This window comes from Onychostoma macrolepis, chromosome 02, assembly GCF_012432095.1.
Source record: "Onychostoma macrolepis isolate SWU-2019 chromosome 02, ASM1243209v1, whole genome shotgun sequence".
Lineage (NCBI taxonomy): Eukaryota > Metazoa > Chordata > Actinopteri > Cypriniformes > Cyprinidae > Onychostoma > Onychostoma macrolepis.
The window spans coordinates 29782919-29855007 of NC_081156.1; the positions used below are offsets into that span (position 1 = coordinate 29782919).

At 36.6% G+C, this 72089-nt stretch overlaps 1 protein-coding gene across 1 annotated transcript; it reads left to right on the forward strand.

Moving 5' to 3' along the window:
• Window positions 1-3672: 3672 nt before the first annotated feature.
• wu:fb63a08 (MAM and LDL-receptor class A domain-containing protein 1) lies at window positions 3673-56090 on the forward strand. The gene is made up of 40 exons (XM_058757958.1): window positions 3673-3784; window positions 34842-34931; window positions 35681-35931; window positions 36510-36591; window positions 36721-37076; window positions 37643-38183; window positions 39738-39934; window positions 40261-40641; window positions 42369-42652; window positions 43815-44080; window positions 44267-44317; window positions 44394-44531; window positions 44670-44926; window positions 46089-46173; window positions 46445-46519; window positions 46960-47097; window positions 47211-47470; window positions 47689-47773; window positions 47909-48013; window positions 48200-48337; window positions 48468-48727; window positions 48947-49031; window positions 49167-49271; window positions 49458-49595; window positions 49726-49985; window positions 50090-50174; window positions 50558-50644; window positions 50793-50930; window positions 51039-51298; window positions 51518-51602; window positions 51738-51842; window positions 52029-52166; window positions 52297-52556; window positions 52660-52744; window positions 53132-53218; window positions 53367-53504; window positions 54541-54800; window positions 55019-55103; window positions 55238-55367; window positions 55576-56090. Exons 1-40 carry the CDS (start codon window positions 3673-3675, stop codon window positions 55610-55612), a joined length of 6720 nt encoding a protein of 2239 aa, XP_058613941.1. The 3' UTR covers window positions 55613-56090.
• The last annotated feature ends 15999 nt before the right edge of the window (window positions 56091-72089 follow it).

Below are 72089 nucleotides of genomic sequence, written 5' to 3' on the forward strand. Positions count from 1 at the left end.
ACCATTTCAAATTTTCATTTACTTTAAATTGATGTACTAACATAACTAAAACTGAAATAAAAATGAATAAAAACTACATAGGCTAGACATGTATTAAAAAAACCTATTAAAATGACAAAAACCTTATCTAAAAACTGATTCAAAATATTAATAAAAGTTGTCATAGTATCTCAATGATGCTAATATAACACTGACGCCAAGGTTTTTTAATTTTTTTAAAACATCACAATGTTTCGGACCACCACAAATAAAATCACTCACTATTCATTTGTCAAATATACTTGCATCCATTGGCACAGTCTACTTGCCAGCTATTTGTTTAGTTTCAGCAACAAACTGAAACATTGCACCGAATGTGTGTTTACGTATTAACACCGTATATATGACATGAATGTGCTTGTCAAGGCCCTAGAAGCACACAGACATTACACAATCATTATCTTTTTGTGCAATACTTTTTAATACATATTACAATTTCATGAGGGATTTCAATTCTAGGTGACATGTAGTCAATAATTTATTGATTCGGGCTAAATAATGGATGGTAGTGTGAGAGATGGATCATTAGGACGACTGTGAGCCTCTACTATGAAACTGTGAGATTTCTTATCAATAAATAATGGGTTTAGAGACCATTATCCAACATTTCACTAAGATGGATTAAACACACCCAAAACCACAAAGAGGTCTTAATGCCGGCTAAAAAAAAGTATTGAGCGAAGCAGACTAGGGGATGAGGATAGGGTAAACCTGAACGAGATCATAATGACACTTTCTCCCAACGAGCCTGTCGATGCAGTTGCAATAAGAAGAAATTATAAGTAAAATACTGGCACCTTGACCGGCAGAGACAGCAGGATTAAAATCAAGTTATGTGATATATGTTCCTCAAGGGACAATAAAGCCTTATATACCTGCTATTAAGACTCACCTCAGGTGATCTGATCATAGACAGAAGTAAAAAGTAAAAGGTCTGATTTCATGACTGCATACATCACCTGCAAAATAAATACGGTTCTTTTGAATTTGCTGTTCATCAAAGTATCCTGAAAAAAATATATATCATGGTTTTCACAAAAATACTGTTTTCAGCATTGATAATAATAAGAAATGTTTCCTGAGCATCAAATCAGCATATTAGAATGAATGTAATAATATTTCAATACTCTAATACTATATATATTTCAATGTTTATATGTAGCCTACTTTTATTCTATTTTGGTAAGTGTTATTAACATTAAATAAAAATGTTTTAAAATTGTTTTAAATATTTTTCTAAAATTAACAGCAACTAAAATTAATTAAAATATAAAAAAGCAACACTTAAGTATTTTAGTACAAGTATTAAGATTACTTAAGATTATTACGTATACACACAAACTGCAATTTATATAATTAGTAGGCTATTAACATATATATATTAGTGCTGTCAATTGATTAAATTTTTTTTTAACTAATCACACATTTTTTTCTCAAATTAATCATGATTAATCTCACCTTAATATTAAAATTTTTAAATATACTTTTATATTGCATTAATTTCACACTCAATTTTCAAATGACTGTAGAAACAACGTCACTGTAAAAAAAAAAAAAAAAAAAAAGTTGGGCAGACTTAAAAGTTTAAGGCAACCAACTTAGATTAGATTAGATTAGATTCAGATTCCACTTTATTGTCATTACACAAGTACAGGTACAGGGCAACGAAATGCAGTTTAGGTCTAACCAGAAGTGCAATAGCAGCAAGTGCAGGATATACAATGGTTGAATAAGTGCAGGACAAGGATTTTCAGCAGATTTTTGAGTTTTCTCAGTCGCATGCATTAACGCGTGTTAACGTAATGCTTGAATCTGATGGGCTGACGAACACTCTAAGGTGTGCAATTATTTTCAGGGAAACACACGGCAAACTTAGTTCCAGGCAGGTTTTGACCGCATTACATGTCTGTATCACTTTGCCAAATGTTTTGAGTTAGGCTATTTCAATGGTCCTTACAGCATAAAACAGCAAAAGAACCAAAACCCACAAAAACACTGGCCAAACAAATAAATATAGTAAACAAAAGGATAAAAACGACAGATCATGTACATGTTTTTGCCACAAAATTACATTTTATTATGTATGGAAAGCTCATAATTATATCTCTCCTGCTGTCTCTCCCTCACAGACGCACGCACATAGGCCTACAGTTTGCACACACGTTAACAAAGCGTTGTTGTTAGCGCCACTCTGACGATTTTATCAGTAACATAGTTTAACAACTTAAAAACTACATGATTTCTCACGAGCGAGGTAACAACAATTGGATGAGATGCGGAAGAAATAATCCTACTCAAAATAGAGATTTAAAGGGGTCATCGGATGCCCATTTTCCACAAGTTGATATGATTCTTTAGGGTCTTAATGAAAAGTCTATAACATACTTTGATAAAAATTTCTCAATGGTAGTGTAAAAAACACCTTTTTTCAAAATCAGCTCTGTTTTCAGCGAGCCATTCTAGTCCATGTTGCTTTAAATGCTAATGAGCTCTGCTGAGCCCGCCCCTCTCTTCCGTGGGGTGACGAGCAGACTTTAAACTTCAGCGCGAAACTGGCTAACTAGCACATTATTAGGAAAAGTGATTTGCAAAGATTCATAAAAAAAAAAAAAAACTTATACTCACTTCTTCTGTAGATGAAGCTGGATCACGAATGATTCGCACAACATTGACGCATTTAGGCAGATCGGGGATCTGCACATTCCTTTCAAAAATGAAAGTAACGTTAATCCTCTGCGTCTTCAGCGGCTCAGATGTCGGGAGTAAATGACGACTGCTATATTCATTATTACATCCAACAACAAAACGCAAAACGTAAGACGGCCTTGTCAATCAACTATCGTGGGAGGAGTCTGTGCAGAACTACTTCATTCTGACAGGAATCTCAGAACAGCCTGATTTGAGAAAGGGGATTTAAAAAAAAAAACACTGGGTGGATTTTTATCATTATATGATGGATGTGTACACACACTTCCAACACACATTTATGTTCAAACAACTTTAAGTAGAAAACCGGACAAATGCCTTGAAATATATCATCTGATCGATGTCTTGAGGTGTGGTAACCGTAGTATAAGCGGAATAATTGACTTCGGGCTGTTGAATTCTTAGAAAATAAAGCTACACTTCGTGTCGTGGCCGCATCACCACTTCGGGTGTGAATTATTTTCTAAGAATTCAACGGACCGTCATCAATTATTCCTGACATATATAGAAAGACATTTGGACAGATCTGAAGAACAGCACTTTTTGAGCAATTAAAAGAATAAATACATCACACAAAGCATAGGTCCTGGTATCAACAACTAGTTTACAATATAATAAACACTGCAACATATATAGAGTGGTCAAAAGGTATGAGACAACATGATAACCTCATTTTAAAATCTAATTCAAGCCTGCAAATAATCAATAAGATTCAGAATTTTGAAACCAGAAACATTATGATGCCGGATAGTCTTTCCGTTCACACCTCATCTTCTCTGTAAAAATGTCTGTTAAATTGCAAAACAGCTCCGTCCTGCTGCAGGGCTAGCATGCCTCCGCACATCCAGAGCTAGCTGGCTAATCAGCGGGTATGTCAGCACCTTAGCACAGTAATAGCCTATCTCACACTGATAAAGAGTCAGTCACATGGGACGCAGAAACCCCCTGCAGGCGAAGACGCTGGCTCTGCTGCAGACCCCAGAGAGCCTCAAGAGGGCTTCAGCACAGGATGGGCCAGTGGGCAACAAGCTAGCTGGCTGTTGGCCGTTACTCAGTTGGAAAGCTCATCTAGCTTGGCTTTCCAAATCTCCCTCTCGGACCCCTGTGGGTGTCGGGCTCTTGTGACATCTGTCTGAGACTGATACCATGAAGGTTACAGGAGCCTCTGGGGAGTCTGTACACCTCCAGCTCTCCTTAAGCTACCAATGCTGTTCTCCTGATATGGTTAAACTTACGACGGAGTTCATAACTTTGAATATCTAATTAGTGAGGAGTTGCTAAGGCAAATATCACTATTGCTATATAGTGCAACAATGCCCGCCCACTTTTTCAGTGTCTCAGTTCCGAAAGTATTTTTCCCATTTATTTTTCGCAAAGGGATTTTTAAAAGTCTTAGTTAAAGAGTTATAATGCACAACCAAACCGACTGATGTGAATCACAATGTTAAAACTTTGATTTGAAATAAAAGAAAAAAAGTACTGACTGTCATGGTGTATCCATTCAAAGAATGCTTTTGTATTATATTGTTATACATACCCTTTAGGCAAGGCAAGGCAAGTTTATTTATATAGCACATTTCATACACAATGGTAATTCAAAGTGCTTTACATAAAAGGAAGTGAAATAGTCATTAAAAATAATAAGAAATTAAAAATAATAAAAATCACAACAATAAAAACAACGTGATTTAAAAATTGATTTTAAAAGAATTTAAAACATTTAAGAATAGAAAGTGATTATGTATAGTGCAATCAGTTCGGACCTTTAAATGGTGCATTTTATATGTAATGTATTGTAATATGTGAACAATTATGGGGATTTTAGTGATTAAAAACAAATGTTATTCATGCTTTGAATTTCTTTTTGTTTTGTTTTTCCTGGGACATTTTGCATTGATTTTGTGTAGTAGACACAGATTACATGAATACAATACAATACAATATAATAATCAATATGAACATTTATGGGGATTTTAGAGCCAGAAAACTGTATTTATGTCTTGAATTTTTTTTTTTTTTCTGGGATATTTTAAATTAATTTAATGTATTATATTATATTATTATATTATATTATATTATATTATATTATATTATATTATATTATATTATATTATATTATATTATATTATATTATATTATTATATTATATTATATTATATTATATTATATTATATTATATTATATTATATTATATTATATTATATTATATTATATGCATAGCAACTCTCTGGTACCACCCACAGCACTAACATTTCAGAACTCAAAACGTCCTGCCAGCACACTCTTATTTCAATCTAGCTGATGATCCAGTACATTTCACCATTAACACAGCAAACTGTAAGTGTCCTACTTCTCTCCTCATAGACCAAATGCTGAAGCTGTCCCAGTATACTGGGCTGAGTTGGTACAAATGTGTTGCAGTTACTTAAATAGATACTTACGACAGCGGTCACCACCCCTTTTCACCGTATTTCTGATAATGCGCTCGACCTTTATTCGTACCGTGCATCCTTACATTAAGATCTGTCATTTCCTCCCAGCGTGTTGTCAGGAGAGCAGAAAATATCTGTAACATTCCACAAATAGAGACTCTTTCTATCTCCTTCCTGTGCTTGTTTAATGAATCCGTGTCATAGGAAAGATGGATCCCATTACAACGTGTCCCTGGACTCCCATCACATTAGCATCACCGCGCAGCGAGAGGAAGTGTCTACAATGGCAGGTAATAATCATAAGCTATCTTGTACAACATCTGAATGTCGTGATTACATCTACTAAGATGGCTGTTCAAAGAACCAAATGGCTAAAACGCATCATTGGGTTCAATGAACTGCCATCCCGCACATTGAGCTGATATTTTAATTAAGAACGTACATGCTTGTTTCATAACGGTTAGTGTTTCTTCATGGCAGTGGGTTAATGCGACTGAAATTGTTGGCGTGAACCCGAGGCCATGGTGAGTGTGACTGAGCATGCGGTGGGACCGCGCATGGAGTGTGATTTCCAGAACGGCACCTGAGATCATCAGACGACGTGACATTTTCAGGCCAGTAAATCGACTGAAATAGAGCACGGAGGGTTACAGAATAGACCAGAATACACCTGTAATGACAAAAATAAACACGATATGAACCATCACAAACAGTAGAAGTACAATAATATACTGTAGTGATATAAGATTATCTGGTCACATGCCACTTTCCAATAGGTTCAGTTAGAGCTGGGCGATTTTTCAGAGTTTATTTTTTAGAAATCGAGGAATCGCAGTTTTGAATAGAAATATTACCAGACGTTAGAATTAGACACTTTGACAATATGTCAATGATAACAGTAAACAGAAAAGAATGATCCAACCGCATGTCGGTGCACGTGATTTTCCTTGCATTATTTCTGAACATATGTATAAGACGTGTTTGTACAAGATGTAATTGTAGTTTTATTCAAAGATATTTAAAAAGTGATTTGTTTAACATTTACATCATGCCATGGTGCAATTGGAATAGAATTTTCTTTAACTAAGTAACTTTCTTTAACTTTACTAAAGAAAATTTTACTTGAATCATGTTGTAGTTACATTTTCAAGTTGACTGGTTAAAAATCGTTAAAAAAAAATAATAATTTTAAATCGAGAATCGGTCAAACGTTCTGAAAGAAATCAAGATTTACATTTTTTGCCAAATCGCCACAGCCCTAGATTCAATATAATGGTAACACTTTACAATAAGGTGTCATTTGTTAATGTATTAACTAACATGAACAAACAATGAACAATACATTTATTACACTTTTTATTCATCTATGTTAATGTTAATTAATAAAAATACAGTTGTTCATAGTTTGTTCATGTTAGTTCACAGTGCATTAACTAATGTTAAACACAACTTGTGATTTTAATAATGCATTAGTAAATGCTGAAATTAACTAACTAAGATTAATAAATGCTGTAGAAGTATTGTTCATTCTTAGTTCATGTTAACTAATGTTGTTACCTAATGTTGACTAATGAGCCTTATTGTAAAGTGTTACCAATATAATATAATATAATATAATATAATTTTAAATAATTATATAAAGTTTAAGAGCTAATAACAAAATAAATCACAGACGATTCAATTTCAGGGAATAACTTAAAATTATAAATGTTGTGTAAGGACTAAGACCAAATTCACTAACAGCTGGGCTACTTTAGATCCTTTTTCATCATAAAACCCTTTTTCATATTCATATACCACCTAAACTAATTAATCAAATGATGATAAAATTATAGAGAACCACCAGCCATACTAGTGCCACAGCCACACTCATCACTTTCTATGAATCGCTTTCACACTCTTTTTGTAATCAGTAAATCAGAGAGAAGTGGAGAGATCATTAAAGCTAATTATGGAAAACTAATTATGATCTCAACAATGCCTTACTGTAATGGTCAAGTCTCTTAATCAAGTTAAAAAGTTTTTTAAAAAGCTAATGATTAAAATATTTTACACTGTCATTATCTTTACCGTCTGTTCGTGAAGTAAATAAGAAAGAAATAACTACAAACACCGTATCCACAAAACAAAAACTACTTGTATACACAAAAAAACTTGAACCAAAGCCACCTTTTACTCTAGAAAAAATGGAAAAAAATATAATACATGAAACTAATACATAAACTAAGCAAAGCAAAGCAGCTTGAAATTATACATTTTTAGTTAGACAATTAAATGTTAATTTCATCTAATGCTGAATTCTTGTCAACGTTGTTTTAAAAATAAGATGCACATCTTACCATACCTAAGAATATGACTTTCTTTTAAAAGTTATTAACATCATTTCTTGCTAAGTCGCCTAAGTACTTGCCTGTGCTGATTATGCTGCACAATTTACCAGGTAATTATGATCTCATGTTTAGCACTTTTCTGTACTCAGCAAAGCCGCTAATTGATGCCAAACAGCAGGGGGTGCCGTGACCTGCCGTCATCAAACTCTCACCTGGTTACTTACTCAGCTAACATGCAGATGCTGTGAAATTGGTAGTGACAGGGAAATCAGTTCATATTGAGCTCCTCTGCATTTATCAGCTCTTGACCTTTGACCTTGGCTAATGGCCTGTTTACTTTAGCTTTCTGGCACCCGCTGGTGCCAGCAGAAGTCATTCATCTATTGATTATGTTCGTTTTGGATCTGAAAATGCTCATTAATCTGATCGATCACATATAGACGTCCAGCCTGGGCTGCTATCATTAGACGCACCACATGTTAGCAGGTCACTGTGACTCACAGGTAACTCATCTGAGAGGCAGTGAACTCTGAAGAGCACAAAGGGTCAGCAGGTGGTCAGACGACATAAATAAAAGACTGAGGTAGACCGCACGAGGTAGCCTAAATATGGCACACATGAGAAGAACCAGATGACAGTCTCAAACAGAGAGAGAAAAATCTCAATTTATAGCATGGATATATTCCACCCGATATAAAATATAGCATGCAACAAGATTTGCCAAAAAAAAAAAAAAAAAACATTTAGTTTACTAAAATGTATAATTAATAAAAAGATGTTTGATCAGACTGATTTAGTACAAATGTAAAGTAAATCTATTCAATGTTTTAATCATATACCACAATATGTAATGTCATCTGATCAGCAAATTGTGTAATTAAATTGAATTATTGTTAATCGTTTGATCTAAAAATAAAAATATATAGCATTTAAAACTATAATACATATATGCACACACATAGGTAAATCTAGAAAAGTCAAGCATTTTATCTAAAAAAACAAAACAAAAAAAAAAAAACACTGACTGACATAACTGGGCCATGTTATATTTATATAAACATCCTTCATTTTACATTCATATCATTTCACTAAATTAAGTTGTGTCTGTACTGCTTGTTCACTTTACCTTTCTTCAGAGCAACTTTCACTTCCTACACTCCTGAGAGAGGTCAAAAGGTCATACAGACAGAAGAATGCAAATGTAGCGATTTCCCCACAAGATTCTTTACCTGACTAATTTCCATAAGTTTTGTTTCCAGGGAACCACATCAAAGAAAAATGCAAACAACTCACTCATCAATGCAGTGACAGGTCAGCTTTCATCTTGTTTTATTTCTTTCCTGTTATATCTCATTCTCATTTATTTTTACCTCACATTCTGCCTGATTAAATGAATTAAGAGAGAGAACTGAAAGTGTACGTGTATCTTGAATGGTGCATGATGTATGGAGAAGATGAGTTGTTTTAGTCCACACAGTTTCTCAGATGTAGTTCAACGACTGATACTGTACTCAATGATAGCATTTACAGTTATTTACTATACTTATAAAAAAATAAAAAAATACAAAATCCTTACATGAGGAAAAGGACTCAATTAGTTTACAACCTAGCCTGAAATACAACTAAAATATGCCCTTAAGGACTGTAATAGTAAATCAGCTACAATTTTAGGAGCATCCAACAGCCCTCACGAGGAAAATGGCTTAATAAACATAATAAATAATGACTTAATGTATAATGCAAAAAGGATTGTGTGAGGATTAGGGGATAAAAAAACATTACCTCAGTATAAAAACATGCAAGTACTTTCCAAAATAGACAAACAAAAAGAGTGTGGTGTGGTGTGTGTGTGTGCTATTCCGAACAGCACCCCAAAAGCCTGCTGAAGATGTTGTGTGTATGCGTGCGAGTATGTGTTTCAGAGTGAATAAATCCTTTGATTGTTGGCAAGTCAAAAAAATCACTCAGACATCAAAAAGTTGTTGTTTTATTCCCCACACACAGCACTAGCCACTTCAGACTGACTAAACTGTATATATCCTGTACACAGACTTTACAATACTACGAAGCTCCTGAAGAGACATGGTGATGGAAAAAATATGAGATAGCAAGAAAAAATGTACTGAAATACAGTTGCATTTGCTCATGAAACTAATTCGCCAAGAAACTTTGCATTTACTCTCTAAACGTTTTGCAATCGCGCACTAAAGTTTTGCGTCCCTCCAGGAAAATTTGCACTGAAAATTATATTTCAATACCTTTGCATGAAGTTTAAACATGTGCAACGATTCACCAAGAAACTTTGCATTTGCTCATAAAACTTTTACATTCTGCCGTTTCTAGTTTGCAAGAGAAAAAGAATATAAATATTTTGCATTCTGCAAAGAAACTATGCACAAAAACAATTTTTTCCCATAACTTGTCCCGACAGTGTCTCCGTATATTACTGCTCAGTGCTTTTCTGTTGTATCTTACACACACCAATCTGACAGCACTGAATGTTTTGCATTTAATCTTACAGCATTTTTGCTTAAAGGGGTACATTTCCTTGATCTTTTGACATTTAATAGGTCAATGTACTATAAAAACATCCTATAAGTTTCAGAACTCAAAACTTTCCCATTAATCTAAAAACAGCTTATATTGAAGCCAGTCTGCCAAAACGATTGGTTGTGGAATGTGCCAATCTATGATGTAATAGTGCGGCTAATCACCACCTCCGCAGAAGATGATCAGCGCCTGCTTCTACATCGCTGCCTGTTTAGCCCCGCCCACCGATTCGCACATGTAGTGTTTACGACAGAGGCGATTGCACAGGTCTGTGCAGAAATCAAATGATAAACATGTTCCGAAGACAACACTTCTCTTCAATTGCATCCAGGAGGGCTGAATTCCACTCTTGCGCTACAGCACCACGCTGGTCAAACCGCATTATTGCAGGCTCTTGCGTTAGGTCATATGAGATCATACGACTACTCGACAACAAAAAAAATATTTGTTGAAAATGTTTTATTGTCGACGTTGTTGATAATGTCGACTAATCGTTGCAGCCCTAATTGCTTTCCTTCTGATCCCAACACTGGGAAAAAGTGGATGAATTTTTTTTTTTATGAAGTGCCAGACCGCGCCAGTAAGAACGTGGTCCTTTGTTCGCTTCATTTTACCGTGGATTTGTTTACAAACAAGGCAGAATTCGCCAGAAAGATTGAAACTAAAAGATGCTGTAGTAATGTCGCACCACACAAGTGTGAGTAACTGTTTTCATTGCTTTGAAGAAAAATAAAGTTTGAAATACCTTCTCAGCAGTACTGTTAGCAAACTTCCCAATGCCGCTCATAGCTTATAGCACTTTATATAACAGATAACTTTAAAGCAAGCAGCTTTACAGTATTAAGTATTAAGAAACCAAGTTAGTGTGTCACTGTCATTTAGAATTACAACTTCATTTTCTACTACACAGGAGTTGGTTTTACTCATGTTTGACCTCGGCAGACTTAGAAGAAATGAACTAGAGAAGATTTCTACATCTATAAAGGCGTGTTCAAAGGTGTTTTTAAACTTTTCCAGAAAGTTTGCTTTAGTGAGCTGTTTCAAATTCATTTTAAATTAATTCCACACCAGTTAAGTCTTCGATTTCTCTTTAGGTATATCAGGGCCTTTAAACTAGTTAGTAAACACAGTGAATACACCAGCATGCCATGCTGGTCAACAACACCCCCAACCAGCCATTCAACAGACGAGAGAGAGAAATATCAGGGCTGAAGATAAGGAGAGTTCTAGCATGAAACTAAAAAAGAGAAATGCAGAAGAGAGAAGCAGAAAGATGGGTTGAGGGTAAAGGAAGAGATGGAGAAATTTGAGAGGAGGGACAGGCTACCCTGAGAACTCGGAGGCCATGAGGGGTTGAGAGCGGATCTCTGGGGTCTGCCGTCAGGGAGAGAGGAAGATTAGAGATGATTGAATCCTGAGTCGTGCTGTCTTCAAAGACTCAGAGGTTCATCTGAAAAGCAGTGGGGCAACCGTAACAAACATACAAGCCCTCAGCCACACTCGAATCCGTCTGTAGCTTCATACACACAGGGAGTCAGTCACATCGTGACTATTCGTTTGATATCATAAGCAATTAGGAACATCTTAACTTTCAGTTTGTCTTTTTTACACGACAAGAGGAGGAAGCTGATTCATTTCTTCTTGAAGCCTCAACATCTGATAAACTGCAATAAACGCTAAAAGTTGAGTTTTGAAAGCTTAAATATAATTTAATATTAAATTATATGGTAAAGCATTTAATTCAATAAAATTAAATTCAAAATAATTTTTTCATGTCTCTAAAACAAATATTTATTTATTTAATTATTTAATTTGTTTGTTTATACCAAATCTTTTTTAAAATGTGTATTGCTTGTACTATTCAGACTACAGAAATGTATCATCATAAAATGTAATTTATCTGATAAAGTATTTAATTCAGTATTTAAATAAATATTTAAGGAGGCATTTTTAAATGTCTGTAGAAAAACCAAATATATATATATATATATATATATATATATATATATTACTAACACCAAAATATTCTTATGCAACTATAATGTGTACTGGTTGTACTGTTCACACAACAGAAATTATATTTTTAATTTTAAGCTGTTTTATAATTTTATATTATATTTTATATTTAATTTATCAGGCAAAGTATTCAATTTAATGTTTAAATTAATAGTTTAAGAGAGGCATTTTATACACCTGTAGAAACAAAAAACATATATAATAGAATTGACAATATTTTATGATACAATATTTTATGATATGATATAAAATATAATTGTATAAATATAATATCTATTATAATATATACTTTATAATAAAGCATAATAAATAAATATAATAAATACATTTATATATGTTTGTGACATTTGATTTCCCCACATAAATTAGACTGAAAAAAAGTGTTTAATTTTCACATATTGCTGACTCTTGAATGTTAATGATATGGAGACCAGAGCCATGATAACAGGGCTAGCAGAAGCCAGGGTCGGATTAAGGAGCCACGGGGCCCCTGGCGATGTTGATTTGGCGGCCAGTCACCAGGTGACCATTGGGGATCGTCTCTGGCCTTTTGCACTGCATCTCCTGCTATTTGAAAACATTTAGACAGCCTTATGTGGTGGTCATAAGCCCCTGGGCAGGTTTCCAAATGCCCATATGATTAATCCAATCCTGGCAAGTTCACAAATTCAGAATATCCCAAGACACTAATTTATTATTAATTTAGCAAATGCACATAGCACTTAAATACAAGTCTTTGTTTCAAAAAAATAAGGTCTGACCAAAATCTACTTTAAAAATCAAAACAGAAAATGGAAAAGGCACCCATTTGATAGAACGATTCAAGAATATCACTGAAATGGCATCAGTCAATAATCCACTGTCTGACATTTCAGAGATCACATGTCAGCCAGCTGGATCAAAGAGTGTATGTATTTTTAACAAATCCAGGAGATTGTCTATCGACTATGTCTGCGTATGTGCCTACCGGCCCTCGCCCGAACCTCAGATATGATAGCCTGTCTCCAGAATGATGATTTACATGTGTGTTAAAGGGGCCCATATTCTTCACAGTTTTATTTTTTTTGTCTCAGTTAGAATCCTAGTCAAGGATTCTTGTCAGCAAATCAGCTATAATTTAGTGTTTCTGTAACACAACTGGCAAAGCATTATTCTAAGAAACTCCAAGGACATGGGACTGATTCCCAAGAAATGCACATCCTGATATTATAAAGAGAATTATAAAGGGATCATATAACAGAATAATACATTTCCCTTGGAAAGCACACAAAAATGTGGTATTTCAATATATAACCCCTTTAAAACTCTCTGCAAGTCTCAGGATCCTCGAGGAAGACCAAGGTGAGTGTCTCATGCTAATGTGTGTCTGATCTCAGTTCCCCCCTAACATCTGTTGTGTCTGATGAGTCACCTCAGTCCCACAATCACCATGAGCTTTCCTTTACCCAGCCAACAAAAATGTGTCATCTCTCACATCAGATCAACTATTTATAAAGAGCAGACTACAAACCTCAAGAACAGCGGGGAAAACCTTTTCTTTCTCTTAGAAACATTTCCTACTCAAAATATACTTTACATTCTCATTTAGACTTTAAATCAGTAACTGAGGATCAATAATAATAATAATAATAATAATAATACTTACTCTGAAATTAATAGAAACAATTTACATAATTAAAATGAAGCTTATTTTTAAAAGCATTTTTTGCATTGTGACATTTTCATGATAATTGAGCACATAATAATATAAAAGATTTCAGTTAATTACTTTCCTGATAGTTATACAAATATTTTCTGTGCTTTTTTATTTTGTTTTGTTCACAACAATTTTAATAGTTTTATCATTTTTGTTTTGTTTTTACAGTGACAGAAACATTCTCCAGAGACTACAAATGAAAAATAAATAGCCACAGCTAATTCTGCTGAAAACACAGTATTTTCATTGCTTATTAATCTGTGCTGTCTCTGCTAAAATAAACTAATAAATAAAAATGCCTCCAATTCTCATTTCTCCAATGTACAAAAATATTAAAAATGTACTCTAAATTCAATGACAAATGCAAAATACTTTATTAAACTCATAAGAATTAAATACTAACAATAATATGAATTACAAAATAACAGTAACATTTGAAATATCTTCATGCAATTGTTAAAATTTATTTTTTCTTTATTTTTGGGGTAAGTGATAGATTTCATATGATTTGCCCAATAAAGTTCCCTGTGTTTTGACTCATGCCTTATTCATCCAACACAAAACCATTCACTTTAGTGAAAAATACATCAGTCACGCTCCATCTGAGGGAAAGAAATCACACTCATACATTTAAAACATCTCATACCTTACTCCTGTTATTATTATTCACAGCTAGAGAGAGAGATTCAGAGAGAATTGATAGGAAACGTGTGCCATTTCCCAGCAAACTTCTGGTATTTGATGCTTGACATTCTCCCGTGCTCTGTACCTGCATGAGACTGAGGAACGGTGTGTTATCTGTGCCTGCCGTGCACTCAGAAGGAAGTCTGGAGGTCAGAGGTTAGGGCTCGCCGTTCCTAACGCAGTGAGGAGAGACGGCAGGGGTGCAAGAGAGGGAAAGAGACATTAGGACAAAAGCGGGAGGAGAAAGACCTTCTTAGCATTTCACACAGAGTCTCAAAGTGCAGCAAGTCTTTGTTGCTGGCAAACCGCTGATAAATGTCCTTAAGCGAAGCTTTTGTGCTTATGTCTGTGTGTGTGTGTGTGTGTGTGTGTGTGTGTGCGCATGCATGTTCTCATTGGCAATTACAGTAGAGGGTTTCTCTGCTGTTGTGGAATGGAACAGCTCGGTCAGGTTCTCTTGACGTCGGAAAATACTGATTCCACCGTTTACAGGTTTAAATGCTTTAGCGTTTGAAACGGCACACTAGCAAGACAGAAAAGCATGATCACTGCAGAGAGAGTGTCTGAGTTCATATGTTTGCAGGCCGACAGAGTGTTTTGATGTGTGATATGATGTGTTTTGCCTTGGTAGTAGTCATACTGATGTTCAAAAGACTGAGAGACTCAAAGAGACCAAAATGAAACAAGTCACCAGTGCAGCACAACAAAAACAGAGACAGAATCTGTTTCAAATCTGGAATCTGAGGGTGCCAAAAAAAATCAAAATATTGAGAAAATCACCTTTAAAGTTGTCCAAATGAAGTCCTATAGCAATGAATATTATGAATCAAAAATTAAGTTTTGATATATTTATGGTAGGAAATTTACAATATTTCTTCATGGAACTTGATCTTTACTTAATATCCTAATGATTTTTGGCATAAAAGAAAAATCGATCATTTTGACCCATACAATGTATTGTTGGCTATTGCTACAAATATACACGTGCTACTTATGACTGGTTTTGTGGTCCAGGGTCACATTTGTTCCTCATGGAATAGTTCACCCAAAAATGAAAATTATATTATGGACAAAGGATTCACACATTAGCCTGAAACAATTGTTTGAATTTAAAAATGTCTTAATGATGGATTTCTTTTTATTACAAACATGCAGCTTTTGGGACAATGGGACAATCACATTGACTCTATTGTGAAAAAGGCCCAGCAGAGGCTATATTTCCTTCGCTCAACCTGCCACAGGAGCAGCTTACCCAGTTCTACTCGGCCGTCATTGAGTCTGTCCTGTGTTCATCTATAACCATTTGGTTTGGTCCAGCTACCAAATCAGACATCAGAAGACTATAATGGACAGTCAGGACTGCTGAGAAGATTATTGGTGCCCCGCTGCTCAACCAGACTAAGGGAAAAAAACTAGGAAAATCACCCTGGACCCCTCACATCCAGCCCACTTTCTCTTTGAACTGTTGCCCTCTGGCTAGCGATACAGAGCACTGAGCACCAGAACAGCCAGGTGTAAGAACAGCTTTTTTCCTCAGGCCATATTCCACCTCAACAATACATAACATCTCAGGACTGTACATAACTTCTGAAAACTTTTCATCTGTAAAAAGCATATTTGCACAATTCATAATTCTGTCTATTAGTATTTTTTCTCTATCCATTGGTGAGCAAGTGTTGCAATGCTAAATTTCTACAAATCTGCTCAGATGAAGAAACAAACTCAACTACATCTTGTATGGCCTAAGGGTAAGTAAATTTTCATTTTTGGGTAAATTTATCCTTTATAGAGAATGGGAATCTACGTCATGCTGTGTTGGATTCTGCCATGTTTTAGGACACGCTCAGGAGCAAACAGTGTAAACACACGCAAATCACCACAGAAAAAGCTGACCGTTTACTATTAATATTTTTTTACATACTCTTAGAATAAAATGGACTAATATGTAAATCTCTTTTTTATTTTATGTTATTTTATTTAAATCGCTCTGTGGTTTGTCTGAGAGGCTGCAAATATTCATTATTCAGTCTCCTTCACTACAGTGGTACTGATGTAGGCTAACTGCTAAAATACTTTGGTTAGAGTTGCAAAACCATGTCTATTTTTTATAGGGGATAATACATAGCTAGGTCTTAAACAGTGGATCATTTTTCATTGGTATATATCGCCATATTGCCCAGTAAAACTGCTCAGTGTAAAAAATTAAGCCATTATAGAGGTAACAGAACTTACTAGAAGCTGCTTTGAAACTATGTGTATTGTGGATGCTATGCAAATAAATACCTTGACTTTATAAATACCTTAAACCAAGTTGAAGATTCCTTACTATTAGAGATGCCGAAACAACGATGCAAGCAATCAAATAAATGAATGAATGAAACTTAATCCTTACAAACAAGTGGCCGGTATCAAAGAGCTGCCACAGATAATATTTCCATATATGATTTTCTTTTATTTGTAGTGTGAGGGCTTACAGTTTAATGCAAATCACTGTATATAATAAATCTACAGAGATCAATTATTAAGCCACATCTTATTTGAGTTGTTTACCATACCGAGTTTCAGTTTAACTTTCATCTGAGTTCCGTAGCGAATGTAGACATTTTCTTGGCTATTATTTTATGTTTAAATGATTCAACTTAAGATCGCGTTGAAATGATTAACTTACTGTTTCAACATAGCGTTAATCAAAAGCAGAGGTATTCCATGATAAGGGCTTTGGCATAGCCCTGATCAATGTCTGCAGGAAATAGCTCTGCTTTTTCAGCTTTCTAACGCTGAAAAAAAGCATGTTTTTCACACTGGCCGTGCAAAGGGCTATGGCAAATGATGTAAAGTGAGCCTTAACCACTGGGATTGCTCACCCCAAAATGAAAATTCATGTCGGTCTAACCCTGTATGATTTTCTCTCATCTATTGAAACACAGACAATATTTTTATTATATGGTAATAATATAACTGTTTTGGTCCATACCATGAAATTTCCAAAGTTCAAAGCGAAACTGGACCCCAGTGACATTCATCATATGGAAAATAATAAATAAACAATTTTCTTCAGTGAAATATCCTTAAAAGTATATTTTTAATAAACGCTACTTGCCGATAATATAATATTACTTAAATTAAAAGCCACTTAAGTGTGATTAAAGAGAGTGCACTTGTTAACTTAATTACACTTTTAAAAAGTGCACTTTGTAATAATTTAAAATTAAAGGTTTTACTTTATGGTCCATTTTAAAATGTTTTAATAATCTTTTGTCCTGTTTATAGTAGTACACTTGTTTTGATGTTTTGACTAACATACTAGAGCATATGTGAAGTACTTCATTATAATTTGAACTGTAGTGTGTTATTCAATACTACATTTAAAGTGCATATATTTCAAATGTACTACATTACAACTTCATTACACATTTGTAATTAAAAATATATTTAAATACATGAGTTAAGTTTTAATATAAATGACATTTAAATATATATAAATTTACCACAAACCATTGTCTGTACATTCAGCAGCATGTTTCAGAAACAGAAGTAATTATGAAATGACATTAAAAAAATTACATCAAAGCACTCTAAAATTCAACCAACTGCATTTAATTTACATTTAACCAAAAATACGTTATTATTTAACTGCTTTAACATGCAATAAAGTGTATTCCTTTAATCACAGCATTGCACGAATATGTAAAGTCCCTGAAAATTCCAAGTCATAATTTATACAAACCAAAGCTGTCAAAGTTCATACTTTTTTTTCCCCATGCTAAATGGCTATATAGTATATCATGCCGTTTCATGGGCATAGGGTGGCAGGGATGTGACCAAAACACGCTTTGTGATTTTACCTGGTCTACCTAAATGCTAAACAGAAACGCTGGAGCATAATGAAATGTGTCCCAGCACCACAAACACACACTTCCTGTGCCAGTAATTTACACTTCAAAGCTATGTGTCCTCTCTGCCCTGCATGCAAGCTTCCTCATTTATACAAATACACACACACACACTGCATGACGGCTGCAACACCAAAAAAAATATCACACATAAAAGTCCCTGTATGTGTGTATCCTCATTTAGACGCTGTAAGATATCACACACCCACACAGCACAAATAATCTGAACTAGTCTTGGCTGGTCCTCTATATTTCCATTCCCTCCCTCTCTTGTGATGAAGCACCCTGTTTTTCATCTCAGTCTTTTGGCTCAAACAGTGTTTGTTTTGTTTGTTGCTTTCTGATTGTTCATATACGTGAACACGAATGCTCGGCCAACACATTGCAAGTGTGTGGCCCACATGTACACGAGTGGAGCCCACATCCTTGTTCGCTAATGGCAGAATGTATGATCTACTGCTGTCGGCTTGCATTAAAAGAACATTTCCGATGTAGGCTATAATTTGCGATAGTTGTGCCTGGTGATATTTCGAACATGTACATGTGCCTTTTTGGCCTTGCACTAAGAAAGAAATAAAAGAACAGATTAAAGTATCTGTGCACAGATCTATTAAGTTTTTGGAGCGGTTATGATTGTCACTTAGCCAGAACAGGGTTGCCCAGACAGAAATATTGGCAGGGTCAAAGAGTTGGAAAAATCTGAAAATATGCGCTACTAAAACGTGTCCAGCATAGCCTAAGCCAACCTTATTCAAGTGTGTATTGTTGCAAGTGTAACAAAGTTAGCACATAAATTGTCAAATGCAAATTTGTCTTTGTGAACTGACAAAAAAGAATGACTGTTCATGCAAATTATATTTCAGAAAACAAATCTTAAATTCGTGTGGAGAAATAGGCAAACAACTGACAATTGCAAATTCTGGAAATGCTTTTATTAGCTTTACTACAGGCTAAAAATGTAATTGTTAATTATATTAATTTTATATTTTAATATATAAAGATATACGTAAATATATTTCAATATATACATTTATATTTGAATTAGAAATAAAAAATAAATCTAATAAAATAAAATAAATTTATGAATCTACAACCCGAATTCTGGAAATGTTGGGATGTTTTTTTTTTGTTGTTTTTTTTTATTTGAATAAAATGAAAACTAAAAGACTTTCAAATCACATGAGACAATATTTTATTCACAATAGAACATAGAGAACAGAACAAATGTTTAAACAGAGACATTTTACACTTTTATCCACTAAATGAGCTCATTTCAAATCTGATGCCTGCTACAGGTCTCAAAAATTTGGCACGGGGGAAACAAAGGGCTGAAAAAACAATTTGAAAAGATTCAGCTGGGAGAACATCTAGCAACTAATTAAGTTAATTGACATCAGGTCTGTAACATGATTAGCTATAAAAGGGATGTCTTGGAGAGGCAGAGTCTCTCAGAAGTAAAGATGGGCAGAGGCTCTCCAATCTGTGAAAGTGTGCGTAAAAAGATTGTGGAATACTTTAAAAACAACGTTCCTCAACATCAAATTGCAAAGGCTTTGCAAATCTCATCATCCACAGTACATAACATCATCAAAAGATTCAGAGAAATTGGAGAAATCTCTGTGCGTAAGGGACAAGGCCAAAGTCCTTTGTTGGATGCCTGTGGTCTTCGGGCCCTCAGACGACACTGCATCACTCATCGGCATGATTCTGTCATTGACATTACTAAATGGGCCCAGGAATACTTCCAGAAACCACTGTTGGTAAACATAATCCGCCGTGCCATCTGCAGATGCCAACTAAAGCTCTATCATGCAAAAAGGAAGCCACACGTGAACATGGCCCAGAAGCGCCGTCGTGTCCTGTGGGCCAAGGCTCATTTAAAATGAACTGTTTCAAGGTGGAAAAGCGTTCTATGGTTAGACGAGTCCAAATTTGACATTCTTGTAGGAAATCACATAGGAGGGAGCATGTTATCAGCGTTCAGTTCAAAAGCCAGCATCTCTGATGGTATAGGGGTGCATAAGTGCATACGGTATGGGCAGCTTGCATGTTTTGGATGGCACTATGAATGCTGAAAGGTATATAAAGGATTTAGAGCAACATATGCTCCCCTCCAGATGACATCTATTTCAGGGAAGGCCTTGTGTATTTCAGCAGGACAATGCAAAACCACATGCTGCAGCTATTACAACAGCATGGCTTCGTAGAAGAGGAGTCCGGGTGCTGAATGGGCCTACCTGCAGTCCAGATCTTTCACCTATAGAGAACATTTGGCGCATCATTAAACGAAAAATACGTCAAAGACAACCACAAACTGTTCAGCAGCTGGAAACATATATCAGGCAAGAATGGGAGCAAATTCCAACACCAAAACTCCAGAAACTCATAAACTCAATGCCCAGACGTCTTCAAACTGTTTTGAAAAGAAGAGGAGATGCTACACCATGGTAAACATGCCCCTTCCCAACTATTATGAGACCTGTAGCAGGCATCAAATTTGAAATGAGTTCATTTTGTTCATTTTTAAACACATGTTTAAACTGAGAAATTTAACAATTTTATTTTATGTTATCTATGTTCTATTGTGATTAAAATATTGGCTAATATGATTTGAAATTCTTTTAGTTTTCATTTTATTCAAATTTAAAAAACATTTCTGGAATTCGGGTTATTCATAAAAATTAGGGCTGAACCATTAATTGCATTTGCGATAATATCGCGATATGAAAAAATTAGATTTTTCAATCACAGAGACGATTCTTCAATCTAAGCAGTCTTCAGAGGAAGCATCAAGTTGGCACACTTACAGTACTTACAAGTTGCCACCCCGGGTTGCCAGTTGGCAGAAAACACAGCGTATTTAATTGTATTCATCATCTGAATGGCAACCTGCGTGTGCGTCAAGTCTGAGGAGGTGGGGCCGGTTGAAAAAAAACGTCTCCAATATTTAGAAATTGGACTGCAATACCTAGTTCAACCGCTAGGTGTCAATCCTACATACAGCACCTTTAAGTAAATAATATTGTGGCCAGCCTAAGGCACACCTGTGGAATAATCATGCTGTCTAATCAGCATCTTGATATGCCACACCTGTGAGGTGGCTGGATTATCTCGGCAAAGGAGAAGTGCTCACTAACACAGATTTAGACAGATTTGTGAACAATATTTGAGAGAAATAGGCCTTTTGTGTACATAGAAAAAGTCTTAGATCTTTGAGTTCAGCTCATGAAAAATGGGGGCAAAAACAAAAGTGTTGCGTTTATAATTTTGTTCAGTGTAATAAGGTTTTAATTATTTAATAATAAGTAAATTAAGTAAATAATAATAAAAAAAATTTTTTTTTTTTTAAAGTTAAGTGAATTGTCAAGTTCACAACTTATTTTTTTTAATTATTATTTACTTAAAGGTGCTGTATGTAGGATTGACACCTAGTGGTTGAACTAGGTATTTCAGTCCAAATTAAAAATATTGGAGATGTTTTTTTTCACCCGGCCCCTCCTCCTCAGACTTGACGCACACGCAGGTTGCCAGATTAACGACACCAACAGAAACGAGCGCACATGACGATGAATACAATTAAATACACTGTGTTTTCCGCCAACTGGCAACCCGGGGTGCCGAAATACAATTGGGTAAACTGGCAATGGGCGGGTTTTACAAACCATAACAAACACAGACATTCCGGGCCGGAATGCACATTTTCAAAGGAGAATAACTGACTGTAGCATTGTTTTTCAGATAAATAAGTATGTTAACTGGCAAAGCAACAGATTTGTTTTTATATTTCTGCAATCTACTTTAGTTTGTGTGATTTATTACTGACTTTCATATTAGTTTTTACACCAGGCTTATTTGTCAGTGCTTTATGTTGTCATAATTATTACATGCTTACAAGGAAGTTCAACAAATCAGTCAATATACTACTGTGATTGTAGTTGTTAAATAAAAATGTTATTCATATCAATTCATGCATCACCTAATTTCATCATAACATATAGGCCTGGCCTACAGAAAAGAATATTTATGTTTAATCTATCTAATAGTGTGTTGGTCACACTATACAATGATTCATTGCTTGTCTTTTTTTAATAATACAGAACATAAAGAGCTTTAAGAAAATAATTGCACATTAAATCGCAATTGCAATATTGGTAAAAAAAAAAAAAAAAATTGCAATTAGATTATTTTCCAAAATCATTCAGCCCTAATAAAAATCATATAAAACTAGCTTGATGTTATATCTCAAAACCAATGCAGCATGGAACTTCCAAGTCTCATGAATATTAAATAGGCAATGTGACTGGACTGTCTATAAAGATTATTTTTATATACATTTCATATAGATTTTGTTTAGAAATCTTAGATTTGTGTTGAGAAATAGCCAAACAACTAACAATTGTAAATTCTGGATATTATTTTATGAGTTTAACAAAAATTAACTGTATTATTATTATTTGTATTAATTATTAACTGTATTAAGTTTAAATTATATTGACTTTATATTTGTATAAATATATTTTAATATATACATTTATATTTTAATTAGAATTTTTATTTTTTTTATCCAATAAATCTTAGTAAAAATCATGTAAAAATGGCTTGATAAACTTCTGTGGCTCATGAATATTAATTAGGTAATGTGACTGGACATACTAGGAATTTTTTCTAATTTTTTTTATACGTTTTCTTTACAAATCTTACATTTGTGTGGAGCAATAGCCATACAACTGACAACAGTAAATTTAGTAAATTATTTTATGAGCTTTGTACAAAAAAAATTAACTGAATTACAAAATTAACTATAATATTTTAATTACATTAATTTTCTGTTTTTCAATATTTTCATATATAAATGTCCTGTATATTTTAAAATGGAACTAAAAATAAATCTAGTAATTTTAAGTACACAATAATAATAATAATAATGTAAAACTAGTATGATATTGTATCTCAAAGCCAAGACAGCATGTAACTCCTGTGGCTCATGAATATTAATCAGGTAATGTGACTGAATAGTCTATGAAGATTATCAAGCAAGGTCAGTTTAAAGTAATTAATAATCATGAGCTCATTTCCACAGAGTTACATCACTACCTGACCATCTTTCAGTCTGCTTCTGGACGTCCATACTTAATGTTTTTGCTTTGCTAACAAACCTTTTCAAATGTCTATGCCATTAAACCAGGGGCCTGTACCATGATGGTAGATGAACAAATTCAGAGTTACAGGATTAGTTTCGAGTTGACAAAACCAAACCACTCCAGTTGGTAGTCCGCTCCAGTCCAAACCACTTTGTTAGTACCATGACGCTGATCATCAACTTTCTTTATCAACTCAGGCTTTGATCCTGAGTTTGTGGAGCAAGTCTACATGAATGTGTGACATCACTGGTGAACAGCCAATCACGAGCCTTGGTTAAAGGTTTTGCTAAAGGTTAAGAGATTGAAGAATATGATGAATTTAAATGCATTTACAATGAAAAAAGTACTTGTTCATAAAAGAGGACAAATAAAAGAAATGCTTTATCAGTGCAAGTGAAACTTGTTAAGTTAGTTTATAGATTTGGAAATATACAGCGATAGAGACTCGAATATGTAAGATCACAGTCATTTTTAAAGCGTTATCTATTGATTTTACAACTTATTTATATTATATACAATCTGTATATATTAACATTAATTTAAAATAAATGATTTACAATAACTGATAAACTAAAATTGCTTGTGTGTAATGGATTAATAATAATATAAATCATATAAAATAACTAAGTAATTATCATTAAAGCCAGACAATTTTTTTTAGTACTAGTGACCTTTAATTTGGAGCAAGATAAACTGGGGGAGTGACTTTTTTGTGTCAGACATGTGTCAGTTTGCTCACATCTGACTGGTCCAATTTCAGTTTAAGATCTCCAACTCAGAACATAACCTGCCCCAGAGCAGGTTAGCTGTGGAGTGAAAGTTACTATGGCAATGAATGCCACAAAAAGCCAAGCCACTTTCATGGTACCTAAAACCCAGGATTGGTGCAAACTAAACTGAAACTTACCTGGCTAGCCAGCTAATCCGGCTTCATGGTACAGGGCCCAGATGTTGTTATTCAGATAGCTGTTATAAACACACAAGTTTAAAACTTTTCTAAATCATGAAGATAGTTGACCTGAAAGAGAGAGCTGACCATAAAACAAGAGTTTACACTAATTCCCAGTGGGACTGAGCAATAGGTACTCGTCTTGCAGTATGAACTGCAGTCTGACGCATTTTATAACGTATTGATGCAGGTTTGTGTAGCTAGAAGCGTTTTCGTTAGCATAGATGCACAGGCTATGCTTCGGGCCTTGAAAGGAAAACGGGCAACGTTTGCAGAGCGGTTGAGTTGAATTTGCAATTAATGTGGCATCAGCAGGAACAAAGGTACAAGCGTGTCCTGCATGTAGAACGGCACACGTGCACACACTCTCCTGCATCTGCTCATACCCTTACTCAGCCCTAGGGGACTCTCCTTTCCTTCTGTCAGACGCCTCCATGTTAACAAAAGGCAATTAAACGCTGGCTGCTCACATCTATTGATCATATCTAACACAATGCACTGCTCTGCCAATGTAGAACAACAGGAGCCATATTCAGCCAGAAATCCCCTGCCTCCATCCACCCTCGGCAAGACAGACGCCTGTCTAAAGATCCATATCTGCTGCTCATTTAACGCTTGTTCCTGTGAATGTCACAAAACATCACATTTCACCCCCCAAAAATAAAAGTAAAATATGTATATATCATTAGTCGTTTTTTGTTTTGTTTTGTTTTGTTTTGTTTTGTTTTGTTTTGTTTTGTTTTGTTTTGTTTTGTTTTGTTTTGTTTTGTTTTGTTTTGTTTTGTTTTGTTTTGTTTTGTTTTGTTGCGTTTTGTTTTGTTTTGAGGAGACATGGCCCAGGTTTTCTGAGATTTTCCTGTTTGCCACATGTGCTTCCCAAAAAGAGTTCTGAGCCATCAAAGGTGACCCTCTTTCTCAGCTGTGCAAACAGTGAATTTCTATCCTGACTTTTAAAAGCTTTTAAAAGGTCTGAAGATGAAATAAGACTCGGTGTGAGAGAGGAATCCTGATTACAGACAGATACTGCAGAGACTGCAGACGAAAACACGAAAGGTCAGTGAATGCAACAGATTGGAACAAAAGCAATGACCTTGACCTGATAATCTGTGTGTGTGTGTGTGTGTGTGTGTGTGTGTGTGAGCAGCAGAAAGATGATGCAGCACACAGCCTCTCCTCTACTGCACGGTGTGACCTGTTCCTCAGTTAAAAAGGGCAAGGTGTAGATTGATTTTCTCCACCTGCTGACCTTTAGGACCGGATGTGATACGGCTTGTTGATTAGACAAACAAAGAGAAGGAGAGTGAAAGAAAAAAACCGTTTGTGTGTGTAGGGTATTTCATATATAACAAAAGAAGCAACAAGGGTGAAGTCGCCTTGAGCCTAGGGCTGAAAAACTATTAATTGTGATTAATCGATTCAAAATGAAAGTTAATGTTTACATACTATATGTGTGTGTGTACTGTGCATGTTTATTACATATATATAAATACACACACATATGTATATATTTAAAAAAAATATTTGTATGTATTGTATGTTTTATAAATATTTTATACATAAATCTAGCATATTTGCCTTAATATGTAAATGTATGTGTGTATTTATATATACATAATAAATATACACAGTACACACACATATAGTATGTAAACAAACTTTTATTTTGAGATGATCCATCGTTTTGCAGCCCTACTATCAACCAAAATTTTTGAGCCAATCATCTGAACAGAAAATGATATTGTGACAGCGTTGACTGGCTGATAGCACCACAAGAACAAACACAGTCTAAAACCTTTCACTAGCAACTAACTTGAGCTGATCTGAGCTGTACAATAGCGATGTCTGATTCTTAAATGAATCATTCTGTTTGAGCCGATCCTTTTCAAAGAATCATTTAAAATGGTTCACAGACCAGTTCCAGTGGTCCCTACAATCTACTTCAGATTATGATGCTTTTGGGAAACACAGCCCTGAAAGACTGGTTCACAAAACTGAGACAGTCCAAATGGCTCTTAGTCGCTGAACTGAAAACCGTCTTTCTAACATGCACGGTTTGCAATTTGTTACATTATAGCTGATATTACCAATAAAACACTGCAAAATTATAATAAAACTGTACAATGATGCTAAAGACAGCAGATGGGCAAAAAACACAGAAATTACGTAATCAAAACAGATTTTGGGCCCTATTTTAACGATCTAAGCGCATGGTCTAAAGCATATGGCACAAGTGCACTCAGGGCGTGTCCAAATCCACTTTTGCTAGTTTAACGACGGGAAAACGGTCGGCGCGCCCGGGCGCATGGTCTAAATGGGTTGTCCCTATTCTCTTAATAAGTAATGGGTGTTTTTTGGGCGTAACGTGCAATAAACCAATCAGAGTCTCATCTCCCATTCCCTTTAAGAGCGAGTTGGGCTCGCGCCATGGCGGATTCACTATTTAAACCGTGGAATTTTAAGGCACACAGTTCCTCAAAATAGCAACACGCCAACAATGCGCCTGAGCACACCTCTTTTTTAGACCAGCACACCCATGGGCGCACAAATGGGCGCAAATGCAGTTGCTATTTAAACAATGCGGCGCAGGACGGGAAAATGAGAACTGCATCGGGCTGAAACTACCAAAAACACTTGCACCACGCCTTGCGCCGGATGTATGATGGGGCCCTTTGTGTCTGAATTTTCTTGCCAGAATTGATAAAGAACATCCATCTGTCCTAGTTGCTTTCAGAGAGATGGTCTAACAGCACTTTGGAGGCTTTCTTTCCATCTTGTCTGGATGGGTGTGGAGACTTAACAGGTAACCTTCAAATATTATGGAGAAGAGATTCTGGCTTAGAAAAGAGCATTTAAATCCATGCTAAATTAATCAAACTAAAGCATTTTTTTAAGTTCTGCAACATAGTCATTAATAAACTCCATCAGTCATTAGTTTGATCCAGAACATGACAGGAACAATTGATTACTAGAGCAAACTGTAATGAACACTTCAAGTGTTTTGGAGAGTTGCAGTAATGAATTTACGGCTTTTGAAATGAATTTAAACAAGTAAATAATAAGCTTTGAGGGAAAAGCAACCATGATGTATGTTGAAAAATATAAACGTGCAAGTAAAATCTACTGGCCTGTCCTACAGTATCTCTCCGATTTAAGCAGCACTAGATTGGACCTGTCTGAGTAGGTTGTTTAAGTGAGAATGACTCCCCGGTATAACGCACAACACTGGAACAAAAGAGTTTAATCTGAGAGTGTGTTGTTTGGGAATTCTGAAATGCACACTGCTGCAGAAATCATTCCCTCTTTCATCTCTCTACATCCTGCTCTCATTTGACATTCCCCTCCATTCCCTGCAGTTCGTCATGCAGTCAGGTCACAGGTGCACTCAGCTAATGTATTCAATTAATTGTATAATGCAGAAGAGACACAATTCACTCTCATTTCTGCTCTGGGAAGCGGGACTGTGTTTATATGGGGAGTGATTTTGTTTGGGACTGTTTTTGTTGTGTTCTCCTTTTACTTTGTCTGTGTTCGGGACCATTTTGTTGGGTACCATGTTTTGCAGCAGGTTTGTGTACCATTCAATATTTAATTGAGAAAGCACTTTAAATTCCAATGAAATTCCTGAATTTGAATTGAGGTGGCAAATAGGATACAATTCTGCAATTCAAATCGGAATGCAAGGACGTAAAATTAATTTAAATTCAAATAATTAATTTTCGACTAGAAAAAGCATGATTTAGCAAGTAAAGCTATGCAAAGCTATGCAGTTTTTTTAAAGTTTGGGATTGATGCCATTTTTAAAATGTTTTTGAAAAAAAGTATCTTATACGCTCACCAAGCCTGCATTTAATTGATCAAAAAAAGGTAAAAGAAAACATTCTAATATGCTGATTTGCTGCTCAAGAAACATTTATTATCATTATCGATGTTGAATGTAAATGACTCTAAACTTTTGAATGGTAGTCGTTTCTAAGGATTCTTTGGAGGGGGTGGTAACATGAGTGTTTGTTTATTTGGGAATGGGTCTGGACTTGTTTTACGCCATGTTTGTTTGGATCTAGTAAATTGAAACATGTTACCATCTCAAATGCCTTCATACTATTTGACTCCCTCAATGCGGTCAAACTCAGTGTGTGTGTGTGTGTGTGTGCGTATATGCAAGGTGAACACAGCAGGATGCCACCCTCTCAGATCCACTAAATCCACCAAGATCTTTCCTCCTTTCATGCACTGATCTTCCTCCTCTTCTCCTCTTTTCTCACTCCCTCCTCTCCTCCACTCACAGCCAGAGATAGAGGGATAGAAAGACAGGAACAGCTCTTTGATCTTAGTCCCCCATCCCTCCCTCTGCTTTGGCCATCCAGAAAGGCACAAGCATAAGATCATCTCCTCTCTGAAGTTCACCGGATCGATGAGACCAGGGAGGCACGAGGGGGGAGTTTGTTCTTCAGCCCTTTCTTTTTAGTCTTTTTTTTTTAAACTTCCTCACATTTGTTCTCAGTTTTGATGGGTTTGCGTGGTGCTGAGGTGGCATGCAGGGCGTGGAAATGACTTTGAGAGCAGAGCTGCATGACCCTGTCAAGGTCTGAACACAAACACAGTCACATAAACACACAATCTCAGATAGACTATGACAGACCAAGCACTATTAGACCCTGTTTACACGTGCTATTACCATTTTGGGTGATAACCAGATGGAATTATATGAAATGTTGAGATTCAATCACACTTCAACCACATTTAAATGCATGCAAATACACACACATGACTTCAGAGAACAACTTCAGTATGTCTGATAACAACATGCAGTGACAGATCATGTAAAGCATATCTGAAATGCAGCTAATACAGATTACTGACAATAACATCTGCTCAAAAACATCACTTTATACTGAGAAATGTAAGTCAATTATTTCACTCAATTGCAAATGTTCACTATTTAAAATGTAACCAATAGCATGATGTCAGTTATATTTGCATACAAAATTCTGACATAGTCTTCTGACTTGTGATTGGACGTTGTTTTAACGCAAGTCTAAAATAATTCAAACAAGTTGCTAAATAAAGCATGCTGCCAGCTAAATAAATAAATAAAGATTAGTCAAATTATTTGACAGTTGATAATTAAACTAAAATTAAAAGACCACTGGGCTGACTGAACCATCCCTACTCTGACGTGGCAAGCCATTTTCTCAGGAACAACACAATTCTTTTGCTGACTGCACTGCTATTTTCTTCAGGAAATGCAAATGCAGTAACTATCAAACACGTTGAGTGACTGTGCATGGACAAAAAGCTACAAACTACAGTAGTTCAGTAATAATGCAGCTTAAAGTGCATACAGAAAGTGTGAATTTCAAACATTACAGATCTGTGTACTGTACTGTACTATACTAATGCAACCTTCAGTCTTATACTCTATTCGCTTTATTTGAAGCATTAAAGAGATGAACTGCACACATTTTTAGCTCCTGCTCTCAACACATCTTACACAAGATTTAAATAAAAAGCAGCAGAATGAAAAAAACAGTAGGGTTTGGCGCTCCCTGCTGGAATTTACATGCTAATGCATGGCAATCTGGTAAATAGATTACCTTAAATGCGTCTATTAGTTTGTTTTACATGTCCTCATATAGTCTCTGTGTAAGAAAGTGTATATTGTACAACTGTACATGTTCCTATAAGCACTTTAAACCAGTCAGCCAATCAAATCAGAGGACCAAAATTAAGAGTGTAAATTATTTATGACTCAAAATGAGTCTGAACTATGTGGATTGAGCTCTTTTAACCTGCAAAAAAAAAAGAAAAAAAAAAAAAAAAGCCCTAAATAAACAACTTGGCAACATCTTACTAACTAGTTCTGATTTTGGGGCTTTGCCTCATTTTGAAATGGGTCAGATCACGTCTGAAATTAAACACTATGAAGAACTGGAGCTTTGTAAGGGTACAGTCTGTACGCTGGGTGTCCAGGGGAAATGGTTTGGAAAAGCACACAATATATCACCTCTCCAACATTACACTTCAAACACAGAGCAGCTCTCAGCTTAACTCGCCTGGGCTTCCGTAACAAATCCCTCGCTGAGCAACAAACCACAAACACGTCGCTCCCAAGTTTCTCAAACAGCTCACACTTCTGAAGTCTCTGCAGGAAAGTTTCAGAAACTCTAATTAAGGGCTGTGTAAAAACAACTGGAACTGTTGTCAAATCTTTAATACATTTAAAACATTTGGATCATTTTATTGTAAATGGTATAAAAAAATGAATGTGGCAAGAATCTTAAGAAATCCACTCCACACAGCACATGGAAATTTTAATTTTTTTTTATTTTTTTTATTTTTTTTATAATTACAATAATAAAACAAATATCAATTTAACAGATTTTGTTAATGATTTGATGTTTAAAATTAGTTAATTAAATTTGTATTTTAAACAAGTAAAAAGCACAGGTATTTATTCCAATGCCAATTAAAAATTTATTTTAATAATTTATCAACCATAAAAGAGCTTTTTTTCCCCACAACAAAACTGAGGGGGGGAAAAAACATGTCATGTGTCAGAAAAGGGACAGTGACACACCAAAGTGTACTGTTTTTGTCAAAAGTTTTGTTTTTGTCATATCACTTCACTTATTTAAAAAATAAATAAAACATTTAAATGTAAAATTAAACAATTCATAAGAGAGCCAAACTCTCTCTGTGAGCAAACAGCGACAGACAATCTCAGAGAGAGACTTTATGAGCTGAAAAAGGAACAGAACGTACTATTAATATTCTTTTAGTTCCTTCCATATTGACACAAATGACAGTAAGTGTCAGGGAACGGCCGGGGGAATGTCCATTTAGAGCTGTCAGTCTTCTGCTCTCATAGAGAGGCTTTGCTTATCTCTGACAGTTGGCAAATACACTCTGCACAAACACGCTCATTGACACCAGTCTTTATCTGGGCTCTGTGTACACATCACATGCCTGTAAACTTCCCATAAGGGCCATTAATCTGCGACATAATGTGACAATGTTTCTGCATTCAAATTTTGTGTCACACAATGGCTCAATAAAAAAAAATTAAAAAAAATCAAACACATGAATGTATTCATCTCTGAAAACGGAGTACTCTGAAATCATTCAACTGGAAAATATTATCAAATATCTGAAAAAAGGCATGATCTACCTAATCCATGGTGGATCAGATTCCAGGTAAACATTTTAATTGAGAGAGAGAGAGAGAGAGAGAGAGAGAGAGACAGAGTCAAGCAAAATATGGTTATTTTCTAACTTTTTTTATTTTTTTATTTATTTTTTTTTATAGAAAAGCTAGTTCATGCAAATGAGAAAGAAAAAATTATGGTATTAACACTGATAATTATTATAATAATTTCATTATAAAGAGTCATGTGGCACTGAAGACTTGAGTAATGGCTGCTGAAAATTCAGCTTTGCACCACATAAAAGAAATTATTTTTAAACATATTAACATAAAAAAAGTTATTTTAAATCACTATACAATATCACTGTTTTACTGTATTTTTGCTTAAACAAATGCAGCCTTGGTGAACAACTTTCAAAAATATTTGCTTTCAAAAACAATGTATAATACTCATGACATTATTATATTGCAGTCTACACAGTATATTTAAATATTGCATGTAAAAAAAAAAAAGAAAAGAAAGTACTAATATTATAATCCATTTAGCCTACTATTTTATTTCAGTCAAAAGCTTCTGAAAAAAAAAAAAGGGTTTATTGTTTGGGTTATGTTTTGAAGTTTAACGGTGCTATGCTCAAATTTTTAGCGATATGCACTAGCAATAGCGTAAATGACTGCAAGTTGTAACTCATTTATGTACTGTAATAACTAGGCTAAGTCATAACCTACATGAAGCTGGTGCAAATGGTCACAGTTCATTATACACAAGGGTTGGACCTGCACTTGACCTTGGTTATTTTATAATTGAGCATCAAAGAGGAACTATTTCTAACCTCTCTGAGGGCGTTCGTTTCAAATCATTCATACACACTTTCTCATTAAAACCAAGCGCCGAGAGAAAAGCAATGTTCATTTTCTGATATTGTACATCTGCTGTCAGAGGACGACTCTTAATGATCCACTGAGGGTAAACAGCAATTTTAATCTTATCGGAAATGAAAATCGCAGTCATTCACCGGTCCCTGCACCTGCAGTCTGTTTCACAGCTTACTGTAAAGGAGGAGCTTTGTTTGCTGTAATCCAAGAGTTTATTTGATAGCAGATGTATGACACCCACATCCTGGAAGTCAGACCACTTACATACGCCTGAGATGGCATCGTTAAAGAAAAGTATTGCATATGTCAATCTCTTATAACAAAGGGTTGCTGGCGTTATCTTATAAGTCGGACAGTTTGAAGAGAAGAACAGGAAATATTTAAAAAAAGAGTGGCATTTCGAAACTTGCGTGTGAGGTCTCATATTGCAAATAAAGCCAAGGGCTGTGACATAATCACAGCAAAGTCTATTAGCTCTAGCTCAATACATTTGTCCTATGAAAAGTGTTTGAGCCAAAGAGAAATGAGCATTAAACCGGTCAGGTGTACAACTATGGATCACAAAAATATTTTTCAACAGTGTCCAATTAACAATCACAACAGTGTTAAGAAAATCTACCTGGCACATGCAGACAAATGATACTTGAATTTTTCTCACATATATATATATATATATATATATATATATTAATGTGTTGGTTGAAAATTGCCATTTGTCTTTAACATACATGTAATAAATAAATAAATTCAACCAGCCTGAACTGGTATGGTGGTCTTACCCGATCTCCCAGCCTGACAAGTCTCTTGGTTCTAAATGGTTTTGGGACACTTTTCAGCAGGTCAAGCCCAAAGACCACCACGCCAACCACTGAAATCAGCCAAACACCAGCTTGGCCATTCTGAGAGATCAACTTAAACCAGCTTATACCAGCTTTGGCTAGTATATTTCAATAGCAATGTTGCATTAGACAGAAGTAATTAAAGTTGTTGCTGCAACACAATAGCTGGACTTCGATAAGGACGTGACTGGGACTAAATTGAAAGAAATAAACTACAGTGAACATCCGTAACTTTACATCAAAACCCCTCCCCTTTTGGTGGGGCACCACTGACAAAACCACACCTTCTAAGGGTCAATGGGGCATTTTCATCACCTCATAACAGCCAGCACATTCAAACCCTTGTCATTGTCCTGAGGTAGACCCACGTCAGCTCAACACTAGAGGACTTTTTAGAACTTTTTTTTTACACTGGGAGAGACACTATGTCAGAGGACACATACCTGAGGTTGCTCTCTATAGTAGCCTATGTATGCGTTCTCAACACTGAGGCTTATTCAGGGTAGGTTTTCTTTCTATCACTCTTATATTGTATTTAACAAAGCTGAGTTGCTTAACGTTTATTATAGTTAACATCAATTTTTTTTCCATTCATCACTTGCAGAGGTTTTCCACTCACTCTTCCTGACTGGAGGTCAAATGCAGGTAAGAATTACATCAGCACAAATCCAGATGCCTCACTTCCATAAGGTTATAATTTTAGGGTGTTAATACTTGAAGCCTTTAAATGTAGTGCATTATAAAAAGCATTTTTAATGCATTAGTTATGCCTTGTAATGCACAATATAATGTGTTCTATGACTGCATAAGTTTAGACATCATTTAAAAATATAATTTAAAAATATATTACATTAATATTATATATTAGAATATAATATACATTATAATATTTATGTATGCATTACTACAATTTCAGATGTATCAAAGAATCTGCGAATATTATAATGCATTTTTGCACTTACAATATTTATGAAAAGATGGCTTTAAGTGTTACTGAATGTATAATGCATTAGACAGGTATTCATAATGTACATTATAATGCATTATATCTTTTTAAAAAAAGTTAAAATGTATTATAATATATGAAGGGTTGTTTGTGTTTTAATGCATTATACATTCTAAATGTGTAACAATGAATAGATAAGTGATATAATGTATTATAACGGTGGTAAAAAATTGCTCATGAGATAGTACAATGCATTATGATGTGCATCACAAGGCATAATTATTGTGACATTTATAATGCATTATATAGAAAAGTGTTAAGTAAAGTGTCACCAACTTCTGTAGTACTGAAAAGAGGACCTGTTAGAAACCATGCTATCAAACTCTGAGTTGTAAACCTCATTTTAGTCTTCTCTAATAGAAGCACTCACACCGTTATGACCAATTTCTCGCAAGACTGACTGGGGACACAAACATTTGTTATAACAATCCAAACAGAACTATGTTTTCGTTTTCTTTCTTGTTTTCGATTAGGTTCTTATTCTCTCTCCACTTTTGTTTTTTTATTGTCCTTTAATCACTTTTCCCTCCTGTGCTGTAGATTATTTCGCAAAGTGTGATTTTGGCAGTGATTTGCCGGCATCCTGCGATTGGACCTCTGAGGGACCCATCAGTGCTCAGACGGCAACAGGTAATTATACTGCTGAGACGAAATTGCTGCAGAGACAGTTACTGCTTTGTGTTTACAACCAATCCATTCACCTGCGGCAACAACAACAGCACTTAACAGGTTTCTAACAGCACGTAGCAGAGCTTCTTTAAACTTCTTATTCCTCAAATTACGTTCTCCAACTTGACTTTCAAGTATGCTAGGCACCTCATTCAACCACTTGTGTGAACAAAGCATTGGTAGACACGCTACACTGTAAGAATTCACAAAACACAAAGTTCAGATCAGAGTCTAACTTGTGGCACATGTTGGCTTTGAGTCTGCAAGCAGGTGATTTGATAATTATTTATGACTGCTTTTAGAGGTCAGTCTATGAACTATATGCAAGAGCATATGCTACTAATACAGCCTCTGCTTGTAAACATGACAATCTCATTGTGTTTTGAGAAAAAATATTCATAGTTCTTTATTCTGTATACGAAACAGGGCTCTTTTGGGGGCTTTGTACTACTTATAAGAACAAGGACAAGTAACAGGCAGCCAGATTCGAACTTGCACAATTCACATAAGCACCAGAACGCTATGTATCAGGATATGAAGCATTAAAACTAAATCAACTATTGATGTTTGTTATTACAAAAGTGTTAATTACAAACTTTTCAAGGCTTCACAGAAAACAAAATCTGACGAGACGGACATCATTTCAGCAGCTCTCTTCCAAATCACTTAAATTTACACTTGTTTTGTCTTTTTGCCTATATGTGCTACAGAGGAAACATCTCTCCATCCTGAGAGTCCATCTGGTGCGTTTCGCCTCAAGAGTGGATTTCTTAAGGTCTCAGAAGACTCCTGTCTGGAGTTCTGGTACCATAAACCTAACAAGAAGAGTTCTGAACTCAAAGTTTTGCTAGAGGGTGACATTCTGCAAACATTGATTTGGACCTCAGAGACATCTAGCACTGGAGACTGGAGACAAGTCTTCATCCCTCTCACAAAGCAGTCTGACAAAGACAACATCCAGGTACAGCAATTTAAATATTCGTATTTAGGTTTTGGGCATCTTTATGGAGAAAGATAGCAGATAATGTTACAATGTATTTAAAATGTAATTTAAAAAATATATATATATTTATTTTTCCATGTGTTTTAACTGTGTATCCAGAAAGTTAAAACATTTTGCAGCCAGCGAAACAATGCATTATCACAGTCATGCCGGTGGAAACAAATGAATCTAGCATTCATAATCTGCTGTTGTCCAATGAGCTAAAACTTTCTTTTGGTTGCAAAGATTTTTGGATGAGCAATACAGGTACAAAAATAACTCAATTCAGTTCAAAATTGGAGACTGATTAAGTAGGAAGTAACCCCCTTGAAAACCTCCAGAATTTTACTTCTAGTCAATTGTAAATTAAGCTGTCTGCCATCTTAAAACACAATATGGATTTCTGTAAGTTGTTTGATAAGAAAGCATCTGTGAAAATTATGAGCACAATAGTAATTGTAGTTATTTAAAAACGTTTGTGTCTTGAGTGATGAACCTTTTGCAGGCACTGAAGAATCACTATCACTCACTGCAACTGTAATTGTGTTCTCTGGCAGGTTGTTTTTGAGCTATTAAAAGGTCTGCAAGACGATGAACAAACTGCCTTTGACAGAATAGGAATACGGAAGGGACAATGTGGTGAGTGACATATGATTATTATTATTTTGACCTACTACATCACTTACCAACATACAGACATCCTCGAGCCAAATTCACCAGATTTATTGGCCTTTGGGAAATAGTAAAGTGTTAATATATCATCCGCAGGGCCACAGTGTCAGCGAGGAGGCAGATTTTGGACTGATAAAAGCACTCGCTGCACTTGCACTGATGAACAACTCATCTGTTCTCACATCCCTCGGTCCAAAGATACTTTTGGCACCTGCCAGGTGGCCTCTGACCCACACTACACTACTTTTGATGGGGTCAGCTTCCAATTTAAGAGTCCTTGTACCTACGTCTTGTCAAAGGTCTGCGATGACTCAGGGTTGCTTCCTGAGTTTGCAGTGGAGGTGCAGAACAAGAATAAAGGGGACTCGCACATATCCTCCATTCAGCAGGTGAACATCAATGTACATGGTCTGAGTGTGACCATGGTGAGGACAGAGAGGAGCAAAGTCATGGTGAGCTGTCAACCGCAATTTATGATGATTAGATATAACATATGTGTCTATTGTCTTAAGCAATAGCTCATACAAAAATGAAAATTTTATGAAACTTTACTCACTTTCAGGCAAACATTTAGAGGAGTTTGTTCATCAGATCAGATTTGGAGGACTTTAGCATTACATCACTTGCTCACCAATGGATTCTCTGCAGTGAATGGGTGCCGTCAGAATGAGAGGCCAAACAGCTGACAAATACATCACAATAATCCACAAGTAATTCACGTGACTCAAGTTCATCAATTAACATCTTGTAAAGTGTAAAGCTGTGTTTGTAAGAAACAAATCCATCATTAGGGTGTTTTAACTTTAAACACTCACTTAAACCATTCTGACGGCACCCATTCACTGCAGAGGATCCATTGATGAGCAAATGATGCACTGATGCAAATGATGCTAAATTCCTCCAAATCTGTTCCAATGAAGAAACAATCTCATCTACATCTTGGATGGGCTGAAGGTGAGCAAATTTTCATTTTTGTGTGAACTACTCTTTCAACCACTAACATTGTTGTCCAAATCAGGTTAATGGGATTTGGAAGAATCTCCCTCTACTCCTGCAAGGAAACAGAGTTACGGTTAATGCCCAGGGAGATGCTTTGGTCCTTCAGACAGACTTCAAACTGTCCATCTTCTACATGAGATCTGGTGCCGTTCAGGTGATTGTCCCCAGCCATTACTCAAACAAAATCTGTGGCATGTGTGGCAACTTCAACCACAAGACAGAAGATGACTTCAAAATCCCAGATGGGCCGCTGGTGCAGGACACGCATATTTCAGGGCAGAGCGTGTGTGAAGAACCCACCCTGTCCAGAGTCTGTACAGACGCAGAGGAGCAGAAGTACACCAGCGAGGTTTACTGCGGCATGCTAACATCCAGACAAGGGCCATTCTCAACATGCTCATCTGTTCTGAATGCAGATAGTTTCTTCCGAAGCTGCATGTTTGATATGTGTACAACTCACGGTGATCCCGCTGCCCTCTGCAATGCCATTGAGGCCTTCAGTGCCACCTGCGACAAAGTTGGGATCTCTGTTCTGGCATGGAGGAACACAACATTCTGTCGTATGTACTTAACATTTCCTAAAATTATCTATAAAAATAACATTTCGGTGATAAACACAACTGTGTTGATCGATAAAGAATGTGTCACAGTAATGCACCCACAATGGAAGTCTATGATTTATGCAATAAAAAAAAAAAAAGTTTATTATTTGACCTGTAAAGTTGTCCTTTTTAAATGGACTTTAATATGCGAATGAACATTTGATTATGCATTACTAATGCAATTTCTGATGGTGGACTTTGGTCCATGTAAAAAGTGCACCAGGATTAACCAATATTATGGTCCATACTGATTAGCCAGTAATTACTTTTGGATGATGACCAATAAATAGCTGACATTATAAATTACTTCATTTAAAAAAAAATACAACAAGTGAATTTAGGCATCACATTATGATGCATAATACGAAATACAGACAAATATTCCTTTTGAAATCTCATAGAATCACAATTATTATTCAGACTCTGGTGGTCCGTCACAGTTTCATAACGAACCGAAAATATGTTTACACTTGTCATAACAACATAAAAAGATATAACTTTAGCAAAGCATCTGTAAATTGAACTTAAATTGATATAGTGATATGGCTTAGTGAGTTTATCAATTAATTAAGTATTTTGTCCGCACGTTTTAGAGTGAAACGCAGAACTGTGTTGATGCAAGCAGCTCATGGTCCAGTGTTTCAACGTCTCAGTTCACAGCGAATGCAGCAAACTCAATATTTGAATGTGCTGGTTACTTTTTTTTTTTTTTTTTTAAACACTGAAAAAATGAAATGTTAATTTTTAATTAATTTTACAGTATAGTTGAATTATAATGTTAAGATAATATTAATAATTTTGCTCTACAAATGCACCAGATTGATGCATTTAACTTTAAAATATAAAATTTGCATGCGTTTTTACGTTTTTTCATATTCCTCATCCTTTCCTATCCAAATGCATGCTACAGATGCGAAAACACACAAAGTCAAACCTGATCCGAATTTTTTATGACGGACAAAAGTTTCGGAAGCAGTGTGTAAACGTGACTGATGCAACGTGAGGTCGTATTTATTTTTTAACGTGCAAAATTTTCAGATGAAAATTTCGGACTCAGTGTGCAATGACCTTGACCCTTTAAATCTCAAAAATAGGAACCAAGCAGCATGTATGAAACTGGCCTTTAACTCTGTCAAAACTGATCTGACGTTATTAGTTTAAAGCCTTAGTATCTCATCTCCACCCAAAACTATGAAACAATAGAGACAAGCAATTCAAGTACTGCCAGTATTATTAGGCTAATCATAAATATAAATTAAGGCTTGACATGTCAGATCAGTCATACCTGATATGAGCCACTGTTGAGCAAATGGCCTATCTCAGACCTCTCTGTAATCAGCAGTGCGGTCTCCACCTAACAACCCACACAGAAGTACTAGACATAGTCACTGGTTATTAATTAATCATCTCCCACACCTTCACGAGCTGACCCGTAACTTTCCATTACGAACCACAAAGGCACTGAGAAACATTGTGAATCTATAAGTCAGATTATTTATGTTTCTGTTTTAGCTGTGGCGTGTGGCCCTCACGGCCACTATAACGCCTGTGCCAGCGGCTGCCCTGAGACCTGCTCCAGCCAGGATGCTACGGGGTCTTGTGGGATATGTGAGGAGCGCTGTGAGTGTGACAATGGCTTCATGCTAAGCGGAGGAGCATGCGTATTAGCTGAAGACTGTGGATGTTGGGCTAATAAACAGCATTATTTGGTACAGTAGCTTTGCCATCTTATTGTTATCATCACATCCTGATACATAGATGACAGACAGACATACATAGATAGATAAGTTCTTTAAGCTATTAATTTAAATCTAAAAACAAAACACAAAATTATCTTCCAGAATTCAAGTTTATATATATATAAATTTATTATTATTTAAAAAAAAATGTTATGCATGTATATACAAACAATTCAGTTAAAGCAAATTCTATTCATTATAGAATTTTTGTTAATATACATTATATTTTACTAAAATATTTCTGTATATTTTACTAAAATAGTATATATTAACCTTTCTCTTCCTGTCCTATCTAGATCAGTGAGATATTTATGGAGGGTGAATGTGAGCAACAGTGCCAGTGTTTGGGCAATGGGAGCATTCAATGTTCACCTATGTCCTGCAAAGCAGATGAAGTATGCATGGTTAAGGACGGGGTCTTGGGCTGCTTTCCGTCCAACCCGGTGACCTGCAGTGTCTACGGTGACCCCCATTACATCACTTTCGATGGCAAGGCATACTCCTTCTGGGGCACCTGCAACTACACAATAGCAAAGACCTGTGGGGCTACTGAAACCCAGTTCACAATAACGGCACGAAATGAGGGACAGAACAACTCTGCAACTTCCTCTCTTAACTCTGTAGCTCTTGAGACGGAAGGCCTACATATTGTCATCGGAAAGAACAAGCAGGTTTATGTGAGTGTCTTGTTTTTGTCATTCATTTGGATTTGACTACACTATCAGTGTGCGTACTGACATAATGTATTCAGTTACACCACAAACATGCAATGCATATTAAAAAACAGAAACAATATTAATTGTTTAACCATTTGAGGTATCATTGGTGTGCGTACGACATGAGTTACATACCAAAGGAATCATATCATGAGGAATGAGATCTTGATTCTTGAAATACTATGAAAACATACAAACATTTCAGAACTCAAAACGGCCCAGTCCAAAAAAAATTCCAAGCTGCAAAAATGGCAACTTTGTAACATCATAAAGATGAATGCATCAACACATGACCATCCATATTTGCACATCAATCTGGTGATTATACATGTGATCAGAATCTAGAAAGATAACACCAGAGAACAAGAAAAGCAAACAAATTACTGTGTTAGAGAACAATGAGGGGAAGTTCTTGATGCCTTGTCATTGTTTTCCACATAGCACTTATGTTCCATTATGTACCTAATCATTCAAGATATGCATGGGCAGTTCATGGAAAAAAATGTGGGCTGGAGCTGCCATCTAAAATATATGACCCATTATTAGTGTTTACAGTAAGTAAAATGTTCATATTTTATAGGTAAGTGATAAGAGACGTAATTGTGTCATATGATTATGACATCATATGTTATCTTTCAACGATAACATTTGAGGAGTGTTCTGATAGTGACTTCTGCTTCACATAATCAGGCCTCTGGCAAAGATATGTAGCTGCAGTACTTCAGTATTCAAAGTATTCATCACCATGCTATCAGTAACATGACACTCTCTGGCCCTCATATTGAAGATAAAACAATGTGCCAACAAATGAATGACCCAGTTTTAATTTTACAAATCTAAGCACATTTTTATGATTAGCATGATGATTTGGGATAATAATCAAATATCCCTTATCAAACATTTACTAAAATAGTTTCCAGCAGAATACTACACTTAGGCCTACTCTAGTTATTTTTACAGCTGTGCCAACTTGGTATCAGCTGCCAGAAACATAAAAAAATAACATGACAAAAAGATTCTGAAAGCATCGGTTTGAAGAAGATTACACTACTACAAGAAATGTATCACAATTTCATAGTAGTAACCGAATGAATCATGTTTTGGCAGAATATATGGCTATAGTAAATCTATGGCTATAGTATCATATAGTATCATAGTAAATTTCTAAAATTATACCTACTTTCCCCAGTCTTAAAACCTGAAACTCACAAAAACTCTTTCAAAATCAATCATGCACCAGTCAGACACTGTCTCAATGTAAAAATGTAAAGAAAAAAAATAAGACGTTAAATTTTGCTTATAGCTTATTGTAGGACCATTGAAATTTTTCCATAGTTACATTAATTTTAAGACATTTACCTCAAAATATTATTATTGTAATACAAAAGTCAACAAAAACTGCAGTATTATAGTATAAATAGTAGTAATAGTAATAGTAGTTACAGTAAACTGAATTTAAAATACAGGCAAGTATACTGATAGATAAATAGATAGACAAAAGCACATAAAAAAATATGCCTAAATTAATGCTGATTAATTACTGAACATAAGCTAATCAATAAAAAAATATATATGTACTGTAAATAAATGTTAATCGTAACGGTCCTAATCTAGGCCTCATTTCCTCAAAAGGTTTGATATACTCAAAAAGTTCCTTGTCTTGACCCATATGTTTTTCTTCACTCCAGGCAAACGGTGGTCAGGTTCGCCTCCCTGCAGAGTTTGGTTCCTCTGTGTCTGTGTTTCAGTCGGGACCCTACGCTCAAGTTAATACAAACTTCGGTCTGAGGCTGCTGTTTGGAAACGCCAGGCTGTTCGTCCAAGTCGATGAACGCTACAGAGGAGTGTTGTGCGGCCTGTGCGGTACCTACTCCGGGAGTCAGTTTGACGACTTTCTGACACCCGACGGCAACACAGTAGCGAATCCGCACGAGTTCGCCAGCAGCTGGAATACCAACGACAGTGACTGGCCGTAAGAGTTTGGAATCCTCACAAAAATTATACTGATTCCTAAAATATTAAGCTGAATTGATAAAGATAGAAAAACAAACTGATATTGTGCAATGATACTGACTGATGTTGCGCCTGAGTGATTTAAAGGATTATTACTCAGACACCAAATTTAACTAAAAGAAATATAAAAGTCGTGTTGACAGTTCTGTAAGATGAACAGACTGAAATTGAAGTTGTTATTCTCTACAAATAACATCCACGCTTGCTCTTTTTGGCATGTTTATGAGAGTTCGAGAGAAAAGTAGCTCTGCTTCGTGAACGAGTCATTAGGCTTGTTTGAGATGCGCCTCGCCTTGCCTGAAATGTAGCGGAGGAGTGAAAAAAGCGCAGTCAAGACTGACAGTTCTGAGCTCTCGAATTGGAACAGATAACAAGATCAAAGGAATATATTGCGTTATTCTCACTCATAGAAATATGACAATAATCACATATCTCACACAGAGATCGAATTTTATTTTTTTTAATTAATATTCATGCAGAATTTAAATACATTTAAATACATAAAAACATGAAATCAGACATTACAAAAAAAAAAAAAATTTTAGCAGAGAATAGGCTTGTTTGAGATGAGCAAAATCTGCGCAGAACCGATCACCGGTGATCACCGTGAGATGCATGTCGGTTAGAAAAGTGTCTGAGTTACGTCCGCCTTGCTCTGATGTCATGCTGACGTGTAAAATAGCCACTTGAAATAGAACACACCTACTCACTGTCTGGTTCGCTGCCAATTATTTGCGCTTTTCCTATGGGCCCCCCCTGGCTGTTTCTTGGTCCCCCCCTGTGCCACCCCATTAAAAAAATCCTAGAATCGCCCCTGATCTCAAACAAGCCTATTGGCTGATTCTGTTCACAAAAACGGTTCGAATGATTCAGTCATGAATCGTTCACGATTCATTCACGAAGCGACTCACTGACTCACTGACTCACTGACTCACTGATCCAGTGTTATGGGAAATGGGAAAGTAACAGTTACTGATTCATGCAACGTGAAATACAAAGGGGCAAAAAAGTTTTGACACACTATTAAAATTATGTATTTATTGTTTTGTTTTGTTTTTTCCTATGATAAAAGCAACATTGTTATATCAAATAAATACATAATATTCTATTGTTTTTTCCAGTTGCAGTAATGGCTCTCCAGACTCCCCTGAGTGTCATCCAGACCTGGAGGATGATGCATATACAAAGTGCAGTGAACTGTTTGAAGATGCTTTCAAAGAGTGTCACTGGTTTGTTCCACCACAGATTTATGTCAGCAGCTGCGTTTCTGATTACTGTATTTCCAAGGGTGACAAAGCTCAGCTCTGCACCTCTTTGGAGGACTATGTGTCTGCTTGTGAAATAGCTGAGGTGTTTCTGCCAGACTGGAGGAATCACACCTTGTGTTGTAAGTGATTAGTTAGAAAAAAAAAGAAAAGAAAAAAAAATCATAAAAATATTCTAACTTCATATTTGTCTTATTCAAATGTTTGTACTACTCAAATAATGAAAAGGGGAAAAAAATCTTTAGCCTAGATGTTTTTCAGTATATTAGATGTAAAAAAAAAAAAAATAATTTTCTGTTTCCATACAGTTGCCGATCTACAGCCAACAGATGACCCCACACCAACTCAATCTGCAGCAAGTAAGCAGTATCTCTTCTATCTATCTGTCTTTCTTCTTTTTTCTATATTTATTTTAATTCTGTTGTCATCACACAGGTTGCCCATGGAGCTGTAACTTTGACCAGGATGAATGTGGGTGGGAACAACTTATCCAAGACAGTTTTGATTGGACCAGATGGTCAGGGTCAACACCATCAAACTTCACTGGGCCAGCTGCTGACCACACCACAGGAAGTAGGTTTTCTGTGGTGGTTTATAAAACCTAAAGTAGACTATGGGATTCTGATGGCATTGGAGAAAACTAAAAAAATAAATCAAAAACTGGGTTGACTGCCCTATTTACCTCTCTGACTCTCTGACTGTTTCATATAGGTGGCTATTACATGTATATTGAGGGGGATAGTGTGGTTCATGGTGACTCAGCCCGAATAATGAGCCCCGTCTGCCACACTTCTGGCAAGCAGTGTTTGAGCTTCTGGTTTCACATGTATGGCCTGGCAGATGCTATGTTACTCAACCTCTACATATTTGAGAACAATCGTGCTATCAAAATATGGTCCAGAGCTAACAACCAGGGCAACAGATGGTACCAGGGCCAGGTTGAAATCAAACCACAACAGCCATTCCAGGTATGTTACTCTATGTCAGAGTTCCAAATGTTTGGCTAATTCAAATAATGTGTCATGAAAATTCAAACACAGCATCAGAAAGCGACATTAACTTACACCATGTCTACACCGGACGCGTGCGGAGCGGCGCGACGCAACAAAATACAAAAGAACTTACTATAATCAGTGATGCTGTATACACTCGATGCGGTCTACACTGTCTACACTGGACCCGACAGTACTGACACAATGTTCAGATGATTTGCAGTGCATTGTCGCGTCCAGTGTAGATACTATGTGACAGCAAAAACATGGTAGGCTAAGTGTGAAGTAAAGAAAGTGGACACGGAAAATAGATGATTCAAATGTGAATGGACTGAACAATTTTGAGTGAGTGAGTGATACCATCTTTGTTATGGATGTTGGTTCGCAGTGAGTTCACAATTTTAATGTTAATTTGCTTTAATTTATTTTCAAGATCTGAGGTAAAATATCTACTGTTGCTTTCACTATGGTTATAAACCTCACGCAAAATAATATTCAAACTCACATTAGACACTTTTATCATTGAATAAAGCACATATATAAATCATTACCTGAGATCATGTTGTTCCTGCCGCAACGCCGCGGAAAATAAAAAAAAAAACATTTCTAAAATATAGAACAAAAATTACATGGAAAATAGACTTTTTATCGCGTCGCGTCACGTCTGGTTATAACACACGGTGTTACAGTTTGATCCCCCCCCCAAAAAAAATCTAAGTAAAAATATTAATGCTGACAGATCTAATAATTCAATCTGCAATTAGGGGAAGTGGAGAGAAGAGATCCAGTCTGGAGATGAGCAGGAACAGTTTATTTGCATGGCAGACATGGAGATCCAGATTTTTTGTTTGTTCATTTGTTTTTAATATTCAACAGGCAAAGTTCTTCTGTATCTAAGTGGAAAAGTGTTCGTAATTGTTTGAATAAAACAGACTACTGGGGGATGTAGGTACTATATAGGTCAGTGGCCCTTGGCTTGGTATTGTTGGGAGAATTCGGCCCTTGGCGAAAACTAATTGAGGAACCCTATGTGCTCATCCCAAGCAGAATGCCTTGATGTCAATTAATTCAGAAGACAAAAGATTACGTGCTCTAGGCAGATATGTTAAATAAGATTAGTGATTGTTTGTTGTTTCAGATCATCATTGAAGGCATCAGGGGCTCAGATCCTCGCTCAGATGTGTCCATAGATGATGTGTCCATAATGCATGGTGCATGTGACTGTAAGTGTTGTAGATATAAATCTATTACAGACTGATCTTTAAAAATAGTTTGAAGCTTTTTTGTGGCGTGATCCATGACTGTTTTCAGTGGGAGTTTTTTTAGCTATGCTAGTCTTAAAAATACTACTTCACTACTTCAGACTCTACTTCAGAAATGTTATTGTTAACTAGATATCTATTTTATTTTAAAATTTTAGATATAATATTTTTGTATATTTTAATTATATGATTAAAACAAGCTCCAATTAATTTTATCTCAAAACATTGGCAGATTTGTCTGCAGAAGATCTGGACTTGACCACTCTGACTCCCCATCCAACTCCAAACTTAAATGACCCCCATCCAAGTAAGACTTCCAATAATAATATTAATGTAAAAGGGATGTAAAACACTGTTTGCGACCCAATTTGTTTTCGTCTGTTGTTTTATTAAGTAAGATGAGATATTCACACATTATTCATAGGTAATTGTTCCTGTACGTGTCAAACTGCAGAGGACATGAGTTTGATTCTTTTGGAATGCATGAATTTATAAAATGTACAGTATACCTTAAATGCAATTACAACATAAAGGTGTCTTGTGAATATAAATGTAAAGTGGATGGATTGTGAAAAGTGGGAATTACACGCAAAATGAGAGAGAATTAAATGAAACAAGGATTTGTGAGATATCAGACATCACTTTATAGCTTTGATGTTAAAAACACGGTCACATGCATCATCTTGGTGGACCAGAGTATGGTTAACTGCTTGGCATGATGATTATATTGTTGCTTTGTTTTGTCAGATTGCAGAATGAACTGTGATTTTGAAAGCGACATATGCAGTTGGACTCAGATAGTGACTGATGTTTTTGATTGGACAAGACACAGAGGCTCCACCCCCACATCAATGACTGGTCCCTCCTCTGACCACACAACAGGAAGTAGGTCTTAGTTTCTAGATCTTCAGGTCATTCTACAATTTAACATTAAAATCATAATATGAATTAATTTGCATCAATAAATTAATAATTGTTTTTCACAACTTCTTTTCCAGGTGGGTTTTATATGTACATTGAGGGTGACACTGCTGTCCATGGTGACACGGCCCGTCTCCTCAGTGCAGAATGTGCTGATCCTCAACCTCAGTGTCTTCAGTTCTGGTACCACATGTATGGCTCCAGCTGGACCATGGGACTGAGCGTCTACCTGCTGCAATATGGCAATGTGGCCAAGGAGGTGTGGAGAATGAGAGAAGACCAAGGAAACATGTGGCATTTTGCACAGGTGGACCTGAGACCAGATGTTAAGTTCCAGGTCAGTGAAAGTTTGAAAACGTCTGTATCAAATCTTCTTTGAATGCTCCATGGTAAAGTAAACATAAAAATATTTTATCAGTTTAATGAGGTGCAGGCTTCAACTTTTTCTATATACTGTATTTTAATTATATTTTGCCAAAAAATATAGAATGTATAAGAACAAAAATTGAATCAGTGTCATTTAAAAAGAAAACAAATCTGTTATTGTTCTATCAGGTGATCTTTGAGGGGCGTAGAGGAAGCTCAGCCCGGTCAGATGTTGCCATTGATGACGTCTCACTGCACAGAGGAGCCTGTAGCGGTATGTTTCTACTCTGCAGCAGCACTTAGTAAAAACATTAAGCTTTAAAATCAAGTCAACTTACTCAGCAAAATGACTATGTTTTGCAAAATGTTTATTTAACTTAATGTTTAAACAGTTGTAAATATCTTTCAGATTTACCAAACCGGGTCTCTCCATCTTCAGTCCCATTGCCACCAGCTGCAACAATGCCACAACCTGCACCCATCCAAACTGCAGAAATACCAAACACCTCAGCTTGTAAGCTCACTATCCACCACCTCTGTGTGATCACATTCTTTTATGATTAATGATGCCATAAAATAGCAATTACGATTAATTCTCTGCATCTGGCTTTGTTTTCAGAAAGACACAAAACAGCTCCTTGTCAGTTACCTGCCTATATAATTCAATTGTAAATGAATTAAATTTGCTTCTTTCTTCCAGCTTGTGGTGTCGACTGTGATTTTGAAAAAGGCATTTGTACTTGGACTCAGTTGGAGACTGACGTTTTTGATTGGACAAGACACAGAGGCTCCACCCCCACATCAATGACTGGTCCCTCCTCTGACCACACAACAGGAAGTAGGTCTTATTTTCTAGATCTTCAGCATAAAAATGATTGCAAATTTTGTAACATCACCAAATGAATGTTGCTCAAATTCTATGACAATTTCTCTTCTCAATAATTTTCTTTTCTTTTTTCCTTTTCCAGGTGGGTTTTATATGTACATTGAAGGTGACACTGTTGTCCATGGTGACACGGCCCGTCTCCTCAGTGCAGAATGTGCTGATCCTCAACCTCAGTGTCTTCAGTTCTGGTACCACATGTATGGCTCCAGCTGGACCATGGGACTGAGCGTCTACCTGCTGCAATATGGCAATGTGGCCAAGGAGGTGTGGAGAATGAGAGAAGACCAAGGAAACATGTGGCATTTTGCACAGGTGGACCTGAGACCAGATGTTAAGTTCCAGGTCAGTGAAAGTTTGAAAACGTCTGTATCAAATCTTCTTTGAATGCTCCATGGTAAAGTAAACATAAAAATATTTTCATCAGTTTAATGAGGTGCAGGCTTCAACTTTTTCTATATACTGTATTTTAATTATATTTTGCCAAAAAATATAGAATGTATAAGAACAAAAATTGAATCAGTGTCATTTAAAAAGAAAACAAATCTGTTATTGTTCTATCAGGTGATCTTTGAGGGGCGTAGAGGAAGCTCAGCCCGGTCAGATGTTGCCATTGATGACGTCTCACTGCACAGAGGAGCCTGTAGCGGTATGTTTCTACTCTGCAGCAGCACTTAGTAAAAACATTAAGCTTTAAAATCAAGTCAACTTACTCAGCAAAATGACTATGTTTTGCAAAATGTTTATTTAACTTAATGTTTAAACAGTTGTAAATATCTTTCAGATTTACCAAACCGGGTCTCTCCATCTTCAGTCCCATTGCCACCAGCTGCAACAATGCCACAACCTGCACCCATCCAAACTGCAGAAATACCAAACACCTCAGCTTGTAAGCTCACTATCCACCACCTCTGTCTGATCACATTCTTTTATGATTAATGATGCCATAAAATAGCAATTACGATTAATTCTCTGCATCTGGCTTTGTTTTCAGAAAGACACAAAACAGCTCCTTGTCAGTTACCTGCCTATATAATTCAATTGTAAATGAATTAAATTTGCTTCTTTCTTCCAGCTTGTGGTGTCGACTGTGATTTTGAAAAAGGCATTTGTACTTGGACTCAGTTGGAGACTGACGTTTTTGATTGGACAAGACACAGAGGCTCCACCCCCACATCAATGACTGGTCCCTCCTCTGACCACACAACAGGAAGTAGGTCTTATTTTCTAGATCTTCAGCATAAAAATGATTGCAAATTTTGTAACATCACCAAATGAATGTTGCTCAAATTCTATGACAATTTCTCTTCTCAATAATTTTCTTTTCTTTTTTCCTTTTCCAGGTGGGTTTTATATGTACATTGAGGGTGACACTGCTGTCCATGGTGACACGGCCCGTCTCCTCAGTGCAGAATGTGCTGATCCTCAACCTCAATGTCTTCAGTTCTGGTACCACATGTATGGCTCCAGCTGGACCATGGGACTGAGCGTCTACCTGCTGCAATATGGCAATGTGGCCAAGGAGGTGTGGAGAATGAGAGAAGACCAAGGAAACATGTGGCATTTTGCACAGGTGGACCTGAGACCAGATGTTAAGTTCCAGGTCAGTGAAAGTAAAACTTCTTTGAATTGTACAGGTTACATAATAAGCATAATAAGCATACTAAAACACAGTCTATAAAAAAATGTATGTTACTGGTCTATCAGGTGATCTTTGAAGGGCGTAGAGGAAGCTCAGCCCGGTCAGATGTTGCCGTTGATGACGTCTCACTGCACAGAGGAGCCTGTAGTGGTATGGTTTTACTCTGCTGCAGCCCTTAGTAAAAACAATCAGCTTTAAAATCAGCCCTGTTGAAAAAAAAAGCACATGCTGGTTAGGTTTGTTTTGAGGCATGTCAGCTGGTTTGCGCTGGTTTAAGCTGACCCTGAGCTGGTTATAAGCTGGTTAGGACCAGCTTAGAACCAGCACATAACCAGCTTAAACCAGCTCAGGACCAGTTTAAACCAGCTCATAACCAGCTAAAACCAGCTCCATCCATCTACCATGCTTCAAAACATAACTAACCCCAGCATATGCTGTTTATTTTCAACAGGAAAGTCAACTAATTCTGCAAAATGACTGCTACATTTTGCAGAGGTTTACTTTAGGTATTAACGGTCTTAAATATCTTTCAGATTTACCAAACCAGGTGGCTCCACCTTCAGTCCCATTGCCAAAACCTGTACCCATCCAACGTAGAGAAATTCCAAATGCTTCAGCTTGTAAGTTCACTATCCACCACTGCAATGTGATCACATTCTGTTAAAATTGATGATGCCATAACACTCCCAGAATTAATTAACTGTGTCTGCCATTGTTTTTAGGAAGATACTAATGAAACTGTTACTGAAATTTACTTCATTCCTCCAGCTTGTAGCATGAACTGTGACTTTGAAAGAGACATTTGTGCTTGGACTCAGATAGTGACTGATGTTTTTGATTGGACAAGACACAGAGGCTCCACCCCCACATCAATGACTGGTCCCACCTCTGACCACACAACAGGAAGTAGGTCTTGATTTCTAGGTCTTGAAGTCATTAGATCTTTTTAAGATCAAAATTGTAACAATTATTTTACATAAATTATATAAGTGTGTTGCACAACTTCTTTTCCAGGTGGGTTTTATATGTACATTGAAGGTGACACTGCTGTCCATGGTGACACGGCCCGTCTCCTCAGTGCAGAATGTGCTGATCCTCAACCTCAATGTCTTCAGTTCTGGTACCACATGTATGGCTCCAGCTGGACCATGGGACTGAGCGTCTACCTGCTGCAATATGGCAATGTGGCCAAGGAGGTTTGGAGAATGAGAGAAGACCAAGGAAACATGTGGCACTTTGCACAGGTGGACCTGAGACCAGATGTTAAGTTCCAGGTCAGTGAAAGTTTGAAAACGTCTGTATCAAATCTTCTTTGAATGCTCCATGGTAAAGTAAACATAAAAATATTTTTATCAGTTTAATGAGGTGCAGGCTTCAACTTTTTCTATATACTGTATTTTAATTATATTTTGCCAAAAAATATAGAATGTATAAGAACAAAAATTGAATCAGTGTCATTTAAAAAGAAAACAAATCTGTTATTGTTCTATCAGGTGATCTTTGAGGGGCGTAGAGGAAGCTCAGCCCGGTCAGATGTTGCCATTGATGACGTCTCACTGCACAGAGGAGCCTGTAGCGGTATGTTTCTACTCTGCAGCAGCACTTAGTAAAAACATTAAGCTTTAAAATCAAGTCAACTTACTCAGCAAAATGACTATGTTTTGCAAAATGTTTATTTAACTTAATGTTTAAACAGTTGTAAATATCTTTCAGATTTACCAAACCGGGTCTCTCCATCTTCAGTCCCATTGCCAACAGCTGCAACAATGCCACAACCTGCACCCATCCAAACTGCAGAAATACCAAACACCTCAGCTTGTAAGCTCACTATCCACCACCTCTGTGTGATCACATTCTTTTATGATTAATGATGCCATAAAATAACAATTACGATTAATTCTCTGCATCTTGCTTTGTTTTCAGAAAGACACAAAACAGCTCCTTGTCAGTTACCTGTCTATGTAATTCAATTGTAAATGAATTAAATTTGCTTCTTTCTTCCAGCTTGTGGCATCGACTGTGATTTTGAAAAAGGCATTTGTACTTGGACTCAGTTGGAGACTGACGTTTTTGATTGGACAAGACACAGAGGCTCCACCCCCACATCAATGACTGGTCCCTCCTCTGACCACACAACAGGAAGTAGGTCTTATTTTCTAGATCTTCAGCATAAAAATGATTGCAAATTTTGTAACATCACCAAATGAATGTTGCTCAAATTCTATGACAATTTCTCTTCTCAATAATTTTCTTTTCTTTTTTCCTTTTCCAGGTGGGTTTTATATGTACATTGAAGGTGACACTGTTGTCCATGGTGACACGGCCCGTCTCCTCAGTGCAGAATGTGCTGATCCTCAACCTCAGTGTCTTCAGTTCTGGTACCACATGTATGGCTCCAGCTGGACCATGGGACTGAGTGTCTACCTGCTGCAATATGGCAATGTGGCCAAGGAGGTGTGGAGAATGAGGGAAGACCAAGGAAACATGTGGCATTTTGCACAGGTGGACCTGAGACCAGATGTTAAGTTCCAGGTCAGTGAAAGTAAAACTTCTTTGAATTGTACAGGTTACATAATAAGAATAATAAGCATACTAAAACACAGTCTATAAAAAATGTATGTTACTGGTCTATCAGGTGATCTTTGAAGGGCGTAGAGGAAGCTCAGCCCGGTCAGATGTTGCCGTTGATGACGTCTCACTGCACAGAGGAGCCTGTAGTGGTATGGTTTTACTCTGCTGCAGCCCTTAGTAAAAACAATCAGCTTTAAAATCAGCCCTGTTGAAAAAAAAAAAAAGCACATGCTGGTTAGGTTTGTTTTGAGGCATGTCAGCTGGTTTGCGCTGGTTTAAGCTGGCCCTGAGCTGGTTATAAGCTGGTTAAGACCAGCTTAGAACCAGCACATGACCAGCTTAAACCAGCTCAGGACCAGTTTAAACCAGCTCATAACCAGCTAAAACCAGCTCCATCCATCTACCATGCTTCAAAACATAACTAACCCCAGCATATGCTGTTTATTTTCAACAGGAAAGTCAACTAATTCTGCAAAATGACTGCTACATTTTGCAGAGGTTTACTTTAGGTATTAACGGTCTTAAATATCTTTCAGATTTACCAAACCAGGTGGCTCCACCTTCAGTCCCATTGCCAAAACCTGTACCCATCCAACGTAGAGAAATTCCAAATGCTTCAGCTTGTAAGTTCACTATCCACCACTGCAATGTGATCACATTCTGTTAAAATTGATGACGCCATAACACTCCCAGAATTAATTAACTATGTCTGCCATTGTTTTTAGGAAGATACTAATGAAACTGTTACTGAAATTTACTTTATTCCTCCAGCTTGTAGCATGAACTGTGACTTTGAAAGAGACATTTGTGCTTGGACTCAGATAGGGACTGATGTTTTTGATTGGACAAGACACAGAGGCTCCACCCCCACATCAATGACTGGTCCCACCTCTGACCACACAACAGGAAGTAGGTATTGTTTTATAGATCTTGAGATCATTCTACCATGTTTAACATAAAAATATAATTATTTTACATGAATAAATTAATAGTTGTGTAGCACAAATTATATGACAATTTCTCTGCTCAAAAGTCTCCTGATCCTAATTTCAATGTGGGTTTTATATGTACATTGAGGGTGACAGTGCTGTCCATGGCGATACGGGCCGTCTCCTCAGTGCAGAATGTGCTGATCCTCAACCGAGGCATTTGTTGGATTCACTGAGGACATAATTACCGATTATAATGACTCATACGTTGCACCACGCCGCATAAACATAACACCATGTCTGCATTTGTGATCGTACACTGCTCAAAACTCGCGTTTGCATAGTCAGTAGTAAATTCTTTAAATATTGAAACGTACTTACACGCTGTGAGTCAGAAGCATCAGACTGTCCTTGCGACGTTGGAATTGCCCCACTTTATAGTGTTCACAGCCATTCATAGTGTTCACATTGTAGGCTACTCTCTCCCAGGTTCAGGAAATAGTCCTCCGTAAAACGCGCTGCACACACTCGAATATTTGCGTTGTACTGTTCTGGAACAGTGTTGTAACTATAACTTAACCACTGATTTCTAGTTGTTTACTCATTTGGAAGGCCAAACAAAGTACTTTCGCTTTCATAACGAAACACACAGCGTCTCCACGACATGGCGGCGGCAACAACAATACTACAGCGAGAATAAAAGTTACACCTTCTTTCATTGCGTATACGTTTGGCCGGTGTTATGCAAATCTTCCCACACTGTCACGTTGACATGTGGGGGCGTGTTGAATGAGCCATTTTAGGAAGGCATGGCAGAGTCTTTTATAAAGAATATCTCTTTGGGTTTGAGACTTTAATCTTTGCAACTTTACAGATCTTATATATGCACAAACAGCTTGTAACACTCCAAAGAGAAAGGAAAACTTGAAATTGCATCATATGACCCCTTTAAAATCAAAATCATTCAAATTATTTTACGTAAATTATACAGGTGTGTTGCACAACCTTTTTTCCAGGTGGGTTTTATATGTACATTGAAGGTGACACTGCTGTCCATGGTGACACGGCCCGTCTCCTCAGTGCAGAATGTGCTGATCCTCAACCTCAATGTCTTCAGTTCTGGTACCACATGTATGGCTCCAGCTGGACCATGGGACTGAGCGTCTACCTGCTGCAATATGGCAATGTGGCCAAGGAGGTGTGGAGAATGAGAGAAGACCAAGGAAACATGTGGCATTTTGCACAGGTGGACCTGAGACCAGATGTTAAGTTCCAGGTCAGTGAAAGTTTGAAAACGTCTGTATCAAATCTTCTTTGAATGCTCCATGGTAAAGTAAACATAAAAATATTTTTATCAGTTTAATGAGGTGCAGGCTTCAACTTTTTCTATATACTGTATTTTAATTATATTTTGCCAAAAAATATAGAATGTATAAGAACATTTTTTAATCAGTGTCATTTAAAAAGAAAACAAATCTGTTATTGTTCTATCAGGTGATCTTTGAGGGGCGTAGAGGAAGCTCAGCCCGGTCAGATGTTGCCATTGATGACGTCTCACTGCACAGAGGAGCCTGTAGCGGTATGTTTCTCCTGTGTCTGGAGGCCCTTAGTATAAACTGCCTAACGTGTTAAGAGTTGTAAATCGATTTAATAAGCCAATTATCTAAATCCAATACCCAAGCATACCAGCGAAACCTCTCTCTGTCTCTGCAGAGATCATGCTCTCGGACACACAGGGAAATTCTGACAGCATAAGCGAAAATAACATGATAAAGCCAAACGAGGAGGTGGCAAAGAAAGAGAGCTGGAAAGCAACAGATGACAAAATCACAGCAAGACAGAGGTAGAGAGCCTTTTTTATATACTGTATTCTGTATATGTAAATTATTTAACATATTATACAATTAATTCAATATTAATTGATTAACAGCCATGTATATATGTGAGAGTCATTATTAAATATTTTTGTAGTGCATGTTATAGAGTTATACATTTAGACATTTGCTGTATTGCATGTTTTGATTAATACACCAATAATCTTTGGTATGCAGGCGGTCCCTGCTGTTTAGGGAACGTTCTCGGGCTTGAGCTGAAACACTACGAGGCAAAATATTAGCTGAAAGTATCTGTCATCTGTCAATATGAACCCATTCAACATCATGGCTCATGAACTACTCAGACCAGTTTTAGCAAGATGATTTGCTGTGTAAGTGTTGTTTACCTAGGAAGTATCGCTTATCACCTCTAACAGTCATTTCATATTATGATTTACACATAACACCATTGAAAGATATGGTGTTTTCCCCTAATATCACAGTGATTTTTCTTCCTCAAATTCACATCTCGTAGCAGAGTAACCGCATTACATTAACTGTGAGAATGTTACACTAATGTTTAAACATCCACAGAACGTCCAAATACTTATAATTTTCAACAATTAATCTATTGTTTTATCATTTATAAAACTAGCTAACTTCTTTTTGCTGAATGTTTTATGTGCATGTATGTTATCTGTGACTGTGAGTCAGTGTTTTTGGCTTTCATTTAATAAACATTTTATTCAGTAAACCTTCTGAAGGTCCTGTTATTTTTTGACTTTGTATGTTTGTATGATTCTGCACATTATTCAGATGTTACAAAATTGTTTTCCAGCATTCCTGTCATACTTTCAGATTTTAAGTGTAATGAGAAGTGACATTTATATACAGCCAAACCTGCTTAGCAAGTTTGTAGCCTCAAGAATGTTCAGCAGCTCTATTTAAACATGTAATGAAGTGGCAGTGAAGTGAGTTGAGTTGGACACACTTACCTGAACAGGATGAAGGTTTTAGTTGTCCATTTCTGGCTTCTCTTACTGCTTCTGTACCAAAGAAAGAAGAACCTGGCATCAGGTAAGTCAGACGCTCTCCAGGTCATCTGCATGTGTACACGTGTTCTTGAGGAACTACAGGTGACAATGAACTCGCATAAGATAACCACAGGAGCATAAGATAACCACACAGTAAAACATCCATTTTTGTAAGGTACAACACTAAATTTTGTTTCAATGAGACATATTTTTTATATATACTAGCGGAAAGAAAATATCCAAACTATACATTTAAGTGTTTCCTTTACTATACTGCATCTATTTGAATCTATTTGTGTCTGTAGATTTTTATCTGAAGTAGTATTTCATGTGATTTATGATACCAACATTTTACATAGCTGTGAAATTTCACAATTCTTGACACCAATTTCAATACCAAAGCAAAAACGACTAGCCTAGCAATACATTTCAAACACTATTAAATAGAAAACACTAAAAAAATTAATTCAATAATACAAAATTACATTTTTCAGGTATGTATAGTATAACAGTATAAAAGAGTACAAAAATGTAATAATCAAATGTAAAACAACATAATCTTTACTGTATAAAATAAATACAGATTAATCTTTACTCAGTAGCACATACACCAAATGCTCCAGTTTTATTCCTATCTATATCTATAAATTTCATACATCATTCACCTGGTTTATATAACATTTTATTCCTAAACACAAAAATGTATTTATTTTTTTCTGTCTTAATGTACTGTGATTAATCCACGCATATTTATTTATTTACCTATTTGTTTGTTTGTTTAACATGGACATCATAATTCCATTGGAGGAACCATATGCATTTGCTTATAAGTGCTTTAGCACACATGCTAAAATAATATGCAAATATATTTATTTATTTATTTATTTATTTATACAACCGTTCTTTCTGGTTCTCGAATCTGATTGGCTGATAGGTATGCGATATTGGAGTCCAACAGAGCTCTTCGTCCTCTTCACCGTTTGTATCACTCCGCTTGCCGAAGTTGCCGTATTTCTCTCAGCGCGTGTCATTGCGGACAGCCAAATCCACTATACTTTTAAAAATAATTTTGTGTCACGGAATGCAGTTTTAAGAGTTTTTTAGGCGTAATGTGCTTGTTTATAAAGATAATGTCTATTTCAAAATTTGCTTTGACGTTTTCGGAGACGGGAGATCCATCGTTTCAGTGGCCGTTCAGCGCTCATTACACCCGCAGAGAGTTCCTGTTCCATTAGTCAACATTTTAAGTGGATCAAAAAAGTTCATCAAAGTTGCCCTAAGACAAGAACAGGTATTGTTTTGGTTTTAGGACAACTTTCATGAAAGGTTTTGATCCACTTCAAATATTAACTACTAATATATATATATATATATATATATATATATAATTTCTCCTTTTTTGAATTTATTGGATTCCTTAAAATACCAAAATACAATGAACACCAATGAAAAATTAGGAAAAAAATGTATCATTCCAAGAGCTGAATTCAACACTGCACTCATCTTGAGTATTTTATCTTTCAGCCCTGTGTTCAGTACCCACAGTGCTCTGCTGTCTTGACAGGAATGACAACTGCAGTCGAGAGTGTTATTGTGATGAGTTCTGCATCATAAATGGAGACTGCTGTTCTGACTACAATCGGACATGCATTCAGAGTAAGACTAAACACTCTCAACACAACACATTGATACAAGAAATAATAGTTGTCAAGAAATTGATTTTGCATTCCAATTTGAGATAAGGTGCTGTAGGTTAACAATTTAAAAAAAAAAAAAAAAAGTTTAAAAACAGCCTGGGGCCAAAGCGCTTCAACGTCATAGAACAGGGTTCCTCAAACTTTGCCCTGGAAGGCCAATGCGCTGCAGAGTTTAGCTCCAACCTTGATCAAACTCGCCTACCTTTGATTTTCTAATGATTCCAAAGACATTAATTAGCATGCTCAGGTGTGTTTGCTTAGGGTTAGAGCTCAACTCTGCAGGAAAGTGGATCTCATGGGCCGGAATTGAGGATCCCTGTTATCGAAGCTCAACAACAGTACTGCTATTTAACCACTAGAGGGCAGTACATGATAAGAAGCAGTGTTGGGTAAGTTACCCTAAAAAGTAATTAATTACTAGTTACTAATTACATCTTCAACAGTGTAATTAGATTACTGTACAAATTACTCTCTCCAAAAAGTATTTAATTACTTATTACATTCTAAATCCTATATCAACCTCGACAAGTTAATGATACAAGGATACACATGAAACTGTTCTTTTAATTCTTTGAAGTAAACAATAGATAACTACATAAATTATTCTGGTCACACTTTAGAGTCCAATTCTTACTATTAACTAACTATTAACTATGATTTGTGCCTCAATATACTCCTAATTACTGTTTATTAATATTTAGTAAAGTTGTTAAGTTTACGAATTGGGTAGGATTAAGGATTTAGAATAAAGTCTTGCAGAATAAGATATTAATATGTGTTTTTTTAAGTAATAATAAACAGCCAATATCCCAGTAACATTCATGCTAACCAACTAGTTAATAGTGAAAACTGGACACTAAAGTCTTCTTATTAACTCACTAAAGTATTTAAAGTCAGAACATAAAAAGCATCCAATTTTTATGTTAAATCCACTATTGTATTGTGTATAAATGTTCTACAGTCTATACACACACATTAGGCTATTAAGTTCAATTACATAAGAAGTAACTGTAATTAAATTACAGAAAAAAATAAGAGTAATCCCTTACTTTGCTTTATCAAGGGAAAAGTTATTAAATTACAGTAACTAATTACTTAGTAACTAATTACACCCAACACTGATAAGAAGTGACGTACAAGAATGTACAAAGGTACTGGTGTATAGTTTATTTTGTGGTAGTTTTTTGTGCCTTGCAACGAAATATATTACAAAATTTATAATAATATCCAAACCAAAACCTGCTTGAATTTAGTCTTTTTCAATGATGAAACAAACTGCATCAGACTCAGTGACTAATGGATTTTTTCCCCTCACCATTCCATATTTTCAGCTTCACCGCCAAACTCAACGTCTGTACCATCAATACTTTCACAAACAGCATCAACGGCCTCAACACATTTTCCAACATTCCAACAATTTTCAGTGCCAACCTCAACATCATCACCCCAGTCATCATCCTCACCAACCATTAAACCATCATCATCATCCTCATCTTCTACACCATCAACAAAACCCTCTTCATCTTTACCAGTGTCAGCAGAATCAACATTATCATCCACATCATTGTCATCATCAATGCCACCATCTTCAGCAATAACCTCAACACAAACTTCATCGACCTCACCATCTTTAACTATACCATCAACCACATCATCATCACCAACCACAACAATCTCATCAACAACCTCATCATCAACCCCAGCAGCACAGCCCTCACTATCAGCAGCCTCTACAACATCTTCCTCATCCTTACCATCATCAGCAAACTTGCAGCCTTCATCACCATCCCCATCGTCTTCATCACCAACATTAATATCATCAACTTTATCATCAACATCTTCACCTGTCCCACTATTGTCATCATCACCACCATCTTCAATACCATCAAAAACACAATCTTCATCATCTTCACCATACTCAACACAATCTTCATCAGTACCACTATCATCATCATCATCTTCAACACTATCATCTATAACATCTTCATCACTAACATTACCATCATCTTTCCCATCATCAACCCAATCAGCACAGCCCTCACTATCAGCAACCTCTGCATCATCATCATTCTTACCATCATCAACAAACTCACAGCCTTTAACATTCACACCACCTTTATCACCAACATTACCATCATTATCATTATCAACATCTTCAACACCACCTTCTACACCATCCTCATCATCTTCACCATTCTCAGCACTATCTTTATCAGTCCCATTTTTGCCATCATCATCATCATCTTATTCTTCAATACAATCATCTACACCATCTTCATCAGTCCCACTATTTTCATCATCATCGCCCCCACCAGCACCTCCCTCACTGTCAGCAACCTCTACATCATTTACCTCATCCTTACCATCATCAGCAGACTCACAGCTTACATCACCATCCACACCATCTTTAACATTAACATCTTTATCATTATCAGCATCTTCAGTAATATCAACTCCACCATCTTCTTCATCTTTACCATCTTCATCACCACCATCAATACTATTAACAACACCATCTTCATCACTCCCATTACTGAAATCATCATCAACTCTCACCAGCACAACTCCTGCATCACCTGCCTCAACCTACCTATCATCATCATCAGCACCATCTTCAATACTATCATCTCCACCATCCTCAACATCATCTTCATCAGTCACCATATCAACATCATCTTCTTCAACACTATCATCTGCATCATCTTCATCACCCACAGTTTTATCATCAACACCATCATATAAAGCATCCTCATCATCTTCACTAACCTCAGTACCAAATTCATCAGTCCCAATATCAATATCATCATCTCCTTCTAGTTCTACACTATCATCTACACCATTTGTATCATCTTTATCACCAACATTACCATCATCTTTATCACTATCATCATCATCAACCCCTCCAGCACAGCCCTCATTATCAACAACCTCTACATTATCTTCCACATCCTTGACAACGTCTTCAGTACTATCAACAACACAATCCTCATCTTCAGCATCCTCATCACCACCTTCATCAATCCCACTTTTGTCATCATTGCCGTCATCTTCAACACTATCATCTACACTATCTTCTTCAACAACATTACCATCATTAACAGCATCTTCAATAATATTATCTACAACATCTTCATCAGTCCCACTATCATCTTCAAACTCACCAGCACAGTCCTCGCTATCAGCAACCTCTACATTATCTTCCACATCATCAGCAAACTCACAGCCTTCATCACCAACAATAGCATCAACATTTTCAGTACTATCATTTACACCATCTGCACCATCTTCATCATCTTCAGTGGCATCTTCCTTAGTCCCACTATCATTATCATCTTCAAAACTATCATCTACACAAACTTCATCTTCACCATCCTCAGTACCATCAGTCTCACTATTGCCATTGTCTTCAACCCTATCATCTACACCATCTTCGTCTTCACAATCTTCATCAACATTTCTATCATCTTTATCATCTACATTATCTTCCTCATCCTTACCATCATCAACAAACATACAGCCTTCATCACCATCACCATTATCTTCATCTCCAACATTAACATCATCAACAACATCTTCAACACTATCATCTACACCATCTACATCATCTTTGCCATCTTCATCACCAACATCATCATCCACATCATCAACATCTTCAGTAGCATCAACTACATCATCATATTCACCACCTTCAGCACCATCTTCATCAGTCCCACTATCATCTTTGTCAACCACTCCAGCACAGCCCTCACTATCAACAAGCTCTGCATCATTTTTCTCATCCTTATCATCATCAGCTAACTCACAGGCTTCATCACCAGAATTAATATCATCATCAACAACATCTTTAATATTATCAACAAAACAATTCTCATCATCTTCACCATCCTCATCACCAGCTTCATCAATCCCACTATTATCATTATCTTCAGCACCATCATCTACACCATCTTCATCACCAACATTACCATCATTGTTATCAACATCTTCAATGCTATCATCTACACCATCTTCATCAGTCCCATTATTATCATCGTCATCATCATCATCATCAACCTCACCAAGGCAGCCCTCACTATCAACAACCTCTACATCATCTTCCACATCCTTACTATCATCAGCAAACTCACAGCCTTCATCACCATTCCCACTATCTTCATCACAAACATTAACATCTTCAAAAATATCATCTACACCATCTTCATCGTCTTTGCCATCCTCATCACCATCATCATCAGTCCCACTATTGACAACTTCATCTTCAACACCATCTTCTACACTATCTTCATCATCTACACCATTTTCAGCGACATCTTCATCAGTCCCACTATCATCATCATCATCATCATCTACACCTTCACCATCCTCTGCACCATCTTCATCAGTACCACTATTGTCAACATCATCATCGCCATCATCTTCTTCAACATTATCATTTACACTATCTTCATCAATCTCTCTATCACCATCAACCTCACCAGCACATCCCTTACTATCAATAACCTCTACATTATCTTCCACATCCTTACCATCATCAGCAAATTTGCAGCCTTCATCAACATCCCCATCATCTTCATCACCAACATTAGCATCATCAACATCTTCAATAGTATCATTAACAACAACATCTTTACCATCCTCAGCACCATCTTCATCAATCCCACTATTGCCAGCATCATCATCATCTTCTTCAACACTTTCATTTACACCATCTTCACCAACATCACCATCACATTTATCATCAACACCACCATCCTCAGCCTCATCTTCATCAGTCCCACTGTCATCATCATTAACCCAACCACAACAGCCCTCATTATCGGCAACCTCTACATCATCATCCTCATCATTACCATCATCAGGAAACTCGCATCTTTCATCACCATTCCCATCACTATCATTATCATCAAACTCACCAGCACAGCCGTCGATATCAGCAACCTCTATACTATCCTCCACATCCTTACCATCATCAGCAAACTCTCAGCCTTCATCACCATCCCCACCAACATTAACATCATCAACAACATCTTCAATACTATCCTTTACACCATCTGCACCATCTTCATCAGTTCCACCATCATTATCATCTACACCATCTTCATCAATACCACTATCATCAACAAACTCACAGCCTCAATCACCATCCCCACTATCTTCATCACCAATATTAACATCAGCATCAACAACATATTCAACACTATCATCTACACCATTATCATCACCACCGTCACCATCATCTTCGGCACCACTATCATTGCCATCATCATCAACCCTTCCAGCACAGCCCTCACTATCAGCAGCCTCTGCAGCATTTTCCTCATCCTTATCATCATCAGCTAACTCACAGGCTTCGTCGCCAGAATTAACATCATCATCGACTACATCTTTAATACAATCACCAAAACGATCCTCATCATCTTCACCATCCTCATCAGTCCCACTATTATCCTCCACATCCTTACCATCATCAGCAAACTCTCAACCTTCATCACCATCCCCACCAACATTAACATCATCAACAACATCTTCTATACTATCATTTACACCATCTGCACCATCATCATCATCTACACCATCTTCATCATCTTCATCAATACCACTATCATCAACAAACTCACAGCCTCAATCACCATCCCCACTATCTTCATCACCAACATTAACATCAGCATCAACAACATACTCAACACTATCATCTAAACCATCATCTCCAGCACCACTATCATTGCCATCATCGTCAACCCTTCCAGCACAGCCCTCACTATCAACAACCCCTGCAGCATTTTCCTCATCCTTACCACCATCAGCCAACTCACAGCATTCATCACCATCCCCACCAACATCAATATCATCAACAACATCTTCAATACAATCATTTACTACATCTACACCATCATCTGCACCATCTTCATCATCTTCACCATCTTCGTCAATACCACGATCATCATTATCAACCCCACCATTACAGCCCTCATTTTCAGGAGCTTCTACATTATTTTCCTCATCCTTACAATCATCAACAAACTCACAGCCTCAATCATCATCCCCACTATCTTCATCACCACCATTAACATCAGCATCAACAACATATTCAACCCTATCATCTACACTGTCATCATCACCGTCACCATCATCTTCAGCACCACTGTCATTGCCATCATCATCAACCCCTCCAGAACAGCCCTCACTATCAACAACCTCTGCAGCATTTTTCTCATCCTTATCATCATCAGCTAACTCACAGGCTTCTTCACCAGAATTAACATCATCATCGACTACATCTTCAATACAATCAACAAAACGATCCTCATCATCTTCACCATCCTCATCAGTCCCACTATTATCCTCCACATCCTTACCATCATCAGCAAACTCTCAACCTTCATCACCATCCCCACCAACATTAACATCATCAACAACATCTTCTATACTATCATTTACACCATCTGCACCATCATCATCATCTACACCATCTTCATCATCTTCATCAATACCACTATCATCAACAAACTCACAGCCTCAATCACCATCCCCACTATCTTCATCACCAACATTAACATCAGCATCAACAACATACTCAACACTATCATCTAAACCATCATCTCCAGCACCACTATCATTGCCATCATCGTCAACCCTTCCAGCACAGCCCTCACTATCAACAACCCCTGCAGCATTTTCCTCATCCTTACCACCATCAGCCAACTCACAGCATTCATCACCATCCCCACCAACATCAATATCATCAACAACATCTTCAATACAATCATTTACTACATCTACACCATCATCTGCACCATCTTCATCATCTTCACCATCTTCGTCAATACCACGATCATCATTATCAACCCCACCATTACAGCCCTCATTTTCAGGAGCTTCTACATTATTTTCCTCATCCTTACAATCATCAACAAACTCACAGCCTCAATCATCATCGCCACTATCTTCATCACCACCATTAACATCAGCATCAACAACATATTCAACCCTATCATCAACACTGTCATCATCACCGTCACCATCATCTTCAGCACCACTGTCATTGCCATCATCATCAACCCCTCCAGAACAGCCCTCACTATCAACAACCTCTGCAGCATTTTTCTCATCCTTATCATCATCAGCTAACTCACAGGCTTCTTCACCAGAATTAACATCATCATCGACTACATCTTCAATACAATCAACAAAACAGTCCTTATCATCTTCACCATCCTCATCAGTCCCACTATTGTCATCATCTTTAACACTATCATATACACCATCTTCATCACCAACATTACCATCATCATCAAAGACATCTTCATTACTATCATCTCCATCAGTCCCACTATCATCATCATCAACCTCACCAGCACAGGCCTCAATATCAACAACTTCTACATTATCTTCCACATACTTACCACTATCAGCAAACTCTCAGCCTTCATCACCATCCACACCAACATTAACATCAACAACAACATTTTCATTACTATCATTTATTCCATCTACACCATCATCTGCACCATTTTCATCAGTCCCACCACCATCATCATCTACTCCATCTTCACCATCCTTGGCATCATCTTCATCAGTTCCACTATTGTCATCATCATCACCACCATCATCTTCTTCAACATTATCATCTACACCATCTTCATCATCTTCACAATCTTTATCATTAACATTACCATCATCTTCATCATCAGCATCTTCAGTATTATCATCTACACTCTCTTCATCTTCATCAATCCCACTATCATCATCAACCTCACCAGCACAGCCCTTACTATCAACAACCTCTACATTATCTTCCACATCATTACCATCATCTGTAAACTCGCAGCCCTCATCCCCATCATCTTCATCACCAACATTAACATCATCAACATCTTCAGTACTATCATTTACACCATCATCATCTTCATCATCCTCAGTCTCATCCTCATCAGTCCCACTATCATCATCAACCCAATCAAAACAGCCCTCATCATCAGTAACCTCTACATCATTGTCCTCATCATTAGCAAATTCACAGCGCTCATCGTCATCCCCACCATCTTCACCACCAACATTAACATTATCGTTATCAACAATAACATCTTCAATACTATCAACAACAGAATCCTCATCCTCTTCACCATCCTCAATATCATATTCATCATTCCCACTATTTTCGTCATCATCAACACCACCACCACAACAACAATTTTCATTATACTTCTCTTCTTCAAGTTCACCTTATCAGTTCTCACCATCTTCGCCACTACCCTCATCATCATCTTCAACACCAGCAATAATTCCATCTACTTCATCACTACTAACATTTTCATCATCTTCATCAACACTGTCATCATCAGCAGCCTCATCATCTCCATCACCAACTTCAACTTCATCATTCTCAACAACCTCATTATCAGGTGACTATTTTATTTCAATATAATTATGAACTAACTTATAATTATGAACTAAATTAACTCACCAAAAACAGTCTGCTATCACAATATTTTTATGTAAGATCAATATTTTATATTAAGAGTCAGGAAAACACTGAAACTAAGTGATTTTTGTGCTTTAAAAAACAGCCTGGCAACTCAACTTTTTTTAAAGTCACAAAAGCTAATCATCCCAACAACAGTAGTAAATGTTTACAGAATTAGTTTATGAACTTTATGATAAATCATCCACAAATAATTTACCATCATCTTCTCTAACAACAACAACAGCCTTTCCACTATTTCCAACATCTCAGCGATCTTCAACACCAACCCCACCATCATCGCAGGCACCATCCTCACCAACTTCAGCACCATCACCATCATCATCCTCGTTTTCAGCAACACCAATACTAATATCATCACTGACTCCAGCACCATCTTCATTACCAAATTCACCATCCCCGGCATTGTCTTCATCAATAACCTCACCACCATTATTACCACCAGCAGCAACTCCATCATCCTTTTTCTCCACCAATCTCATTGACTTCAATGACTACATCACCACCATCGTCATCATCCTCACCATCTTTACCAACCATCCCATTATTTCAATCATCCTCACTGTCATCACCACCGTCATCATCACCAAACTCTCCATCATTCTCAGCATCATCTTCACCACCATCGTCATCATCATTCTTGCCATCATCCCCAAATTCTCCATCATTTAGAGCATCCTCACCATCAACACCCTTTATGGATAAGAAGAAAGTGACCACAGGCCTGCGTGTGTACGTGCGCTCCAAGGCTAATATGGAAGCCACACTGAAGGCTATGCAGGATGTAAGTCATTCCTAAAATTACTTTCAATAGCTGCTAACAAAAACTGCTCCTCAATGAGAATTTTACTAAAAAACCCAAGGGTTTGTTCAGTATTAAAGCATTAAACTCATATATTGATAGCTGACTAGCGTTAATACATTAACAACACTAGCAACAGCACACTTAGATTAGAGAGTATTGTAAGTAATATTGTTCTTCTCTGGGTTTAGTTTGTTCTTAACATGGAAGCCGTCATGAGGAGACAGCAGGTTGAAGACTGCAGGCTACGAGTGTTACACGGCACAGCTATGAAAAAATCAATGTGAAATGAACACCTCACTGAACATGACATCCATGACACATAATAGCTGCTCTCTGTAAATATATTTTTTGTGAATGTTCTGTGTTTTACAGAAACCTCATTTCCCGAGCATGTTACTAAACGGAAATGTGTTTTTTCACTAGGTGGCACTACAGCATAAAACATGAGTAAATAGCACATCACTAGAACAGATGTAGGCTTTTTGTACACATACTATATTTGGCAAACATTTCATGGATAAAATAAGATTTAAAAAAAATCTCCAAGAAGGATAAAAAACATAATCAGACTTTACAACGCATATTCTCATACGCTAAGCATTATTCTACTCTATTCTCATTACTATAAGTAAAAATGTATAGCCCACACAAATATTGGTGTTAATTATGCCGGTAAACCATATTAATTATCTTGTTTCTTTGTCTTTATTTCCAAAGTGTGTGTGTTTGTTTTTGTTTTGTTTTTGTTTTTTTTATTCAAACTAATTTTGTTGTTTTCCAATGCTTTTTTGAATATGGTGAGATATTTTAGAAACATATTTGTTTTAATTTAGTTTTATAAAATTTAAATCTGAGTGTCCTCTGAGTTTTATATTTTCATCTGCTTGTGTGTGCTTTGTTTATAGAAAATATTCGGAATTATATACAAAACATTTTTGTGGGTACATTATTTGTAGCATTATTTGTATCATTTTCCAGCATTCCACTCAAATTATTTTCTTTTGAGGAACATAACTTTCTACCTTGATGCCATGCGTCATAGCAGAAAATGCGTGTTAGGTTGCCAGTAAGAGGAAGCGATCTTAAAAAAAAAGAAAATATATATATATATATACAGTGAGGAAAATAAGTATTTGAACACCCTGCTATTTTGCAAGTTCTCCCACTTAGAAATCATGGAGGGTCTGAAATTGTCATCGTAGGTGCATGTCCACTGTGAGAGACATAATCTAAAAAAAATCCAGAAATCACAATGTATGATTTTTAACTATTTATTTGTATGATACAGCTGCAAATAAGTATTTGAACACCTGAGAAAATCAATGTTAATATTTGGTACAGTAGCCTTTGTTTGCAATTACAGAGGTCAAACGTTTCCTGTAGTTTTCACCAGGTTTGCACACACTGCAGGAGGGATTTTGGCCCACTCCTCCACACAGATCTTCTCTAGATCAGTCAGGTTTCTGGCCTGTCGCTGAGAAACACGGAGTTTGAGCTCCCTCAAAGATTCTCTATTGGGTTTAGGTCTGGAGACTGGCTAGGCCACGCCAGAACCTTGATATGCTTCTTACAGAGCCACTCCTTGGTTATCCTGGCTGTGTGCTTGGTCATTGTCATGTTGGAAGACCCAGCCTCGACCCATCTTCAATGCTCTAACTGAGGGAAGGAGGTTGTTCCCCAAAATCTCGCAATACATGGCCCCGGTCATCCTCTCCTTAATACAGTGCAGTCGCCCTGTCCCATGTGCAGAAAAACACCCCAAAGCATGATGCTACCACCCCATGCTTCACAGTAGGGATGGTGTTCTTGGGATGGTACTCATCATTCTTCTTCCTCCAAACACGTTTAGTGGAATTATGACCAAAAGTTCTATTTTGGTCTCATCTGACCACATGACTTTCTCCCATGACTCCTCTGGATCATCCAAATGGTCATTGGCAAACTTAAGTCGGGCCTGGACATGTGCTGGTTTAAGCAGGGAACCTTCCGTGCCATGCATGATTTCAAACCATGACGTCTTAGTGTATTACCAACAGTAACCTTGGAAGCGGTGGTCCCAGCTCTTTTCAGGTCATTGACCAGCTCCTCCCGTGTAGTTCTGGGCTGATTTCTCACCTTTCTTAGGATCATTGAGACCCCATGAGGTGAGATCTTGCATGGAGCCCCAGTCCGAGGGAGATTGACAGTCATGTTTAGCTTCTTCCATTTTCTAATGATTGCTCCAACAGTGGACCTTTTTCACCAAGCTGCTTGGCAATTTCCCGTAGCCCTTTCCAGCCTTGTGGACGTGTACAATTTTGTCTCTAGTGTCTTTGGACAGCTCTTTGGTCTTGGCCATGTTAGTAGTTGGATTCTTACTGATTGTATGGGGTGGACAGGTGTCTTTATGCAGCTAACGACCTCAAACAGGTGCATCTAATTTAGGATAATAAATGGAGTGGAGGTGGACATTTTAAAGGCAGACTAACAGGTCTTTGAGGGTCAGAATTCTAGCTGATAGACAGGTGTTCAAATACTTATTTGCAGCTGTATCATACAAATAAATAGTTAAAAAATCATACATTGTGATTTCTGGATTTTTTTTTTTTTAGATTATGTCTCTCACAGTGGACATGCACCTACGATGACAATTTCAGACCCCTCCATGATTTCTAAGTGGGAGAACTTGCAAAATAGCAGGGTGTTCAAATACTTATTTTCCTCACTGTATTTTGATCTCAAAAAAGTGAGTTGTCATGCATGTTTTTTTAGACCAACAAATCAGGTAAGACCATCAGCATGCTTCAGTTCTGTAAAAAAAACTACAGCAAAGAAAAAAAATTAAGAGCTTAAACTAAGTGCTCCATCATTTTGTGTTATTTTTGTGGCTGTGGTTGAAAATTTAAATAGAAAGGAGAATTATTTTTAGTAGTAGTAGTACAAACTATTAAACCTGGACATACATTATCGACTTCAACAGTATGGAGAAAAATACTACAAAAATAAGTGAGAACAAGAAACTGTTTTTCAAAATATCTCTTTTTGTGTTCAACAGAAGACAAAAAATCATATGTTTTGAATAATATGGTTGTGTGTATGAGGAGTATGTTTAGAAGCAATAAATAAAGTTTCAGAAAAAGAATTTTTTAAGTCACACATATTGTCATGTCTACTTATAGCTTATCAAAAATAAAGGGAAAAGTATGTACACCACATTTTTTCATTACTTATACCTTCTCCTTTAAACACATCGCTTTTACATTAGCATTAGCTCTGTTTCTGCAGCTGATATTTGCTGATACGACTGAAAAATGATGCAAATTTTCTGATGTCTTCAGAAAACTCATGAATAAATTCCTTCTAAATACAATCAAACTGTCATCTGCAAATCTATTCAGGTGTGTTCCAATTTGTACAACCATTACCAGATGCTATGCAATGTCAGACAAAGGAAAAACACAAACATTTAACACCGTATGACTACATGGAGGAATGCAGCTGTAGACCATCAGATCTGCATTTTACAAAAGGAAAGCCTCAGATAAGCAAAGTATACAATTTGTTAAATGAGCTTTCATGTCTTGTGTTTTTCAGCACAGTGTTCAGCATCCACAGCACTCTGCTGTTCTGGAGTGAATTTCCAGTGCAACCGTGGTGGGTGTTATTGTGATCAGTACTGCATCACAAATGGGGACTGCTGTGCTGACTACTATCAGACATGCATTCAGCGTAAGAATAAATACTCTCAGCATAAAATATACATCCATTATAATCAGCTAAATAGTGTCTAAATAGACATCTAAAATTTCTATGAAACATTATTGTTTTAAACAAGAACATGTACAATGTACAACACACTGTAATAATAAAATTTAAGGATACTGGTACTGGAGTCTCAGTTTAGTCTTCATCTGAAACCGATTAACTAATGAATTAACGATAAACAAACCACAACCCTGCATCTGTTTATTCTTTTGTGACAAACCCGAATTAAAACATTCCTGTACATAAATACATATCTATTTCTGTTTTTTATATTTATTTAATATTTTTCATCACCAACCTTAGCACATTCTTCACCATCCTCAACATCACCTTCATCAACCACAGTATCTTCTTCATCTTTACCAACCTCACCACGTTTATCTTCTTCAACATCAACCTCACAACTGTCTTCATCAACCTCAGAACCACCATCTTCTTCATCCCCACCACCGACCTCTGCATCCTCATCAACACCCCAGCAGAGTACCTTATACCACTATAGCGGCTACTTGAAAATGCTAAAATGCAAATATTATTTATGCATATATTGATTGCATAGATATTGCACATACACTCTAAAAAAAATGGTGCTATATAGCACTAAAAGTGAGTAAAAAGTAATCATAGGGGAACCACTTTTGGTGCTGTATAGCACCAAATCCTGGTGCTTCAGTGGTTCTCCAGCGGTTCTTCACCGGTTCTTTGGCATGGCAGAGGGGCTATATAGCACCGCTACCATATACAGAACCAGTTAAGCTCCTGTATGGTTCTTCAGCGGTTTTTCAGTGGTTCTTTGGGGTGATTAAGGTGCTATACAGCACCACTGCCGTACAAAGAACCTGTTAAGCCCCTTTAAAGGTTCTTTACAAGCCAAAGAACCACTGTTGGTGCTGTTTCGCACCATTTTTGTTGAAGAAATACAATGCAATATGGCACCTCTTATGTTTCTACATAGCGCCATTTGACAAAGGTGCTGTATAGCACCTTTA

Excerpts from the sequence above, each read along its gene's own strand:
- wu:fb63a08 (XM_058757958.1), top strand. The coding sequence starts at position 3,673 with ATGGGACGCAGAAACCCCCTGCAGGCGAAGACGCTGGCTCTGCTGCAG. Across the intron at positions 3,785-34,841 it reads GGGCAACAAGCTAGCTGGCT|ATTATTTCGCAAAGTGTGAT; the intron begins GTTGGCCGTTAC and ends CCTGTGCTGTAG. Across the intron at positions 37,077-37,642 it reads CAGAGAGGAGCAAAGTCATG|GTTAATGGGATTTGGAAGAA; the intron begins GTGAGCTGTCAA and ends TGTCCAAATCAG.